Here is a 72,089-nt window from a genome sequence, read left to right as displayed (position 1 = left end):
CCCTTCATCTTACCAGTTTTCCCCTCTGTTGGGCTGAGCGAGTCTCCCTCAGGGCAAAGACGTTTCCACAAACTGAGATTTCCCTCCAGACGCCCGGAGCCGGCTCAGACACAAACTCCCCCGCCGGGTGCATCACCAGCACCCCGTTGGTGGTCAGGCCGTCCATCAAGCCATCTGACGTCCTCCATTTGGCGGCCCGCTCCTGAGATACCCCGCCACACACAGACACCAACACACACAGGCAGACGTAAAGGTTAGAGGAATATTGGGGAGGCACAGAGGGATGATAGTGGAAGAGGATATAAGAGGTGGCGGGCTAGAAAAACAGCTAACATTGCTTTTCTGTGCTGCTATATTTAGCTCAGTACAGAACGACTACTGTACTGACTGATGCACAGAGATACGCCCACGCTTAAGAATGAACCCATCCCTGAGAGAGAGACAGAAAAGATGTATTATGAACAGAAATTAGCTCTGATGAAACAGCAGATTTCTGGCGTGTGTAGCAAAGGAAAAGAAACAGTCTGGAGATGTACTTCTTCAAACATTTCTTTATGGCTGTTGCTGCTCTGGAGATTAGAAGAATTTCACTGGATGAGTTCAACATTAATGTTTAAGGCCAAATAATCAGTTTTTTAGATCACAAGTTAGCAAACTTAAAAGCTTGACTTATTAATATATAAACAATTGGTAAATGATTGTGTAATGTGAAAGGTGTCACGTGTAAAGACGAATTATCCCCAACTCTGCAGTTCCTTTTTAGCCTCTTTCGGCTCATTGTTTTAGTTTTATGGTCCCCGGATGTACTGTTTTGGTTCAGTCTCACCATGCACTCTGATAAGCTTAGTTTAGTGAAAAAGTCTCTGATAAAGCCCCTGTACACTACCTGTTCAGCAGCAGGCAGACAAAGTTAGAGACTAGCGGACATAGTGGAGCATTTAGCAGCTAAAGAGATTTTTTTTTTTTCAGGAATTGGTGGAGACCAAAGCAGAGTTAAAAGGAGAGTCAATATTGGACTTACATTAATCAGGTGGACACAAACACCACATTAGCCATATTAACTGTATGAGGTGATAATATGTTAATGTTATGTTTTCAGCTTTTATGATTTATTAAAGCTTAAAAGAACTGCTAAAAATGTTTTTATTATTATATATTTAATTCACGTGTCCCTGCAATAATTGTTCGGATATCTCTTGATATGTGTATTTGGTATCAAACATGTCACAATATGTTGATAAGTCTTCCCTTAAAACGTTGCAGAGGGTGTGTACATAAACTAATTCAATCAAATGTGATTTGTTTTGACAAGCTAAACCTCGTCCACCTTCTAAAACCACGCTTTCTTTAGCTAGTGGCTAGCAGAGCAATATTTTTTTACGTTTTTTTTGCTGTTTTCTTTCTTATAAATGTTTCTCTTGGAAAGCACTTTGTGACTTTGTCTGTAAAAGGTGCTAAATAAAATAAACATATGATTATTGTGGGTCAGATGTGTGTGTTTGGATATAATTTAGCAAAAGCGTTGTTTACATTTCCAAAAGAGCGTGGTGATTGTCTAAATCAGTGATTCTCAAAGTGAGGTCCGTGGCACTTTTTACAAAAGGCTTCATAGTTCAACAAATATTTAGATTTTTAAATCTATATCCAAGAGTTTATAGATTGCTTTCTAATCTAACAAATCTATAACTCTAATGCTTTTCTATTACATGTATCTTGTGTTGTTCTATCACATACCTAAGACTATGGTGTATAAAATAGGCTAGGTCAAGTTATTCCAAGGGACATACATGAAGGGGTCCCCAGTATATTCTCTATCTCTATCTTGTAAGGGGTCATTGGCTAAAAGAAAAAGAACCTCTGGTCTAAGTATTCATTCGAGGGAGGTGGCTGCTCCAAATCACTGTGGTTCTCCAGAAACCTATGCTCGTTACATCACTGAACAATTCCTTCTTGAAAATCTCCTGCCTGCATATTCATTTTACTTGGACTTTAAAGCCACTGTATGTAGGATTTGAATATGTCAGCAGGCAACACTTTCTGTGAGTGCCAGCGGAGCTGTAACTCACAGAAATAAAACAGAAAAAGAGCAACTGGTATATCTGTTTAGAAAGCAGCCACACAAATCATAACTGAGAGGAATAGTGTCACATCATGTCCTATAACATGCTCATTTTTTAAGGTTAAATACTAGGCATAAATAGTATAAAACACGAGGGTGTTATATAATGAAAGCTTAACGATTGTTACTTTAAGGTCTTCCTATAGATAATCATGCATTATTTATCAATCACACAAAAACGTATCTGCATCACATCCAGAACACAATTCAGAGGTGATCCACAGAGCATGACTTTCAATAAAAGGACAATATTTGTTCCATATATCATTGTTATTGTAGTCCTAAAGGCTGGGGGAGTTATACAAGCCTCAGTCACGTGTGTGTGTGTGTGTGTGTGTGTGTGTGTGTGTGTGTGTGTGTGTGTGTGTGTGTGTTGAGCGCTGGTTGCTGACGTTATCTCTCTGACTGCTAGCCTAGTTGTCGGGGGGGGTCTTGATGAATCTTGCATGGGATGAAGTCATGCTGTCATGAGAAAGGGCTATTATTGGTTTGCTTTGTGCACCTACATGTCACGTTTTAGACTGCCCCACCCCAGCAGCTCCTGCAGAGGTTTTGGGAGCTTGGACATCATGAAATATATCAAAGAAGAGTCTACTAACCTGGGACAGTGCAGGGCGAAATAACTACTATGTGGTTAGTTCAATTGATGACATTCCTATATTGAAATGGGTCAGGGTTTGGGTTACTTTTTTAAATAATTAGCCGCTAGCTGTGGTATGGCTCCAGACAGCTCTACTCACTGAACTGATACAGCAAGACAGAGCCCAGTGGAGAAGTGCTGAGTTGGCCTGATGGTGCATGACTATGCTGCCTTAATGAACATAAGCAGTGTGCTCTTTTCTATTTAAGGATCATTCTGGTTTATTCCAATTTGGGTCTTCCCATTATAGTTCTGGTCTTTCCTACCAGTGATGATACAATTGTAATCACCAAGTTAAAAGAAAACTATGGTTTATTACAATTTGGGTTTGAATTCCGTAGCTTTAACCACTGGTTATGAAAATATTGTACTCCCATATTGTAAAAAGTGAGATTTCCATGTCTTTTTTCCATGTCTTTTTTCTATTATATATATTAGTGCTATATAAATACTGTGAAAGTATCAAAACACTCAATCCACAGAGAAATGCACACTGTATTCAGAAACTGTGCCTTTAAACGAGCCGTCAGGACTTCCGTACGGTTGTGATGTCACAACTATACTATATATAGGTAGAAAGTGTCGCTACAGTGCCGTTACAGTCATTCCCGGCTGCAATGAGGGTGCAGAGATGCCAGAAGACCTGGAAACACTGACCAATCAGAGCAGACTGGGCTTTTTCGGGAGGGGGGCTTAAATAGACAGGCGCTAAAACGGAGCGTTTCAGAGAGAGGGGGAATACAGGTATACTCAGACAGACAGTATGAGAAAAAGAATGTTTTTTGAACATAAAAGCATGTAAACATTTTTTTAGTAGAAACAAAAAATACAAGTATGAACCTGAAAATGAACATAATATAGGATCTTTAAAGGAACTCACAGACTTATTGGGACTTTGTCTTATTCACCGTAACCCCCAGAGTTAGATAAGTCCATACATACCCTGCTCATCTCCGTGCGTGTTGTAGCTCTTTCCGACGGCTCCACCGGTAGCTTAGCCTAGCACGGATCCTGGAGGTAATTGGTTCCAACTAGCCTACTACTCCTAATAAGTGACAAAATAACACCAACATGTTCCTATTTCCATGTTGTGATTTGTATAGTCACAGCGTGTACAAATAACAAGGTCACATGAGACACAGCCATCTTCGAACTATATTCTCAGAAAGGCGAAGCATTGCTGATCTGCTCGGGGCTTCTCAGGTGCTGCAAAGCATATCACTCCGCCCAAGTAGCAGAAGTAGCAGTGCTTCGCCTTTCTGAGAATATAGTTCCCAGTTTATATACGGTTAGAAGATGTATGGACTTATCTAACTCTGGGGGTTACGGTGAATAAGCATAAGTCCCAATAAGTCGGAGTGTTCCTTTAAAAACAACATGACGTGACACTAATGCTCTCAATTATGATTTGTGTGGCTGCTTTCTAAACAGATAAACCAGTTGCTCTTCTTCTGTTTTATTTCGGATACAGTAACAGCTCCAGGCAGTGTGCCCCGCTGTCTTCTTTGATACTATCACGAAGGCCGAAATAATGTGTTTTTTAATGTAATTTTTAAAGTAGAAACCCAAAATACGTAAGTACGTACGTACGTACGTAAGTATGAACCTGGAAATGAGCATGATATGTCCCCTTTAAAATAAGAGCTGAGATCTCGGAGCGTGACTCGCTAAAAATAGGTCCAACAGGGTGAGAAATGTGCAAGCAAACCCTTAATTCCCAGATGTCAACATCTATTTTGGTCAGCACAATATTATCATAACTGATAGAAATTATTGCCAAAACTAAGAAAGTAGGTTAAAAACACAGAAACCCAAACTATTTGGTGTATCACATAGGGCCTACAGTACATACATATGGTGATACAGTATACTGATATGCTGCATGCTATAATATGTTGTTTGTTCACTGACTGGTTATGTAACCTGACACATACGCATCTCACTATAGCTTGAGACAGTAACATACGACCAGAAGCAGTACATAACACACACACACACACACACACACACACACACACACACACACACACACACACACACACACACACACACACACACGGCTCCTATGCTACCTCGAGCCATGGTCACATACACTGACACCCATTCCTCACAGCTATGATGTCAAGCGTGGGTGGCACAGCCATGTCCCTGATGTCGCTCTCACCACGGTTGCCATGGTTACCAGTCCCTGTGTAGTTTACCAGGAGAAGCCTGACCCCCACAAGGGAGAACACTCACCCCCAGGAAGATGTTCTTGGAGGAGTCGAAGCCGGCGGCGTAGATGCGGGCCGTGTAGGGAGCACTGCGTTCACACATGATGCGGCAGGCGTAGCGGGAGATGGTGCTCTGGGCTGACTGGCCTCCACCGCCACCCTCACCTGCCGCACCCCCGCCTTGGCCGCTGCTGCTTCCCGCCGTGTCAGTCACCACAAAGTCGATCATGCTCTCTGTGGACCGGCCAATCTGAGATCACCGAGAACAGTACACAAGGGTGAACATGTTTGTACTAAAGGGCTAGTTCACAAAAACTACAGAATATTTTCTCACTTGCATGTAGTGGTAAGAGCCATGTCTGGATTTTCAGATGGCTGCCCCTGAGATTTTTCACCTTGGAATACTAAATCATCTATGCCAGTGACCAAATCAGTTCATCTTTACATTGGTGACTAAAAGTGCCATTGTGTCACAATATTGCCACTATTTGATTGGGTAAGGATGGTTTTGGGTTACTACAATCCAATGAATTGGCCCCTCAACTCCTCCAATTAGGATAAGTATGATTGAGATTGACTTCACTGTGTCAAGTATCAACTATGGCTGCACGATATGATCAAAATATGCGATATGCGCTGTTGAACACAGCGATAACGATATTACTTGCGATAAATAAACAGTGTACACAGTGTCTGCCTTTCTGCTGCTGAGTAATCTGCTAAAATACAGTAAATTGCTTGTGGAATTTAAAACAAAAAATGTTTTCCAACAAGGTACCGCTAAAACAAAGGGTTAATGCGGAGCTCCGGATACTGGTGTCATTCATCTGCATGTACGGCAATACAAAAAATCAGCAAACTTTGGTAACGCTTTAAATCCCTGAAGTTACCATCTAATGTTAGCAGTAGCTAGCTAGCTAGCTTGGTTGGTTGGTTGGCAGAACGCTGAATAAGACATATCTAGGCCAAATGTGCCAATTAACTTTGATAAAGTGACTCACAGTGAGAGGGTCGAAGTTCAAGATTAAACACGTACAACACCCAAAAATAAGTTCAGGTCTATTGTAATGGACACAAAAATAATGGACTAAGCTTCCAGGTCTGAAAAGTGAAGCCAATGCGGAAGTGCCTTAAACCTGCATTCTATCTAATTTCCAGCAGGGGGCAACTCCACTGGTTGCAAAAAGAAGTCTTTTTCTATAGAAGTCTATGAGAAAATGACCCTACTTCTCACTCAACTTACATTTGTATTACCTCAGTAAACTTTGACCCACTCACTGTATGTTTTCACTCAACATTTTGGTTGCCTAAAAATGTCTTGTGTTTTGCCCAACAAGCTAGCTAGCGCTAGTGTTTTCTGTGTGCCGCTGTACATGCAGACGAATGGCAGCAGTACCCGAAGGACTGCGTTTACATGCTGGTAAATTTCCACTGGATGACTCACTTCACAAGAAAACCCCCCCCAAGATGGAGACGTTCAAATTGCCAAACTGGAGGCTTTAAAAAGGCAGTCAAAAGACCAATGGGTGACATCACTGCTGCTATGTCTACTAATTTTACAGTCTACGGTTGAAATCTTTTTTAAATCTCTTTTTCCAATACTATGAGCAACACAATATGAATTCCATCCGCCTCCATTGCATCTTGGTGGAGGCAGAATACCACAGATATCTAACATATATCTATAAAAGGTTGGCAAAGCGAACACTGTGGGTGAACCTTCCCTTTTTAACAGAGCAGAAAGAGGCAGACAGACATGGATAGATTGGAGTGGAGCCCTGTTGATTCTGTCTGCTGGAGTCACAGCTCTGTATGGATCTCCTTGATGATGAGAGAAGGTGGATGGAAAAACAACTGTGAGCTACTGAGAGCAGACAGCTCTGACTCATCTCCTGTATATTTTATATCTCCTCAGCCTTTTGTCTTCCTTCCTTCTCACGCTTCATCTTCGTTCTTGATGCCCTCACATGCTCTGCTGTTCTTTGACTTAACAAGGCTGTCAGCTTACAATGACTGTTTGACTAAATATTCAAATGTAAAAGACACCTTAAAGGAATAGTACTTTTTTTGGAAGTGCGCTTATTGGCTATCTTTCTGAGATATGGATATTAGACTGGAAGCTAACCTGTAACGTAATTATATAATGAAACGAATAAGCAAAGGTTTCGGAATGAGCATGGGAAGCAACTGTCATCCTTAAAACTTCTTCATACTGACAGTGGAAGCACAGCAGAGCACTGATGCATTTAATGGCAGGATGAAGAGTTGTGTATATTACTACATTAAGCTAAGACATTGATTTCTTAATGAAATGAGGTTGTCTACAGTGGTTTTTAATGGGTTGCAATGTTGGCAACCAAAACTAAATAATAAAACAATACTACTATTTACGACAAAAACGATTGATATCAGCAGCATTAGTATATTTATTTATCTACACCTACACTAATGCATTTTCATTTTTAAGCAGTTTTAAGACAAACACAATTTCAATCCACACAAGAGTTATAGCAGAACTAATCTCCATCCATATTAACCACGCATATCACATAACACATAACTGGAGCAACAGTGTTTGCAAATGCTTCCGTTTTAGGGGCTTGGAAACAGTGTGAAAAAAAAGATGTTTGTTTTTATACCAAAACGTAGTAGTGTAGATGTAGTTAGCACATCTACAGCTGTGCTGTTTCTAGTGCTAACGTAAATGTGTTAATTTGCCACAATTAGCTTTTTATAGTGTCAAAATGTCCACAGAAGCTTTTCAAACCTCTCCTGTAGCATATATGATCCACTTCTCCGCTGTTGACCCGTACATTAAATATGTTCCAAACAATCTTTGGTGTTTGTTGGCTTGGTTCAAAGCGTGTTTCTGTCACCTATTTACGGCTCTTTTTAATGACGTTTTTTTCAGTCTACATGTCTCTTTTTTGACTTCCAACGTCCTATTTCTACAGTAGGTCACACAGCTTAAATGTTGAGTTGGCATGGCACATGTGGACGTGTGTGTGTGTGTGTGTGGTGTGTGTGTGCAGACACTGACCTGAAACATGTCTGTGTTGGTATCATGCGTGTACTCCACAATGACAGAGTGGCTCCGTGACAGTGTGTAGGAGATGCTGTGCTGGCTTTTGTTGCTGAGTGCCTGCCAATGGAAAAGACATTATCCAGGTCACATAACAAGGAGAGCTGAAGGTCTGGCTTCCAGGAAAATCTTCCCAGAGGACATTTCCTGTTCTAGAGGGACAACCCCGGCTCTAATTAAACTGACTGGCACCATTTTATTAGCTGATTTGTTGTTATGATGGAGAGTTCATCTATTGTCAATATACTGTGTGACAGTTCATTACAATAAGGAAGTGATAATTCAGAACATATATACAATACATTATATTTACAATGTACAGTACACATACAATACAGTTTGGCACAGCAGTGCTATTAGCTAAATGCTAGCATCAGCACCCTAACATGCTCACACTGGTCCTGTTTCCGTTCTATTGTCAAGTGAATTTTAGGCAAAAAACAAAAAAATGTGAATTAGGCACGTTTCCAGCTCGATGGTGTTTTTTGCCCCCAATGGCTCCTTCCAGGCAGCGCTGCAACCGCTGCCTCCAAGGCACCTAACCCTAACCTTAACCCTAACCCTAACCATAACCATAACCATTGCCTAACTGACTTCAAGGCAGCGCTGCGACCGTTGACTTCAAGGCACCTGACCCTAACCTTAACCCTAACCCTGACCCTAACCATAACCAGTGTCTTCCAGGCAGCGCTGCCTGGAAGGAGCCGTTGGGGGCAAAAAACACCTATAAATGCGTTTCCATCAGCTGGTTTTGAGTCAATTAATTTGGCTGCAGCGTAGTTTGATCAGAAGTTGGCTACACATGGCTCTAATCCGCTCAATCAAATGTTTTTTTTATTCAACAAACAACATAAACACAATCAGCAGCATGTTACAGGTAACAGAACATACATGTAACACCCCCCCACCCCACCCCCCAAATAAGGACTGTATAATATACTGTGTCTATATATATATATATATATACACACACAATATCACCCCACCCTCCCCATGACCATGTGGGCTGGCAACAGTAGTCATAGTCGGCCTTGAGCGAATAAGGCACGCGCATGTTACCTTGTACCAGAGACCATCAAAGTCCCACATCACAGTCAGGAACATGCAAATAATAAAATGTCAGGTGGCAGAGAAAGAAACCATCCAGCATGAAAGCATGAAAAAGAACTGAGTCCGTGGGGACTGTGGCCAAAATCAAAGGCGAAGATCGGCGTATAATCCGCGGTAAAACTGAGATAGCCGTATGGTCAAAAAAGTCCAAAATCTGCTTTATTAGCCCGATGACGGACCACCCGGAGAATGCAAAAAGCCTTTAATTTCAGACAGATCGTAGGCAGAGCTCCATATTAAACCAGCAATTGGTGGAGGTCAACCCTCCGCTTCCGAGCAGCTGCGGCTGCGGGCCCCGGCTGCGCCTGTCTCTGGAGCCCGTCGGTTGCTCTCCCGCGTAGACATCGGCCGGGAGTTAAGGAAGTCCTCAGCTTCGCAGGGATGGTTAAACATATGGTAAAACCATCCGTTTTTTTTCAGACTTGCCAGGTACAGCAGGAAGAATTCCGTGCCTCTCTTCCGTGCTGTGTCCATCGCTTGGCCAAAAGCTTGTCGGCGTTTGATTGTATGCTTACTGTCTGTCTGCAGCAAACCTCACAGTTTTGCGGTCAATAATGACGGGTCCTTCTTTGCGGCTGGAAGAACAGCCTGACGGGACGAATAACGAAGGGTTTTGAAAATGAAAGTACAGGGTCTGTCCCCGGTTGAGCGGTCACTGGAAATCCGATGAGCCCGCATGATTTCCAGCTGCTCGGTGTGGAGGGACAGGAACCACTCAGGCAGAGATCGTGTTAGAAACTGCACAGTGTTTGAGCCCTCGGTCCCCTCTTTCAAACCGATAATGAGTAAGTTGCAACGCCGGCTACTGTCTTCCATGTCCGCCATTTTAAGTTCAAGGCTACTTAAGGCTGCCGCGTGGTCCACTACGGCCTTTGAGATGTCTTCAACACCAACTTTTATGGTCAATATTTCAGCTTTGATTAAGCCAATACTCCCTGAGAGCGATGCCAGTTCAGTTCAGATGACATCAAGCTTACTGTCTGTGCCCTTGGCCAACTCATTCAGCTGCGTAAAGCGAGATTCAAAAAATTCAGTGTGTCTGTAATGGCGCCGAGCTCGCCACCGCGCTGCCCTTTATTTGTCTTCGCAGAGGCTCCACTGGCATTGTTTCTCCTCACAGAGTCGGCCATTCCTACTCCTAAAAGCTGAACACTGTTGAGGCGACTGAGAAAGTCAAACTTAATGGGATAAATTAGTTAAGAAGGGAGAGTCAGACGAGAGCGAATATCCTAAGCTGCCATCTTGTCCAGCCGGCCACGTGATTCCTTAATTGTTCTTTCACTTCAGCTATTGGCCATGTTTCATGCTGTCCGGAGAGGAAGACACACACATTATGGGAATATCCAGGAAGACGCCGACAGCATAAACAGCTGATCAGTCCTGTGAGTTACTACTACTAGTCCTGTGAGTCGCTACTTCAGAACTTGACTTGGGGAGCTAGATGGGATATGGAAACGACTTTGCCGAATCAAAGTTGTTTCCATATCCCATCTAGCACATTTGGGCAATTAACCAGGTTTCATGATTTTTACCGTTTCCATATAGCTTTTCTAATGCCATAGGCCTACTTCAAAGTGCGCTTAAAAATATGCTTATTGATACACGGCTAATGACAATGCTAACGATATTATTACATGACATGATATTTTACAATCATATGTAAAGAAATTAAAATGTAATCACCAATAAGATTCTGAAAAAAATGAGTTTTTACGGTTAGTTTTTTGACATTTTGGTATTCAAACTGCCAAAAACTAATGTCTTTAAATTCACTCATTTGCAAACCCAAAAACACACGTTTATAATTCATTAGAGAGAACATTTCTTAAGGTTTGTTCCGTCATGCTAATTAAACAGCATGAGAGAACATGTGAAATTAAAATCGATATGTATTTGTTCTGTTAACACTCCCATTTGCGACACCTGAAATGAACATAGCAGTAGAAAGAAGATCCTGAATTTGTTAAAACTACAGCTAGCGCTGTTTAATGTACCACCCGCACTATGATTAGTTTTTTCATACTTTTCCTTAGAGATTTCAAAGGAATGTGTCGGAGTCGCAGAAGAAATAGACATGTTTACTACAGATGTACGTTATAGTAGATCCGAGAATATAAAATGTGGTTCCTTTCTACCTGGGACACACAGTTTCAATGACAGCCAAAACTGAAATGATCCTCACCTTTGACACCAGAGGGGTTGAGACATTGTGAATAACATCAGGTTTGACCCCGTTGGCTTTAGGTCTCTTATAGAGGGCCATGCGACTTCTTCTGCGACCCTTGTCCCCATTGGCCAGTGACCCATTGTGCCTGTGAAGCATAAGAAGAACATTTACTTGATTATAATGATGTTAATAACTGGGTTAAATTGATAATAAATGCATTGTGTGTTTAGTTTTTGCTTCACCCCCTATATTTTGTTAGAGTGTCTAAATTCACAAATTCATGTAGTGGCTTATTTGATAAGGCTCCTACAATGTAATGCTTTGCCTTTGATAGATATGTTCAGTGCTGTCATTCAAAACTACACCTGTCAGTATTTACTATTTCCCAGTGATGAAGGATGCAGATTAAGTGAAGGATCAGTACAAATGAAATGTCCAAAGTCAAATCATGTGATTGAAGCATGACACAGAATTAAAACACTTAAAGTTAAAATAAATGCCCCAAATCAAGACAACAAGACAGCCTGATGTTCAGCCACAAAGTTCTCCCATCAGTTTTTAAACCAACTAACTGCTAGGTTATCACACCTAATAGCCTCACATTTATTGCACAAATATGTATAGAACCCATTGTCTATATTGAACCTGATTCTATCAGGTCAACAAGGGCTGGTTTTTGTATTTGAAATCATATTCCACACAGTATAGTTTATATATGAAATAGAACATATACATGAAATACGCACCAAGCAGGTCACTCTCTCTCAAATGTTTGATGCCATAGGAAGTCCAAATATAATATCCTTGGATTTATTTCAGATTGGGTGAGTTATCCAGTATTACCAGCCGTGATTATTGCATATTATGCTGCAGGTATAATGATCAGTCATGTTCTGCTGGCCACAGAGAAGCCATGATTGGATGGATGTTGTAAAATGTCGGTGGCAGGTAATCCCGCTTCGCTCTGTAATCCCATTCACAGTGAACCAAGCCATACTCATCATCCATCAAGTGTTCATCATCCAGTGCATGGATCAATAGGTCGAGGAATGGAAGCATATGTCTGTGTCTCTATGCCTATGGGAGAGACATCCTTCTCTCACACTCATATGCAATGTATAACATTCTATCTATCAGTCTATCTGGTTGGTGTTCCTCATGGAGGTTAAGGTTTAAATGTGCCACTGTGGCTCAGTGTGTGAAGGGCACTTTTGTGTGGCGTCCAATGAGCTCTTTTTCCTCTTACTAATAACACATTTTTCTCATTCTCTCTGTCTGAATATACCTTTATTCACCCTCTGTCCATTATAGTCCCTCTGTCCGTTTTAGTGCCTTAGTGTCTGTTTAATGTCATACTAATCCAAAACAAACCCAGGCAGATTTGTTCCATGTAGCATAGCCTTATATAGTGTGGTGCAGAATATTAAAAGGCTTTTAAGATATGGTTGGTTGGTTGCTGGCTGGGGGAGCCTCATCAAAGCCAATAGCTGATTTATGAGCCTGCAGTTGTAAAAAAAACAACCTTTTTCTTATTGGTCAAAGTAGCAATTAACTCTGCATGCTGAGCTATTGATTTCCTGGGCCTGGTGACCCATTGGATCCCATCTGACTTGGTTAGTCACGAGCATTTCTCGACTACTTAGGTTTCTAGATTACTTAAAGTAATCGCCCAGTTCAGACGCTAAAGTAAGACGTGGTTAGCCTAGTTTAGCATAAATACTAGAAGCAGAGGCAAACAGCTAGCCTCCTCTGTTGAAAGTTCAAAAATACACTTACCAACACCTTAAGGCTCATTAACATGTATCTCCTTCGATTAATCTCCACATAAACAGAAACGTATTTTGTATTTTTTGGGCAAAAATTCATAAAAATGACGTCCATGACACCTTTAAAGTAGGGCTGTCAATCGATTACAAATTTTTAATCGCAATTAATCGCATGAGTGTCTTAGTTAACCCGTGATTAATTGCAAATTGATCACACTTTTTTTTATCTGTTCTAAATGTACTTTAAAGGCATATTTTTTTCAAGTTTTTAATGCTGAAGTGGTATATGATTCTTAACATACTCCGGTGGTAACTCAGTTCACATCGACAGTACATGCAAATAACTTTAGTCTTGTGGAGAAAACCGTCTGGAAGGGCTTTGAAACTCAAATTGCCATTCAAAAGACCATTACTTTATCCATTTCTGCCATCTCTGCTGCACCCTGCAGTGAGAGAATATTTTAAAGGAAATTTAAATGAACAAATGCAACACAGATCTGCATGCAAACCAGACCATAGGTTTTGCTTTGTTCACTGGCAAGCTATAGGCAAATCGGTATTTGCATGAAATGGGAGTGGATGGACAGATGCAAAACACACGCTAAGACCTATAGGGGCTCTCTAACCCCTTGGGCCATCAGTAGTCAATCCATGAAGGATAGGTACAGTATGTAGAAAATATTGCAATGTACATCTGTCCATTTATCAATTATATCTCAGGTGACGTGTCAAGATGCCAGTGGTCTGATTTTGCTCAAACCTTGGCTGCTACTACTTCACACTGCTTACGTTTGAGCAATTACTCTGAGTTCGGTCTGATTGGTTACTTTGATCGGCCTTAATGGGGACTCTATGAGATTACCATCTCAAACATTGAGGTTCACTTTCAAAAGGAGATCTGAAAAAGACCCAGGGACACACTGACCTACATCATTATATAGGGACCCACCACATCAGATTGAATACAATTTAGACCCAGTCAATCTGATCTTGGTTTACTCGCGTCCACTTGGTTCCTAGTGTGATCTTGCTACCTTATATTCAATCTGATCTTAGTTCTAAGAACCCAACCCAGTCTTCTTGAGATCTCTATGACAGCTAGGGTTGGGTATTGTTTATAGAATTACGATACCAGAACCAATAGCAGTACCAGTTCCCTTAAAGTGATACTTCATTTTATATCTTTTTTTCCTACTTCATTCGATACCCATCGTGCTAATGGGTATAATTCAGTTGTGTAAAATGGCTCCACCTATCCTCCCCATCCAAATGACTTTTTTACACAAATGTGCACAGCATTCCGGGATAGTTTTCTCTGGTTTATTGGCATTTCTTTAAACCAATCACAATCGTATAGGGCAGTGCCAGACACAATAACGGTGCCTCTGCAAAATAGTCTCGGGAAGGAACTTGTTTTGGTGGAACGTGCTCGTTCAAAGTAGTTTTAGTCGTGCAACAGAAAACTCAGATTGGACAGATAGTCTAGCTAGCTGTCTGGATTTACCCTGCAGAGATCTGAGGAGCAGTTAACCATAAATCAACCGGAGGTTAGAACGCCAACACAAAGAAACTGGAGGGTGAGGGAAATCCGGCTGAAAATGAGGGACATCCAGCTGGTCTTCCGCCGGCACAAGAGCAATCCCGTAAATGAATCGATATAGACTAGCTGAGACCAAAACCATTTAAAAAATTGTCTTTTTTTAGATCTTAGTACAAACAGGATTGAATGCAGGTATCGTTTGACTGGAGAAAGTTCATTACTTATAGTTGCTACTGGGTTATTTTGGTCGATACCTTAAAGTTATCAAGTACCAATACTCAGCTCCAATGACAGCGCAGCGCTTGAGATTGCAAGCTCTTATGGATCTAGTTCTTCACTGAATTTCAAAGCCACACTCACACTTGAGGTCTTTGGACCTGTCGAAAACTATATTTTCAAAAGAAGAGACTCACTCCAAAAGGAACCAAAGGACACACACAGACCCCAGCAAGACCCTTCTGTATCTGATCAAACTGAATATAATTAAGACCTGACTTGAGTCGGAATCTGGCTCAGGGTCCTATAACTCACACATGCATATCACAAGTTCATACTCAGCCACAGGCAGACATATAAAGACATGTAAATCAGCCGACATGGCGCTTCAGTATCTCACCCTAAGACGATGAGCTCGCCGTACTTGACGGGCTCCTTGTCCTCAGGGAAGACTCCGTCGTGGGGTTGCGAGCTTGAGCCCAGAGGAGGCGAGGGCTGGCTCTTGTTGCAGGATGGACGCAGCTCCAGAGATGGGGGGGGACACAGCGCCTCTGAGCTACCCTCCAAAACCATGCCCACCGGCCACAACTGGGGCTCACTGCTGGGGAGGGAAGGAATGGGGGTTCAAAGAGAGAGAGTCAGAAGATCTTGTGTTACCGATTAAGAAAGTCAATTTAATGTGTCAGAATAACATGGAATATAACACTGTATGATACCTGAAAGAAGGTAGCTACTTTCTATATAGAAATAAATCACTATTTAAACAATAGATTGTAAATTGAAAATCATCAAAGATAGGAAAGTTAGATTTACATTAATTACAGTCATATTACAGCATTGTAAACATACAGATTTAACGATTTAATTTAGAGTCAAGATTTTATTTTGGATAATATTTATATATATATATATATATATATATATATATATATATATATATATATATATATATATTCATAAGTGCAGCTCAGACAGGTTTTGTACATAAAACGCATCACCCAGCTTGTAAACATATTTATATTAGCACCGTTATTATTTACAACCATAGACTGTGGAAACATGAGGTCATAATGACATCACCCACATGCTTCAACAGGTACTTCTGAAGTCTTGAGTTGCGTTTAACTGGCGTCTTTGTCATTTGAGAGCAATACCTTGAGAGAATCGTGCTAACAGCATTGATTCAGCAGCACTTTTTAATTTTGATTTTATTTGCCAATTGGGCGCAATGATGGGGGTCATTGTCCCAAAGGCGCACTCTGCATCAAATGCTGCTTTTGGCCATGCTGAGATATCGGTCAATGCAAAGCCACTCATTTCCAGGTCCATTTGCATCCATGTTCAATGGCAAAAAAACAGAAAAGCCAACAATATAATTCAGGAATAATGGGCAAAATGTGTATTATTATTACAGCACAGGATGGCTAGCCAGCTCTAGTCTTTGTGACGTTGGCTCTTCTGGTAATTGTCATCCTCTTTTGCGACTGAAGTGCCTTCTGTTTGCTGACCCAGGGCCTTAACAAAGCAACCGGCCCATCCAATATGATTGGATGAGCACAGGCGATTCAGCGTTTTTCCACAAATGCAGATAAACTGACACCTGCATCTATTAACCCTGTTCATACTTTATGAGGCATGTATTTGTGCCATTTTACCCACGGTGATAATTTACACTTTTGGCGAGTGATATGGAGCCCAAAGAGGAGTGCTGGAAACAAGAAAGCATGTCCCCTTCACAGACTCTTACAGTTAACAATTAGGCAACAATCAAACATTTGATACCCAAGATTCTTAAGGAAGCCAAAGGCCCTGAGCAGCAGCCAGCGAACAGAGAGGTGGAGCAGCTCCATGATCACTGCCTTTCATTTCTACTAGAGGTTTTTCTTACAATGACATTTCAATGCTTTTGATTGCAGTCCTGTCAAATCAGACTAAAGGCTTGGCATTAAATCACTTTGGACCTAACATACCATTTTCTTATGACAGAAATCCATAATACACCAGCAAAAGGACAATGACAAGCATTTAATTAACTGGCGAGAGAGTAGATGAAACATTTATATTATGCTAAAAGGAGTGGGGCCATTCCTACCACATACAGTATAAGTCACTATGTGGATATTTTGACATTCGTTTTACACAAGTCAAACAAAGCTCAATCCCTGTCTCTGCGCACAGGTTCCAAACCATTTCTTTATGCTCAAGCCTATTATTAATCAGAGTGGGCGAGACCACCTACACGGTGGAAAGCGAGCGGTGAAAAAGCATGACAAAGCCCTACAAGCTTTGTTCTTCCTTTGAGCAGATTAGATAATCATCCTGGCAATTTGAAAGAAATAATAATACTGAAAATACTATCCCATGTTTGGACTCTTCCTTTCCTTCCCTTCCTGTTTGATTTCTATGTGTCAGCATTAAGGAACAGCCATTTTTAGATCATCATTCACACAAAACTAACCCATATGGACTCATACCAGTGAGTGAACTACATGGTTGTTATTAGACATGATTGAATTTTGGCCATCTGATGGGAACTGATGAGGAGGTACCTCCTCATAATCAGATGACGGATGGCAAAGATCAGATTCAGGCAGCCATTGGCCATTTCATTACCCAGGCTCTCTGTTGCCCTGGCTGGATATTGAGCGGTGGAAGTGATGCAGAGGTAGAGGCAGAATGGACTCAGGGGAGGCTGGGTGGACAGAAGCAAATGAGGGGAGAGAATACGAGCAGGAGGAAGAAATAGAGAAGAAATAGAAAAGGGGGCTTCCTGTGGGTGGCAGAATGCCTTATAGATTGTGGGGAACTTCCAGGGCCGTCTAGATCTTGACACAAGAAATGTATTTATAGTCTCAAAATAATGTATCTAAAAATATAAATGCCAAATTACGGATTAGGGAGTCGCTGTTACGACTTTTTCTCTCCTGATACTAACTCCTGATCCGATTCCAAGTGTTAGAATCCCAATCCGGCAGATTGGTGCGTCCCTAATTTAATTCAATTTCAATGAAATTGTATTCATAGTGTCAAATCATAACACACACAAGTTATCTCAGGCCGTCACCTTCTTTACAGTGGTGAAAATTACTTCAGGAAACATCTGGACTTTTACTCAGTCTCTGCACTGTAAATGATCTAACTGAGCAGAATTAGCATGAGGATCATCTATAAGAGCACAAGAGGCATGACTGCCATGGGTGGATGAGTGGATGTAGACGAGGAGGAGGATTGTGAGGTGGGAGTCAGAGGAGGAGGAAGAAGAGGAGGAGTGGGTTTGAAGGGCAAGGAGAGGTGAAGGAAAGATATGAAAGGAGGGGCAGATGTGAGATGCTGCTGCTGCTCTCCTGGAAAAAAAACAAAAAACACACACACACACACACACACACACACACACACCAAAGCTTCAACGATCTGTGTGGATGATGAAGTGAGGAAGGAAATGAGGAAGAGGAGAGTGAGGCGGAGGGTGTTTGTGTGTGTGTGTGTGTGTGTGTGTGTCTCTGTATGTGTTAGCAAGCGCATGCGCGGAAGTGGCAGGCTTTGGCAGGGTGATGGATTGCCTGTCCTGTGCCACGCATTTTCTAATCAACCCACAACCACATCCTGGGGGTGGAGAGAGAGAGGGAGAGAGAGAGCGAGGAAGAGAGAGAGAGCGAGGGAGAGAGAGAGAGAGAGAGAGAGAGAGTGAAACAAAGAAAAGCTGTCTAACAAAGGAAGACAAAGGAAGGAGAGAATAATAGAGAGAAACAGATAAAGGGAATGCAGTCCGTAGGAGCCGAGTGAAGTGGCTTAAGGGTCTGTGGTAGGAACGGCTGCTTCTGCTGCTGCTGATGGTGCTCAGGCTAAACACACTCACACACAGTATTACACAACACAACTCACTGCAAATAACACCGCCCTGTAAACCACACAAAGCCAACGAACAAAAACCACGCAACATACAGTAATACACTGTATCACAGCATTACACACTGCCACACTACACATCACGGTACAGGGGAATACAGGGGAATGTAACAAAACCCTGCACGCACAACACCGTGTAACAATAAACACAATACATCACAACACAACTCTACGCATCAGTCTAATACAGTGATTTTCAAGTCCAAAACCAATATGGTTATTTGAGAGTTCAAATATTCAATATTGGCTGATATTCTTCTTCTAACATAAACAAAAGTGTTTAGTGAGGACGTCTTAAAGGTCCCATATCATGCTCATTTTCAGATACATACTTGTATTTTGAGTTGTTTATTTTGACATGTTTACATACGTAAATGTTCAAAACACATTCTATTTCTCATACTGTCTGTCTAAATAGACCTTCCCCCTCTGTCTGAAACGCTACGTTTTAGCGCCTGTCTCTTTAAGCCCCCCTCCTGAAAAAGACCAGTCTGCTCTGATTGGTCAATGTTTCCAGGTCTTCAGCATCTGCCCTCTCGGCATCTCTGCACAGTCATTGCAGCTGGGGAATGACTGTAACAGCACTGTAGCGCCACTTTCTACCTATATATAGTATAGTTGTGACATCACAACCATACAGAAGTCCGGGCGGCTCGTTTAAAGGCACAGTTTCTGAAAACGGTCTGTGTGCATCTCTCTGTGGATTGAGCGTTTTGATACTTTGACAGTATTTATATAGCACCTCTACATGCTTTATAATAAAAAAAAGACATGGAAATCTCACTTTTTACAATATGGAGCCTTTAAATGTCATCATTAATGGTGCACTAATGCTAGCAGCAGACATTAGTCTGTCAGTTGGTCGGTCCACCGTTTTGGTCCAGACTGAAATATCAACAACTTTTGGATTGTTATGATATATATGTTTTCATTGTCTAAAATTTGGTATGGTCTAGACTAAGATGACAACCATGGTAAACATGCCAAAACATGTTTGCTGGTGAACATAGTCGAGCATTTAGCAGCTAATGAGAGATATTTTTGTCAGGAGTTGGTAGAGACCAAAACAGAGCTAAAAGGAGGGTGAATATTGGACTTACATTCATCAGGTGGACACAAACATGACTCCAAATAAATGCTAATGTTGCTCTGTAACTGCTGCCACTTTTATGATTTTCGAAGCGTAAATGCAAACGCCCGTTTATGTTAGGCTATAAACAAACTACACCACGGTCGCTCCACCGCTAGCTTCCACCTGGTTTTTGTGTGTTTGAGGTCAATCAATCAATCAATCAATCCATTTTTATTTGTCATATGTGACAGCGTGATGATGTTTGTAGTCTTATTTTGCCCCTTGTAAGCAAAGCCTTTTTTAATTGACGTACACGCTTAAAAAACTCACAAGTGGGGTAGTGACAAACACATGTTATGTCATAGAACAAAACATGAAAATCTCTTAAGCTTGTGTTAACTACTTATTTTCGAGACAAGGAACCAGTAGTGCAAAAATGCTGATTTGCAGGTTTTAGGACTCATTCCTGCAGCACTCTACAGAAACCAAAATAATTAGTGAGCAGGTCAAGGCAATGAACAGTTTTTTTCAGTGTCCGTTGCCAAATACCACACTGGTTGACTACTTTTGTATTCCGTTTGTTGATCCCAAATTCACATGTTCTTGGTGGCAGGGTAATTTTAGGAGGAATATAGTACATGCAAAAGGTGTACAGTATACTATACTTGATATTGTAGCTCAACATTCCCCCCTCCATCCTGTTTTTCTTGAACATTTGTTGTCCTCTTTTCTTTTGCTGGCTTCCCTCTCCTTCACTCCCAGCATTCACTCTCTCTTAACCACCCACTGCAGGGGAAGGGCGAGTGTGTGTGGAGTGTGTGGGAGAGAAAGAAAGACGAAAGAGAGAAAGAAAGGAAGAGTCAAATTTGTCTCTTCCAGAAACAAATGAACAGAGAGCTAAATATACTCCGACTGACAAATGAACTCTGCAGTGAATTATGGCCTCATGACAAAACTCATCACACAATTTCTCCTCTTCAACCTGTTAAAATAAAGATTTTCCTCTTCACATGTATTCTTAGTCACTGGAACTGAGACAGTACTTTTCTGTCTCAGTAAGTCATAAAGAGATGGTTATGGTCTGATTAAATCTAATTACAATGTAGCAATAACAGCAGATGTATTTTTGAATCAAACATAACAGTGCAAAAACAGCGAATCATACACAGATTGGGTGTGTATGTTTTCGTAATTGAAAGCATGACAGAGCCAGAGAGCATGTCTGCTCCACATTATGTAACACTTTATACTGTACAAATCCTACAAGCCAGTGTTATGAAGGTTTCTGTCACCCTCCCCCACCACCAAATCCAGCCTCCACTCCTTCCATTTCTTTCACTTTTCTCTTTCTGCTAACGATTGGTTCCATTCCATTCTGTGGTTGTTTTTCTTCTTAAATTCACCAATGCCACTTTAAAGGATTAACCTTATGTTTATTTATTGATATGTATGGGATGCATCTAACCCTGACCACTGAATAACCCACATGTCATATCTAGCTTTCTACGTTGCTACATCTATGAAAAATTGTGACGGAAGATTTGCAATGTGTGAATAAGATTGTTGTAGCTGTGCCATTGGGGAACTTGTCAGAGACATGTATAAAATTGATGTAACAGAGTCCAATTCTTTCTGCCATAAATGTATAGTCTCAAGTCAAAACGGAGATACCCCCGATGACATCATTATTATTTTTGTAATCATTATCAGACTTTAGAAAGCTTCCTCCAGACACGCAGAATACCTTAAACAAGTGTTTTCACAGGATGAACTCCTCTAGTAAACTGAACTTCATGTGTACTATCCATAAATATGCCTTCAAATTGGCATATTTCATTATCATGAAAAAGACTGCTGAGTGAACTGCTGCTAGCATGTCGACTGGAAATGAAATTGGCAAAATAGATGATCTCATAAGCTCTCGTGTTTAAGAAGACTAAGAGTCTACAGCCGTGCTAACGGCTCTGCAATGCTGCACAAGTAAAGCTGATGTTATTAGGTATTTGGTCATAAAGTATTAAGACAAAATGGAAATATTATAACTCATACTGTGATCGTTTACATTTTGATGTAGTCCATAGCATCCTAGCTAGCTACTTTGTAGGATTGTGCAATGCTCTTACGCACAACCCAGTCGCTCTTGTGTGTTGGGAACAAAATGTTAAACAGAAGTACAGTATGTCCCAAAATGCCACAGTGTTACTATAAGGGGAGACTGTCTTCCCCACAAAAACACCCATATAAGTTGTTTTTTCAGGCAGGCAGGTTGGGGTGGTGGATGGGTCAAACAAACAAAGGACTTTCACCCAGGAGAGCAGGGTTTGAGTCCTGTGTTAGAATAAAAGTAAATAGCGAGTTTTTGTTTTAACTTTTGTTCAGCGTCACATGCAGGACTGGAAGTGAAGTAACATCTGTTTTTTAACCCAAACCACGATCTTTTTCTCAACCTAACTACAGGAAGTAGTTTTTGTGGCTTAACATAACCAAACTGGGACCGTTTACGTTCAAAACCGCAACTGACATTCTCTGGTTTAGACATGAGTAGTCTCGCTTTGCCAGACCCTCCTCCAAAGCACGCTGAAGAAGGGTCTGGCTACTCCACATAGCAATCGGGGATGGGAGAAAAACGTGCTCTTGTTTAATGGCATTTCCTTAAACCAATCAGAATCGTTATGCGCGGCGCTAAGCTCCGCACAGAGCCGCTGCAAAATAGTCATGCGAGAGAAAACTCAGATTGGACAGATAGTCTAGCTAGCTGTCTGGATTTACCCTGCAGAGATCTGAGGAGCAGTTAACAATAGTTCTCATTAATCCACCCAATTTAAAATTCCAACACAAAGAAAGCGGAAGGAAACGGAAAAGACATGCATCCGGCGGAATTTCCTGCAGCACCGGGGCAATCCCAGAAGTGGAACGTCAAGGATATAGACTAAGATATGAGGACAGAAAACGCTCCTGTGGGTCGTCGGTTAGGAATAAACAAACCATGTCGTCGTCTGGTTTGGAGGAATTGTTGTTATCAGGGACATGCCACCATGTAATGAATCAAACTGCATCATATCAACCTTGTCATGCCGCTTTAGCAGCCTTACTGTGTTACCCATTGCGTGTGTGTGTGTGTGTGTGTGTGTGTGTGTGTGTGTATATCCTGCAGCTCTGTCTGCTCCTAAATAGCCCTGCTGTCTCGGATGCAGTAAGGCGAATGAAAATGAGCAAAAGAGCAAGAAAGCTCGAGAATGGGAAACGCTGAGACGGAGAGAGACAGAAACAGAGAGAATGCACCTGTAGCACTCATCGGGTCGATCTGAATATCAAAGAAGGCAAGTTCACATGACCCTGTTTGCAGACAGGCCTGACCCTGGGAGTAGAGATGAAAGTAAAAGGGAATGTTTAAGGCTCACCTTTGTTCTCTCCTCTCATCATTAAGCACTACTCACTGCAATTCAAAAGGCAGTCAACTAGAGACACAAACAGCTGACAGAAAAGCCTTCAGCGAGAACAACATGGCTCTCTATGAAGGTCACTATCAGGGGTTTATGCTGATATTTCATACCTATGCAGGGACAATCAGTTTGAGTTTCATGGGGACAGGGAAAGGGTTTCTGAGTCATACCAATGGCTCAATACTTATTTGGGTGCTGAGATCTTACAACTCAAAGATTAGCTACAAACATAAGTGGCATGAGGTATGTTACAACATATGCATATATCATGCCTGTTGCTATGCAACATCAAGTATGAACAGCTTGTGACCTGTCTCATAGAGCATCACAGTTTGCAATTCTGATAACTGAAAATGAGTCAGCGCATTTAAACTGTGTTATTTCAGAACATAAGGCATGTGGGTAATGTTATGCAAGCATTAGTGCCTCCAGCCCAAAAACCCAGATTCCCTGTGGGAAAGTTAAGTGAAAGTGAGCTGAAAAAATTGTTTGTGATTTGGCAGCACAGTTGGAGCAAATCTTATATAACTTAATAATATTTTTTTTTTAACTTGGGCCTTATTTTTGTAGCTTTGTCCATCATTGCCGTCCGTTATGATACACCGCACCTACCAAGTTAAAGCTGGGGTAGGCAGGTTTTTTGTGTCACTGGGCAAAAATCCCATTACAACCTTTTAGCATATTGTAATTCATGTGGTCTGAGAAAAAAATAGACTTTTGCACCTCCCATTGGCTCAGTCTGATTGTCAGTCTGATTGGGCAAAAAGTCAGACAATCAGATAGGTTGCAGAAACAATCAGCAGACTATCAAATCCACTTTAATTTTGAGGTCAAACTGAAAGTGCACACACCTGAAATGTTTCTAATAATTCCTCATTGCACATATAAACTGTGTGTACACTAACACAGTAGGTCGATATTGAAGCAAGAAGTGGGACTGTAAACTGTGGTCTGCCAATCGATGTTCACAATGGACAGTTTGTTGAACTTCTTCTCGAGTTTGGCTACTATCTTTAGAAAATTCCACCCACCAAGTTGAAGTGTTATTTAACTCAGCCTCTTCCTGATGTCTAAAGCTGTCCATCAAAAACCTACAGATGAGGGTCCTGTCTAGATGGTAACCCTAGATTTTTGAAAACTCTTGCAAGACTCGCTGCCCAACAACCTATCCTAACCTAACCCTTCGAGGTCGATGCCTAACTTTAACCATCGAACCACAACCATCCGAGGTCAATGCCTAACCATAACCATCAAACCTTAACCATTCATGGTCTATGCCTAACCTCTATCATCTAACCTGAACCATTTGGGGTCAATCTCTAACCTCAACCATCCAACCATAACCATTTGAGGTCAATGCCTAACCATAACCATCAAACCTTAACCACTTGGAATCAATGCCTAACCTCAAACATCTAACCTAAACGATTTGGGTTCAATGCCGAACCATAACCATCAAACCTTAACCATTCATGGTCTATGCCTAACCCCTACCATCGAACCATAACCATTTAGGGTAAATCTCTAACCTCAAGCATCTAACCATAACCATTTGAGGTCAATACCTAACCTTAACCATCTCGCGTAACATTCACAAATAATGGTTTACCATCTGGACACAATCACAGCGGAAAAATAAGTAGAACCCATACACTAGCGTCACTTTGGGAAACAGAATGCAGAACCAAAAGAGTAGTTCATGGGGCGGTTCGCTAGTCGCAGGTAAATGAAATGAAACGGCTCCATCCATTAAACATTACCAAATCGCCTACTACTCAGATTGTAATGGGTTAAAACTAGAGCTCAAAGAACCACTTCAGAACAGTTTAACAGCAGCTCAAACTATTTTTGTGTTATTTTAAATCTCCCCTTTTTGTGATTGCAGGCTCATCTGCTCTCAGTTTGACCCCTCAGGCTTCGTAAGAGCCTCACAGGTGGGCTGCTACTGTGTTACCTCATCTCTCTGTCACGCACATACACACAAAATCTCTTGTTTGAAGCTCAGGTTTTGGTTTGTGATTATCATGTACTTGTCTAACAAACCATACATACCTGCGAACATTGTGCTGTGAAAAAGAGGGAGATTTTCTGGGGTATCGGTTGGAATGACCTACTCGCAACGCCCCATATGCACCACAAATGAATACAACAATGACTTTTAATGAGCCTTAAAGCCTAAGCAATCTAAAATGTACAAAATGTACTGTGTGTAGTCTTGGTTCTCCTTGATGTGTATTTGTAAGCAATCGCAGAGTCAGGAAACATGTCTGCAACATTTTTTCTGAACTCATAATGTTAACGAGTCGATGTTAGCAGTTCCCCTCTGTGACTCCACAGCCTGTTTATGTTATGTTGTTATGCTGCAATTAGCATGTTTGCTAACATAATTTTCCCGCCGTGTACTACGCTAAAGTCTGCCCGGCTAGCGTCTGTTCAAGAGGACAGGCATTTTGACGCATACTTCTTCTTTTTAGGAGCTGTTTATTCATTTTCAGTTCAGTTCATTGAGATTGTAACAGGAGCTTGAATGCACGGCACGTCAGGCGGAGTTGTTTGGGTTGGGTTGCCAGGTAGTACCACGACATATCCTACAGTCTGGATGTCACGGAAATTGTGAAACACCCATTTGAGTCATATCGCTATGAAAACTGGAGATTAGCGGGACAAATTACCAATCAGAAGCAGGGCAGGAGAAAGGGTTAAAAGTAGGGAGACTCCCGCGTAAATGAGTGTTGGCAGGTATGACCTAAATACATTTTTACATGATCATAGTGTACTTATTGTAGCTTTGGAATCGAATTCTTTCCATGCTGGGCAGTTTTGTATATGTCTCTCTGTGTCTTTAACCAGTTCTTTATGGTGGTGGGTTTACTTAATAATAGCTCACACTTCTCTTTTAATCAAACTGCATCATGCCTCTTAATTCTTGTTGTAGAAACATCTGTATCACAATGATGTTCAAAAGAGCTCATCCGTTAAATCCTGTTACAGTACTATTATTGATGCTATTACTACTACTGCTGATGCTGATACTACTACTACTATTGTTAATTTCATAAATTGCCGCTAATGCTACTAATATAGGGTGACCAGACGTCCCGGTTTGACCGGGACAGTCCCGATTCTAAGTTGCGTGTCGGGACGCTAAAATGTCCCGGTTTACACCAACCACTATGCAATTGTCTCGGTTACATAGCCGACGTGGTCTTATTATAGCCCGATCATTAACTATGATGATGAAAAATACCTTTTCACCAAGTTTCTCACAAGTTCAGTAGGTGCATTTTCCAAAAGAATGCTTTAATTCTGAAAAATAAAGTTGGTCCCACACAAAACTCACTCAATGTCTTTTAATATTATTTCTTAGATATGTAGGCTACATACCATGAAAATTCATGAATATTAACTGAGATACCCCATTATGTTGTGAGCAGTAGGCCTACGTGTGCTGTTGGCAAAATGGCTGGCACACGTTCACTATTCACGTTAAAAAGCGTGTGCGTGCACGAGCACTACGGTCACGCGCACAGTGTCCCGGTTTTAGTTCCGGGAAATCTGGTCACCCTATACTAGTACTGCTACAAGTGCTAACACTGCTGTTACTATCACTGATGTTCATGATACTAAAGTACTAGTAATACTACTACTAATAGCCTACTGCTATTAGCTAGCTACTTCTAAAACTAACACTGGTAATACTATTACTATTGATGACACTATTACTGCTAAAACTACTACTACTCATGATATTACTACGTACTACCTCCTCTACTATAATCTTAATGGTGCTAATGCTATAGGCTTTATACTACAACTTCTGCTACCACAACAGCTTCTGCTACAACTACAACAAGTATAAGTGACCTACTGTTACTGCAACTACAGATATTAATTCAGCTGGTACTAGTATCCCTGCTTGTTTCTACTACCATCACTAATAACGCTTCTGAAAGTGGTATTCATACTATCAGGCTTCTAAGACAATTTAAGGGTCGAAACTGATCGACAGTTGGTGGTGGAAATATTCCACCACCAAAAAGGGCAAAAAAGAAGACTGCTAGCTAGCAAACTAAAGATTTTTTTTTTTTTAAATCTGCGTCGCAAATATTTTGTTAGAGAGGAAATTCAAGGGCACCCTGGTAGCTCACCTAGTTGTCACCTAGTTGAGCGTGCGCCCCATGTACCAAGGTTCAGTGCAGCAGGCTGGGTTTGAGTCCAACCCGCGTCCCTTTTGTCATCCCCTCTCTCTCTACCCCCTTTCCTGTCTTCATCTGTCCTGTCAAATAAAGGCCAAAAAGCCCCAAAAAACATCTTTAAAAAAAAAAGAAAAGAAAGGAAATGCATTCAACATGTGTATTAGAAAGGAAATGCATTTGTTTTCTAGACCTCAAGAATACACACATTATCATTTGGTAAGAAACACTCACTGTCAATATAACTACTTTTGTTGACGACAGGGCACCTTTAAAGGACAATTCCGGCGCAAAACGAACCTAGGGGTTAATAACATGTGTACCCACTCTGTCGCTCTCTGGGACATGATTTCATGCTAATTGAAGGTGTTTGTAGCTTGAAACAAGCTAGCGCGGACCGCTGATTAGCTTACAAAGCTAGTATTTGGGGCACAGGGAAAGTAAAAACAAATCGCTATTTATACCACTAAAAAGGCTCAAAATATCACCACACTTCAGCGGTAGCATAATGAGGGTCCCTAAATGTTAGCCGAAGCATTGAGAACTTTGTAAGTGTACAGACAGTTTATTAAAACGATAGATTTTACAGTCGCGTTCTCGTATACAGGCGGTCGCCGTCTTGGGAGCTACTGTCTTTCTAAACTATCTTTTTAATAAACTGTCTGTACACTTCCAATGTTCTCAATGCTTCGGTTGAAGTGTGGTGATATTTTGAGCCTTTTTAGTGGTATAAATAGCGATTTGTTTTTATGTTCCCTGTGCCCCGAATACTAGCGTTGTAAGCTAATCAGCGGTCCGCGCTAGCTTGTTTCAAGCTACAAACACCTTCAATTAGCATGAAATCATGTCCCAGAGAGCGACAGAGTGGGTACACATGTTATTAATCCCTAGGTTCGTTTTGCGCCGGAATTGTCCTTTAAATAAAGCCTGTCATTTTTATGCTAAAAACATAATCACAGTGGCACAAGAACAGAAGATTCAAGTCAGCGAACTGACTCAGTCAACTTGGCTGTTTAACTGTACAGCAATAGCTATCTAAAGTTCACTAACAGCTAACATTAGCCGCCATAAGCTACTGGTCATACCAGACCAGGTAAGACTGTAGCAACAACCCCCTAAATGTGTACTGAACTGAACAAATGTGTGTTATTCATACAACCTTTCACTTGTAAGACAATTGTGTTATTTTGACTTTCAAAAGTTACATAGGCTCTTTAATCCAACATGTGCCTTTAAAGTGAGACTGTTATTTTAGATTCATACATGTACAAATGTGACACCTTCAATGCTAAATTTCTATGTACGAGTTTTAAATAACTGCAGTTGTCAGAATAAAACAGCTGTCTTAAAGACAGGCATCCACATAGATCATCTCGCCAATAAATACGAACGAATAACCTGCATCATATCCATTAATGCAGAGGTGGATGACAGTGAAGTATCTGGTTTAACATATTTTGGCCTCACATATCTGCAACCGGCCTCATCCTGACTGTAATCACAACATCGCCAGGGATCTATGTTTAGGCCCATATGCCTAAAACTGTCATTTCCCAGCAAGCTACAAATATTACTCATTACTCAGCAAACTGCAATACTATTGGATCATGAATAACAACAAAGCATTGCTGCTACGTTTTGTGTTGTGTGTGCCATTTAGAGCTCATTTCCCCTGATCCTTTCTTTCTTAAAGCATCCATCTAGAAGCAGGGAAATATTGCATGAAACTGTTAGTGCGCCAGAAATGCCTCATTTCAGTCCAAGATGATTCAAACATGGCCTCTATCTGCTCTTGTTATTCCTGCTGTGTGTCTGTGCGGATTGCAGCGGATTGCGTTTTCCCAGAGCCATGCTGTGTGGATGGACGCGTACTTCTCCTATGCTCTCTCTTTTTCTTTTTTTCTTTTTTTACATGATGATGTAGTAACCTGATCTGATTGGGCCATTAACAGGTGTGACATGCGGAAAAAGGAGAAATCAGCATCCACGCAAAATCGATTATTTCTTACTCTTTTTTCATATTAAATATCAGTTTTTGGCGACGTAAACAGGCTATTTATTGTGCCATTTTTAAAGCGCATACAGGCTGGGTTTGTGCACAGGGGATTCCACCGCACAGACAACACACACTACATACAGTAGCTTATAGGGGAGACATCAGCACGCACACACACACACACATACCCTCTTTTACGCACAAACACACATTTCCCTGTCATAGCCTACACACAGCGGTGATAGAGGTAAATATTAAAAGAAAGACGCGCAGCCACCAATGAGAACAAAATCAGCTATAAGCTCCCACGAAAGCCCTATTTTGCATCACTTCCAACAGTTTGACATCACTTACCAATCAAATTTACCTCATAAAGATTCGCGTCAGCTTGAACAAAGGCGAGAAAGTCAACAATCCACAAATAAAACGGGGACTTTAACCTCCATCATTTCCCTAGAAGAGCAGTAAAGCGGACAACAGGCCAGCTGGCGTCTCCTGTCATCTGCGCCTGTGTGGATGGATGGACGGATGGGGCTGCTGTAATAAAGACAGGTGATGGGAGAAATCAGGTAAACAGGCCCGTACCCGCTGATGTTTGCCAATGGAGGACCGGGACCGGCTCGGATCTGTGCGTAATTCCTCCTCTGGGTGTGTATGTGTGGGGGTGTGGGTGTGTGTGTGTGTGTGTGTGTGTGTGTGTGTGTGTGTGTGTGTGTGTGTGTGTGTGTGTTGTGTGCGGGTTGTGTCAGTCCCCGTACGGCCTGGGAAGCGTAGAGACGGAGAACGGGAGTGAAGACGAAAAAGACGAAGAAAGAGAAGAAGCGCAGAGCATCGGCGGCGGTAGCATCGCCTCTCCTCCGTTCATGTTACACCGGAGACTGAGATACGTTTATTCCTGCCGGATATAACAGCAGACAGCCCGATGTCACGCCTACGTCTCTCTCTCTCTCTCTCTCTCTCTCTCTCTCTCTCTCTCTCTCTCTCTCTCTCTCTTAAGAAAAAAATTAATCTTGTCACACGACTATTGTGTTGCCTTTAAGGGATCCTTGTAAATCCGTGGTTCCAAATCTGGTGCCTTCCATGACTGATCCAGTTCTGTCTAAATGCTCAACGTTTTTTAGGCCCCCTAAGGGGCCTCTTAGTTGAAAGAGAGGGGGAGCAGGGACCCCGCCCAACTACATATTGTATAAAAATTGAGTTGCCTTTAGACATACATTTTTATGCTGCATACAATAGCTAGTAAGGTATTAAAATAATTATTATTGACATAGTCATATATTTATACATCATGTTTTAATGTTAAACAAACATGTAGCATTAGGCCTATATCCTCGAAGCTTACACTCTAAGAAATATCTGTTGTATATTTGAACAGAAATTCCATAGAACGAGATTCATTTTTGTTTTTTACTTTTTGTCTTGTTTTTCATACATTTTGAAGCTTTTTCTGATGTTTTTTTTTGCTTTTTTGACACTTTACGACGTTATTGACGACTTTTTAACGTTTTCAGAAGTTTACTAACTGAGCAGCTTTGTGTGAGAATTTAATAAAATAGGCCTAACAGAAAATATTCTGTATTTGAACTCCAGCTACACACATCATTTCTGTTTTTTAATTATGGCACAAAGTCCAGGTAACGAGCTGCCAGAACTTTTTCTGTTATTTTACAGATTTATTTCTTAGAGCTACCTTACCTACTGGCCAGTTAGCCTGTCATCAATGTTTAAAAACATCGTTGGATTTTTTTTTTCTTTTAAATTATTAAACATAGCTTGGACATGTATGCATGTATTAAAAAAAGCAACAAAAACATAGAAACTTTTTTGGGGAAAACATAAAAATTTGGAGAAAAACACTCAAAAAAGGCAACAAAAATGTCAAAAGAATTGTCAAAAAAAATAAAAAAATAAAATAAAATTATAAAAGGCAAGAAAAACTCAGAAAGAAGCAACTAAAACTTAGAAAAAAAACCTCCAGAAAGGCGACAAAAACGTCAAAATAAGCAACAAAAACGTTTAAAAAAGCGTCCAAAAATTCAGTTTTGATTATTGGTGGGGTTGTAACCCCCCCCCCCCCCCCCGCAATTTACGCCTATGACCACAAACAGTATAGCCTGCCTGCTTAGCATCAGCATGTTAGCATGCTAATGTACACATTTATCTTCAACACACCACAGTGCTTAACAACCTTACTAAGCTGCTAGCATGGCTGGAGACTTGTTTTCAGATAAACATGGGGGGCTATTGAATTGGGCAATGTGGAGGGGAGAGTTATGCTGCTGGCCTGTGCAGTTGTGTCACAAGGAAATGAGGGCGCGGCCCCTGGCTAGTGTCTCTGAGGCGTTATTATGGAACCCACGCAACTTCGAGGCAAGACCCGCCATTCAATAGCATTCACACACTACTATTGGCCAGGTGTCCATGCTTACGCAAGGTAAGGTAACCCGATTTGTTCAGGTCCTATCCCCTGACCAGTCGGCTATCTTAACCCTAACCACTCGATGTCAATGCCTAACCCCAACCAGCCGAGCTGCTTCGTAGGGCGGGACTTGCCTCGAACTTTCGTGGGATCCACAGTAACGCGCCTCTGAGACCTGAAAGTTGTCTTATCGGTCCCTATAAATTAAGATTTGTGCACACCTTGTCATTTTTGTAATGCAGTAGCTAAGTTTAAAAAGTCCTTCTCATTTTTCAAGTTATGAAGAAGGACCTAAAATCCATGATAACTACTGTAAGAAATGTCCCAAGTCTGTCATATGGAAAATGAATCAGCCTTGGATTTTAATAAAGTGATGGATGACTTTGTGCAGCTGAGGAAGGCGAGAAGAAAAATCACCTGGTAAAAAGTTAATGTCTTACTGCGTATTCATGTTCACGGCTGGTTAATTTGAGTTTGGCAGGCTGTATGATCAGTGGGGGTTTCATTTCTCATAATTGACAAAACTCCTTCAAAGCCACAGAAGAATACAAATTCTACTGTTTTCACAGGCTGAGTCGTACTCCTTATGACATTTCAGTGTAAAATCTGAAATCTCTTTGTAACTTAATACTAACAAAGCCTTCATCCCGCCCCCAGGTTTTGCATATCGTACACAAAATTAAATAGAAAATCCAGATTGTCACCTTTCAGTAATAAGCTACTCATACACAGACTATATAAAATAGATATGAACCCAAATCATAATGAATGCCACTATGTGTATAGGGTTTGAACAGTCATTACTTTAGCTCCATCTAGTGGCAATAGTTTTTAGCTTCCCACAAACTAAATAGCCTACAGTGTAGCCTACACCAGTGGTTCCACCAGATTAGACCACGGACCCCAATTTAATAAGATTTTGTCCCAGGGTCCCCCATCTGATGGGATATTTGCTTTTAGATGTTTAATTACAGTAAATGTACATACAAATATCACTCAGATTGGACAGGTTGTAAGGGATGGAGATATATCTTTTCTAGAAATAACAGTATGATTTGAATGATTCTGCATTTTTACAATATCTACAGCTGAACTCTATTCTAAAAACCTTTAGTTATATATAAGTTACTATACGTCTATCCCTTCCCGACAGCACAATCTCCATCAAACAACAGTGGGGACGTGACATTAGCTCACCCCTCTCTACAGATCAGTGGGATTCCATATTGAAACATTCAACATCCATGTCCAATTGTGTAAGGTATAAAGTTATACAAATGAAGATCATAAGTAGGGCTTATGCTACACCACATCAGTTAAAAAAAAAAGTGGACCCAAATGCATCAGAACTGGTACCTTTGTGCATTTATTGTGGGCCTGTCCATTGGTAAAGAGATTTATGACTGAGGTAATAGATGTTTTAAAAATGATTCTGAATGTTCATATTCCTAAAAGCCCTGTTGTATGTGTGTATTGGGAAACAGATTGGAAAAAATACAAGCGAGATCCGTACAACGTATAGTTGCACTAGCTTTTCTCTCCGTAAAGAGGACTATAGTCATGAATTGGAAAATACGCACATTAGACTGCTATAACCAATATAACTGGTTGAGGGAATTTCTGGATTTGCTTTCTATGGAGAATGCAGCTTCAACCCTTGCAGACTATGATCATGGTCTAGGCAGTAGGGGTATGGGTGGCAGTAGCTCAGTCCGTTGGGAGTTGGGTTGGGAACCGGAGGGTCGCTGGTTCAAGAGGAGGGAAGAGTCAGTTTGTCATGCTTTGGTCTGTTACAGAGATTGTTCAGGGATGCATAAAAGAGAGACAAGTGTAAGGTTGGGAGCACTGTTCTTTAATCATGAATATGACATCGCAAATAAGTTTTAGGCAGTCATCAACTATTTTGTAATACGTATTTAGATAAAAGCTGTACCATATATTCAGAAACATGATTTAGTTTACTGAAGCAACCAAAAAGTAATAAAGTAACATCTATCGAAACCCTAAAGGCACGGGTATACTCGAGCACGACACCGTGCGCGGTCCGCAATTGATGGCGTGCACGCTACGAGCACACACAGAGACGTTTATGCTCAATCAAAGATCCTCTATACTAAAGATAGCACATTTCAAGCATCGCCAACTAGACCAATTGAAAAACTGGGTTGGCCTTTCTGGCTCAGTTCTAAACTGGTTTGAATCCTATCTAAAGAATAGAGACTACTTTGTGTCTATAGGCAATTATGTATCTGAGCATACAAAAATGACGTGTGGAGTTCCCCAAGGCTCGGTTCTGGGACCTCTTCTGTTCAACATCTATATGCTTCCACTGGCTCAGATTATGGAAAACAACAAGATAAGTCACCATAGCTATGCAGACGACACACAACTTTATATAACTTTATCGCCAGGAGACTAAAGTCCAATACAAAAACTGACTAAATGCATTGAACAAATCAATGACTGGATGTGCCAAAATGTTCTTAAATTAAATAAAGAAAAAACTGAGGTGGTTGTTTTTGGAGCAAAAGAGGAACAACTGAAAGTCAGCGCTCAGCTTCAAACGGCAATGTTAAAAACAACAGACAAAGCCAGAAATCTTGTGTAGTTATGGACTCAGACCTGAATTTCAACAGCCACATTAAGACAATAACAAAATCAGCATTACCATATTAAGATACCCACTGTATCTCCAGAGAACAAGTATTTGATACAATGCAGATTTTACAGGTTTTCCCACTTACAAAGCATGTAGAAGTCTGTAATTTTTATCATAGGTACTCTTCAACTGTGAGTGACGGAATCTAAAACAACAATCCAGAAAATCACATTGTATGATTTTTAAGTAATTAATTTGCATTTTATTGCATGGCATAAGTATTTGATACATCAGAAAAGCAGAATTCAATATTTGGTACAGAAACCTTTGTTTGCAATTACAGAGATCATATGTTTCCTGTAGTTCTTGACCAGGTTTGCACACACTGCAGCAGGGATTTTGGCCCACTCCTCCATACAGACCTTCTTCAGATCCTTCAGGTTTCGGGGCTGTTGCTGGGCAATACGGACTTTCAGCTCCCTCCAAAGATTTTCTATTGGGTTCAGGTCTGGAGACTGGCTAGGCCACTCCAGGACCTTGAGATGCTTCTTACGGAGCCACTCCTTAGTTGCCCTGACTGTGTGTTTCGGGTCGTTGTCATGCTGGAAGACCCAGCCACGACCCATCTTCAATGCTCTTACTGAGGGAAGGAGGTTGTTGGCCAAGATCTTGCGATACATGGCCCCATCCATCCTCCCCTCAATACGGTGCAGTCGTCCTGTCCCCTTTGCAGAAAAGCATCCCCAAAGAATGATGTTTCCACCTCCATGCTTCACGGTTGGGATGGTGTTCTTTGGGGTTGTACTCATCCTTCTTCTTCCTCCAAACACGGCGAGTGGAGTTCAGACCAAAAAGCTCTATTTTTGTCTCATCAGACCACATTACCTTCTCCCATTCCTCCTCTGGATCATCCAGATGGTCATTGGCAAACTTCAGACGGGCCTGGACATGCGCTGACTTGAGCAGGGGCACCTTGCGTGCGCTGCAGGATTTTAATCCATGACGGCATAGTGTGTTACTAATGGTTTTCTTTGAGACTGTGGTCTCAGCTCTCTTCAGGTCATTGACCAGGTCCTGCCGTGTAGTTCTGGGCTGATCCCTCACCTTCCTCATGATCATTGATGCCCCACGAGGTGAGATCTTGCATGGAGCCCCAGACCGAGGGAGATTGACCGTCATCTTGAACTTCTTCCATTTTCTAATAATTGCGCCAACAGTTGGTGCCTTCTCACCAAGCTGCTTGCCTATTGTCCTGTAGCCCATCCCAGCCTTGCACAGGTCTACAATTTTATCCCTGATGTCCTTACACAGCTCTCTGGTCTTGGCCATTGTGGAGAGGTTGGAGTCTGTTTGATTGAGTGTGTGGACAGGTGTCTTTTATACAGGTAACGAGTTCAAACAGGTGCAGTCAATACAGGTAATGAGTGGAGAACAGGAGGGCTTCTTAAAGAAAAACTAACAGGTCTGTGAGAGCCGGAATTCTTACTGGTTGGTAGGTGATGAAATACTTATGTCATGCAATATTACTTAATTAACTTAATATAAATGCAAATTAATTATTTAAAAATCATACAATGTGATTTTCTGGATTTTTGTTTTAGATTCCGTCTCTCGTTTTGTTCTGTTTCCAAGATCAATAATTATTTTTTACATCTCAAATTCTAAGCCAACATGGACAAAAAGGTCCTTAAAGTGCTCTGAAAAATGGAAATTAGAAAAGCATGGGTGTAACTAATACCATTAAGGATGGCACTCCTCTAGTTATCCACGACAGGGAAAGTGAGCCAGGATGAACTATACTAGTCAGGACCCTGAAACTGAAGCAGCTAAATGGAATTCAGCCTTCATTTATTTTATTATTCACAATCGTGCATTTCTTACCCTGCCACATCTAAATGTCTTCTGTCCAAAAAGGTTTAACTATTCAAGACAACCTATACTTTGTAATACTAATTTGCTTTGAGATTTTATGACAGTGTACTATTGAAGGTACTGGGCAAACCAGAGACAACGGTTGTTTGATGTAACCAAGGACATGACCATTGAAGAACATAATTAATTACACAGGATGGCAGTAATGAAAAAAATAAACAGAATAGAATACCGGCTGCCGTAAAACCTCGAAGAAGAAGGAAGGGGAAAAAAAAAAAGCAACATACGATGACGTCATTATAGAGCGCCGTGGAAGCTAGCACTTCAGCTAGCAACGTTAGCTCACGTTTTGAAAGGAGGTGTTTGACAACTTTACGCTTCATGTTGGCGGATGTTTTATCGTGTTAGATGGTCCACCAACCGCCCCGGTGCCGAGTAGTTGTTTGCTTGAGTCTCAACCGGCAGTCGTTATGGCAGAGGAGGAGGATTTATCACCAAACCTTCTGACAGAGGACATGGAACACAGCAATGGCGGCTTCGTACCTCCAGACGGTTTATGCTGGGTGTCAGTGCTGTCCTGTCTGCTGCTGGCGTGTTCGTACGTTGGGAGTTTATACGTGTGGAGGAGTGACCTGCCGAGGTGAGCCACACAGCGGCGGAGAGACACACTCTCAATGTGTTCAATATGGGTTTATTGCTTTCTGCTACGTGGTTTAGTTATACTATATTTATGTTCATTCCGGTGTTGTGTCGAACACTGTTCCCCCGTCGATATGTGTTACCTAAACTTGAAGCAAACCTTATCTCTAACCCTAACTACAGATGTGTTATGTGCTATGACACCGGCATAGCTTATGTATTCATTAGGCTCAGTGGGCTTTTACATTAAAGTCACAAAGAAGTTTGTTATTGAAATCATAATTAGTACACATGTTCTCTCAGAGCATGTGGTCCTCCTCACTGTATTTGACAGTGACATCAGTAGCGCCGCTATGTGGCCTGTAATGAAGTACTTAAAAATGGCTCTGATAAATACTCCCCTTGGCACAAACATGGACAAACTAGCTATTTGACGGCCCTAAGGCAAAATTAGCTGTAAGTCCCTTACTTATGCCCCCACCCCCCCACCTATGGGACGCATGCAACTCAAATTCAGCCATCCCGGAGCCTCATTTGTTAGTGCTTATGCTGCGTTCCAGACACAATTTTTAGCCCGTAAGTTACGACTTCAAGTCACGACTCACGACTTGGTAGCGTTCCAGGCAAAAGTCACGACAAAGTTAACTAGCGGCTACCTAACGTTGACGTAAGCTAGCGCTAGCTGATACTAGCGAGTTCTAGTCTGCGACATATTTTGGGCTTCATCTAATAGTATAGTAATAGTTCATCTGTAGTAGTACACAATCGTATGTGTGTTGTTTTGATTACACTGTGCGGAATTACTGTACGTTGCCTATTTATGTCTATTTATTTCTATTTCTCACCGTTAATCACCGGCGTCTGTACAGCATCAACAGGGGTCGCCATTGTTGTTTGTGTGTGTGTGACGTCAAAAACTGTAACTGGGAGTACAACGATCTAGTACGAGTTCACGGGTAGTAAGTAACGGGTTTGACTGCCGTTCCAGGGCACTTTCACGGGTAGAAGGTTGTGAAAACACGAGTTACGGGTTGCCTGGAACGCAGCATTATTTGTGGTCTGAGAGAGAGCGGGGAAAGAGGGATGCACTGTAGTCTATATCGACGACATTTCACTTACAGGATTGTTCAGGTGTTGCCGGAGGTCCCGCCGGATGTCCCTCATTTTTCGGCCGGACGGCCCTCACCTTCCGCTTTCATGTGTTGCTCTAAACTCCGGTCGATTTGGGAAACGTCCTCTGAGCTAGCACCGACAATCAAATTATATCTCTCTTTTTTTTTTGGAATAAAATTCTCATCACACACTCGACAGCCATTATAATTCCAGAGCTCACCTCCCCATGTCCACATGTTCCACCAAAACAAGTTCCTTCCCGAGGCTATTTTGCCGAGGCACCGTTGCTCCATCCGACGCGTAGCGCCGCCCAAGACAATTTGTAAATGGTTTAAAGACATGCCAATAAACCAGAGCACGTTTTTCTCCTATCCCGGAATGCTGTGTGGACTAGCCAGACCCTCCTCCGCTGCGCTGTGGAGGAAGGTCTGGCAATGCCAGACTATGTGATGTGTGATTTTATTTATTTTTTTTGTCTCTACTGGTCCTTCCTTAGGGATCACCCCACTGTGATAAAGAGACGCTTCACCAGTGTGCTCATCGTGTCGGGCCTGTCGCCTCTCTTTGTGTGGACATGGAGAGAATTCACAGGTGTCAGGGTGAGTCCATGTCTCCGAAACCACTGACCAGAACACCTGAGGATTAAACAAATGACTCATTTGACCGGGAATTAGGATTGGGCATCGAGAACCGATTCCGACTTGGAATCGTTTCAAAAATAACGATTCCAGTGGAATCGTTTCTTTATTGGAATCGTTTAGAGGATATAGTTTCAAATCCGATCACCGCTTCCCAATTTAACATGCGCAAGTTTTGGTCTCCGTAGCGGCCAGGCGCTTGTTGTGTTGCAGCCTTGGAGCTCAGTAAGCAGCGCTCTAGTCTGGCTTTATTTTACGTTGAAAAAGCTGTAAAACTGCAAACCACCATTGGATCAAAATAAAACGTTCCTCTTATTTGTGAAAATAGGCATGTGACCCGTTTCAACTCCACCCCTCAGAGACTCTCAATCGATAAGAACCGGAATCGAAAGGAAGAATTGAAATTAGAATAGTTAAAATCCAGACGATGCCCAACCCTACCGTATATGTGCTGTTGTGTCGTGCTGCTGTCTGACACATTAGCTGTTGTATTATCAGACTGAGTCTGGCTTTTGACTTGTCAGACTGGCCCATCGTTACTGGCTCTCATGGGGATCCACTTCGAAGGCCTCATTCCTGCCATAATACTTCCTCTGATGCTCACTATGGTAAGAAACAAGTCTTCTATGATATGATGGTGATTCATTGGCTCCTTGGATGTCGCCGGTTGCTTAAGTTATAATCAGAATTTAACAAGCTGGAGCTTAAAGTGATGGTTCGGACTAATTTCACCCTAGGCTGCTTTGCACCTTGACCTCGAGCCAAACAAACCCCCCCCAAATAAGCTTTTTTCCCTTGTTATAACGTTGGTCGAGTTAGCGTTATCAGCTGGTTAGTTTAGTGCAGGCGCTAATGGATCCAGGTTTGTATCTCGTAAATGACCCCACTAATAATGCCCGAAATGATACCAAACTTCTACAGTAGTACAAATAGGTTATGTACTCATAAAACGAAGGATTGGAAAGTTTGTAAGTACACCATGGATTGTCTCTCTTTTGGAGTTGGCCTCAAGTGGCCATTCGATCAACTGCAGCTTTTGGCACTTCCACATTGGCTTCATCAGAGACGGTTTAGAACCGAGATGCCCCAACTCAGAGTAGTTTCCTGTCTCTATGTCCCGTGGGCTCCGCCACCGCCACGCCTCTTTAGGAGACTAGCAGGTCTAGAGTGTATTTATTCCAATGGGAGAAGTGAACGTGGACACAGATTAAGAGCGATTCTTTCGCCCCATAGTCACCAAAGTAAATATTGGACCCACTCTTCAACAAGCCACATATCTCCAGAACATTCTGACACTAAACTGGCATTTTTCAGACGGACACATCAGGAGAAAATGAACTTAGTTTGAGACCTGTTCCTGTCTCAGGACCAAACTCTCCCGAGATCTGGCAACACAGAGAAGCTAACGTCAGCTAACGTTGGTGAACACCCTAACAAAACTAATCTCCGTGATGCTAAATATGTCTTTGAGCTGTGTAAATATCTAACGTTAGCAAAAGCACATATTAATAAATGATTCAAATCTAGCTTTTCGTCCATCCACACGACGTTCGCTACACGTTCAAATGAGGCCACGCCCCTTTAGGAGACAGGAAGTGTGTACCTTTTCATACCGTTGGCGCTGCTTGAAATGCGCTATCTTTAGTATAGAGGATCTTTGACTTCATGTTTCAGCACCAGAGGCTGAAGCTTGGTCAGAACTGTGTGTGTGTGTGTGTGTGTGTGTGTGTGTGTGTGTGTGTGTGTGTGTGTGTGTGTGTGTGTGTGTGTGTGTGTGTGTGTGTGTGTGTGTGTGTGTGTGTGTTGCAGGTCCTGTTTCTGGGCCCCCTCATGCAGTTGGCCATGGACTGTCCCTGGAGCTTTATGGATGGGATCCGGGTGGCCTTAGGTGAGACAGCCAAAAGGCTGGACTTTTTAAATTTTTTTTTTAACATCACAGATTTTAGGGTCATTTCCAAATTGGACCACATCTCCGTCATAGACTGTATAATATTAATGGACACAGCATGTGTGACGTCAGCCATTGGTTTGTGGAGATCTGCAATGAGTCGTCGAGCTTGCCGTTGCGGGCGCCGCCATCCTGGTTGCGGATGTGACGATTTTAGACGAGAGGGAGGAGTGAGTGAGGGAGGAGTTACGTTACACCCTTTCACTGGCAATCACATCATAGCTACGCCCTAAAACACCCCCTGCCGATTATAAAATCAACGCGACCATAAATCAAAAAATGGAACATCATTCTGTGTTGCAGAAGACTTAAAACTAGTGATTGAGAGCATAAACTCATTATGAAAATGTTTACTGAAGTAATAAATCAAGTGAGAAGTGGGTCACTTTCTCAGAGACTTCTACAGAAACCAAACTCCTTTTGCAACCGCACGTGTCGCCCCCTGCTGGAAGTCAGATATAATACAGGTTTAAGGAGTCTCCCCCTGCTGGAAGTCAGATATAATACAGGTTTAAGGAGTCTCCCCCTGCTGGAAGTCAGATATACAGGTTTAAGGAGTCTCCCCCTGCTGGAAGTCAGATATAATACAGGTTTAAGGAGTCTCCCCCTGCTGGAAGTCAGATATACAGGTTTAAGGAGTCTCCCCCTGCTGGAAGTCAGATATAATACAGGTTTAAGGAGTCTCCCCCTGCTGGAAGTCAGATATAATACAGGTTTAAGGAGTCTCCCCCTGCTGGAAGTCAGATATAATACAGGTTTAAGGAGTCTCCCCCTGCTGGAAGTCAGATATAATACAGGTTTAAGGAGTCTCCCCCTGCTGGACTTCAGATAGAAAGCAGGTTTAAGGAGTCTCCCCCTGCTGGAAGTCAGATATAATACAGGTTTAAGGAGTCTCCCCCTGCTGGAAGTCAGATATAATACAGGTTTAAGGAGTCTCCCCCTGCTGGACTTCAGATATAATACAGGTTTAAGGAGTCTCCCCCTGCTGGAAGTCAGATATAATACAGGTTTAAGGAGTCTCCCCCTGCTGGAAGTCAGATATAATACAGGTTTAAGGAGTCTCCCCCTGCTGGACTTCAGATATAATACAGGTTTAAGGAGTCTCCCCCTGCTGGACTTCAGATATAATACAGGTTTAAGGAGTCTCCCCCTGCTGGACTTCAGATAGAGTGCAGGTTTAAGGAACTTCCGCTTTTGCAGCACTTCGCCAAACCGGATGCTTTGTCCATTAATATTAACAGTCTATGATCTCCATACAAATTGTTTGGGTTGGCCTGTAACAGTTATTATCTTTATCTTTTATTTTTTAAATTTAACATGTTCAAAATAAATGTAATTTAAAAAAAAAAAAAAACATTATTACGCAGTTGTCTAATCACAATTTTTTGACATAATCGCAGCTTCTTTGTTTAACCGCAATTAATTGCTAACATTAGCTGAGGTCCTAAGGGGTATGGCTGTCGGTGGTAATCAGTGTTTCCCACACATAGGTTGTACTTGGTCCAGGTAGATAACATCCAAATTAAATTTTTCTTCCCCCCCAATCAACGATGTATTTTTTTATACGATCGGCCTCCAGCCCCTCCCCCTCGTGAAGTCGCGCTCCGTGTGCATGGCAGCGTCAACGCTTTACTGCAGGCTCAGAGGCTATAGTTAGTAGTAACTCCCTGCTGCTGCTGGTCTTGCCGTGGGATTAACTGTATTAACGAAGCGTGGAAATGTCGCGGCCACACCGCTGTGAAAGCTCCCTGAACGACATTTATCAGTTTGGTTGTTACCCCTGTCCACGGCAGTCTGCTCAGTTTTCAATTCAATTTTATTTATAGTATCAAGTCATAACAAGAGTTATCTCGAGACACTTTACAGATAGAGTAGGTCTAGACCACACTCTATAATTTACAAAGATCCAACCATTCCAGTAATTCCCCCAAGAGCAAGCATTTAGTGGCGAGGAAAAACTTCCTTTTAGGGAGAAACCTGGGACAGACCCAGGCTCTTGGTAGGCGGTGTCTGACGGTGCCGGTTGGGGGTGTGATGAACAGTGGCAATAATAGTCACAAAGATAATGGAACAGTGACTACAAATGGTCGTAGTTCATGTCATAACAGGGCACTGGAGGGCGTTACAGGATGTAGCATGGCACAGCACAGCATGGGTGGGCGTAGCAAGACGCCGACACTTGGCAGGACACAGCCGGACGCTGCAGGGCATTGCAGAGCGTTGGACCACACTGACAGCTCCAACCAAGATCGTGGTGCCACCCTAATCCAAGGGAATATTCTGGGCGGGAAAAGAAACATAAGGACTCCGGGGAGTAAACTCCCCAGAGCTAGGTTAGTAACAAGCATTTCAGGGTCAAGGATGCACACAAATGGAAACGGATGGAAAGAGAGAGGAGAGAGCAGCTCGGTTTGTCACAGGAAGGAAGGAACTTCCCCCGTAGTCTAGAACTATAATAGCATAACTAAGAGAGGCAGGCCAAAGAGAGGAGCCTGATCGGGCTAGAACTCTCCCCAACCTTGTCCGGGCTGTACTGGCCTGCCTCCCTCTACTCTATTCGCTCCCTAACTATAAGCTTTATCAAAGAGGAGTGTTTTCAGTTTATTCTTAAATATGGTGATGGTGTCTGCCCCTCGAACCCAGACCGGGAGCTGGTTCCACAGGAGAGGAGCCTGATAGCTGAAGGCTCTGGCTCCCATCCTACTTTTAGAGACTCTAGGAACCACGAGAAGCTCTGAATTCTGGGAGCGTAGTGCTCTAGTGGGACAATAAGGTACTATGAGCTCCTCTAGATATGATGGTGCCTGACCGTTTAGAGCTTTGTAGGTCAGGAGAAGGACTTTAAAGTCAATCCTGGATTCTATAGGAAGCCAATGCAGAGAAGCTAATACTCCACTCCATATCTTTATAATGAAGCTAACCGCCTTCAGTTCTTGTTCTCCGTGCCTGAATCCATTAACTGTATTTATGGACTTGAGCCTGAATAAAACCCGAGATTTTATTATGTTGCCTGTAAAAGTTTGAATCTAAAACTCAGAGTTGTTTGAATGACAGAAATCTTCAGATGAGATCTTAATGAATGCAACAAGGACAGTAGCCTACAAAACTGTGTTTACGATCCCCAAAACACGGATTAAAAAACTTTTTAAAAAAAAACGAACAATGATCTAACAAAAAATAACTTTAGATAGCCTAAGTCTTATATGATTTAACAGGAATTAGGAGGAGACAGTGTTGAGATTTTTAATAACATGTAACTGTCTGTATGGATCATAGTATTAAGGTTAAGTTACATATAATAGCTTATTTGGGCTCCGGGTAATCAGGTATTTTATCTGCTGAGCCATAACATTTGACAAACCATCATGGCTACATCTGTATCTTTTATCATCTTTTAGTCTGATGTGTTTAATATGTAAATAGTTATTTATTCTGCCCACCAAAAGTAAATCGTCAACACTGGGATGGGAAACAGTGCGTAATTGTCAATTTTATGGTCATTTAAGCAAGAACTGCAATGTTTTATGATAATAAAAGAGGCGTGGTTTACTTCATAGGCTGTGTACTTGTGTTACTACATTTTCTGGGTCCCATAACATTAGGGCTGGGTACCAAATTCAGTACTTTTTAGGCACTGACCGAATTGTGTCTAAAGTATCGAGTATCGAAAAATGCCTTGTCATTCAAAACCCAGTTTCAATACCTAAGGAGTCAAACTCATCAGCGTCAGTGAGCCAATGAGCACGCAACATGTTTCTACCAAGGTCTAATAATGTTTGCGATTGGCTGTCAGAGACACGCAGGAAAAAATACATGAAATGATTTGTGCCGTGGCCAGGTTGGCTCAGCGGGTGGAGCGGGCGCACATGTACTGAGAGGTTTATGCCTCGACGCAGAGGTCCAGGGTTTGAATCCGACCTGTGACAATTTCCTGCATGTCTCTCTCCCCTTTCTCACCTAGCTGTCCTGTCAAAATTAAAGGCGGAAAATTGGTATCGAAAAAAATCATTTAGGAACGAGTATCGAAGTCATGGTATTGGTATCGAAATGAATTAAAACGATACCCTGCATAACGGAGACGTATAACAAAAGATGTATCCTGGGATTCATTCAAAACTTTAATTCGTTTGAAAAAGTAATAAATAAATATCTTTTTTAATTGGACTGAATAAGACAATTATATCGTTCATTGCAATTATTTCCGAGACAATTACTTGTACAGCAACATTTGGAATTGTCACATCTTTTAAGTTTGGGTTGTATATCCATAGCGGCACTCATTTCTTAGCCCAAATTCTGCTGCAGGAAAAGAAGGAGAGAGTCGGTGGACTATTACGAAGTGCTTTCTCTACTTTAGGTGGAAATACAGTGCCCCCCTGTCTCTGTCTCCCCGCAGACCCGTGGTTCTGGATGCTGTGTTTCAGCGACATGCGCTGGCTGAGGAATCAGGTGGTGGCGCCGCTGACAGAGGAGCTGGTGTTCAGGGCCTGCATGCTGCCCATGCTGGTGCCCTGTGCTGGCCCTCTCACCGCCATCTTCACCTGCCCCCTCTTCTTTGGAGTGGGTGAGTTCTGTCTCGGGCTGGGTACCAAATTCGATACTTTTTAGTAGGGTTGGCACGATATTGACAAAATGTGATATTGCGATATTCATTATGAATATTGCGATATCGATATTGGTTTCGCTATTTCTCCAACATGTGTAAAATTACAAAAGTTATGGGAAAACGCATCAAAATGGATTCATAACGACACAAGGTTTATTTCAACTGACAGTCATATTGGACTGGTACAACATGAATAAATAAATAAATAATGACCATGTCTACAGAACAGGACATGTTTTACTGGTTGGACAGTATAAAATAAATAAATAAAGAGAACAGGACATGTATTACTGGTGGGACAGTATGAAATAAATAAAGAGAACAGGACATGTATTACTGGTGGGACAGTATAAAATAAATAAAGAGAACAGGACATGTATTACTGGTGGGACAGTATAAAATAAATAAATAAAGAGAACAGGACATGTATTACTGGTGGGACAGTATAAAATAAATAAAGAGAACAGGACATGTATTACTGGTGGGACAGTATAAAATAAATAAAGAGAACAGGACATGTATTACTGGTGGGACAGTATAAAATAAATAAATAAAGAGAACAGGACATGTATTACTGGTTGTACATTATAAAAACAATACATAAAGAGCATGTCTACAGAACAGGACATATTAGAAACAATAATAAAAAAATATTGCGTACTTATTGCGTACGACTTTCGATATAATATTGCGCAACGTGATATCGCGATAACGATATCCAGTCGACATATAATGCACCCCTACGATTTTTAAAATGGTTTCTTTTCCCTAGAATCGTGATCTTTTTTCCTTCTTTTTTAAACGTTTATACAGTCCCGCCGACGGCGACTACATCATATCTGTTTCCAGCAAAACAGAGCGAAAGCATACCCGTTTTCTGACCGAAAGCAGAAAATCCACGTTATGTTCTTCTTTACAAATGAAATGAATGTCAGACCGACTGACTGACTGACATGTGATGTGTGTTCTTCTTAGAAAACATTTTTAGAGATGTCTCATGATATATTGTCTCTAGAAGTGTATTATTCACATTGTATTGTGTATGGTGACAGAATCAAATTGGGACAACAGCACATCGTCCCAACCCTAGTATCGAGTATCGAAAAATGCCTCATCATTCAATACCCAATTTCAATACATAAGGAGCGTCAGTGAGCCAATAAGCATGCAGCATGCATTCTACCAAGATCTTATAAGGTTTGTGATTGGCTGTCTAGTGTTACACGTCGTAGAGGTATGCAGGAAAATCTCGTTTTGGAACCTGTTGCAGGCATCAAGTTCAAAATGAGTGAATCTTTGCACACAACAATACAACAAAATGTATCGGTCGAGCGTTAAATATCTTGTCTTTGTAGTGTATTGAATTGAGTATGGGTTGAAAAGGATTTGCAAATGACTGTATTCTATATAACGCCCCAACTTCATTGGAGTTGGGGTTTGTACATTTAGTTTTGATTCCATGTAGCAGTCGTAGCACATGAAAGCAGCGGATTCACGCCAACGCTTGTTGCACAGTTGATTGATGTCGCTGCGTCTCTCCTCCAGCTCACTTCCACCATGTGATTGAGCTGCTGCGGTTCAGGCAGGGGACGCTGTCAGGGATCTTCCTCTCTGCAGGTGAGCGCCGATGTGTTGAGTGATGTGTCACCGTTATAGTGCAGTCCCAGTGACTGATCATCACGCTCGCGTCAGTTGGCGATACAGTCGTAGGAAGAAGCTGATGATGAACCGTGTTTTCTCTGGTCTACCACAGTGTTCCAGTTCTCCTACACAGCAGTGTTTGGGGCCTACACTGCCTTCATCTTTATCAGAACAGGTGAGATGCTTCTCATTTACATCCGACACTTATGACTTGCATTTTGTATCTTCTGTCTATGTTTGGACGCTAATAAAGATCCTTCACTTAGTTCAGTTTATTAGTTTATAATGTCGTGGACAGTCCCGCTTAATTCAGTGTACAGTAAAAGGAGCAGCTTAAAGATAGGTTTATGGTCGCGGAGGTGTTCCGGGCGCGAGGGGCGCGCGCCATAAAGTTACGTTGCCACGGCTGTCGTTTCCAGCGCGAAGGCTTCGCATGCCGTCGCGGCGCGTGGTCTCGCACCTCTGAATTTTTGTAACTACGCGCCCACTGCGCGCGCTGTGTGTCAAAGCTAAAAGCGGCTTCATGTAAAGAGTGTTCTTCACAGTGTTACAGGCAGACAGTCATTTCGATTTGGAGATGAACAACGGTAACGTTAAAGGAACACGCCGACTTATTGGGACTTTGTCTTATTCCCCGTATCCCCCAGTTAGATAAGTCCATACATACCCTTCTCATCTCCGTGCGTGTTGAAACTCTGTCTGACCCCCCCACCGCTAGCCTAGCTTAGCACAGATGCTGGAGGTAACCGGCTCCACCTAGCCTACTGCTCCCAATAAGTGACGAAGGCGAAGCACTGCTACTTGGCTAACATGTAAACAGGAAAATGCTGGCGTTATTTTGTCACTTATTGGACCTACACTGCAGCCAGCCACCAGGGGGCTATCCAGAGGTTGTGGCTTCACTTTTACTGATACTAGGATGTCGAAGGAATGTCCCACCCTACTCTGTCTTACTCTGCCTCTGATTGGCTTACCCTGGTATTTTTACCCTAACCAAATCTCACTCCTCGTGCCTAAACCTAATCGATAGGGATCAACCGATACTGTTTTTTCAAGGCCGATACCGATTATTAGTAGTTAATAAAACCGATATTTGGAATTTCGAAAACGATATTTGGAACCGATATATATATATATATATATATATATATATATACAACGAAAATGAAAATCTTTAGGTCAAACAAGATTTTGGAATGTTCCAAAACGCAAAACTTTGTTTCGATGCTTTAAGCAGATATTTAATAACTTAGAAACTTTCAACTAGGGATGCAGCAGTTAACCGATTTCACTATTAACCGTGCTTTAAAACGTCACGGTTAATTAAGCGTAAAGGCTCCGCTACACCGAGTGTTAACTGACTGCATGTTATATGTAGCAGTGTGTGCAGTTCTTATTAAACCGCCTTGACAACATAAACGTTCACGTTTGCGCACACGCGGCGCATCAGACGCCGGTCCGGACACCGCGATGAGTGACGGTGGCTCTCCGTGGTGGGATAACTTACTGCTGCAATTTTTTAACGTTACATTGAGTTAGCAAACGGCAGGAAAACGCCGAGCAGAGCCATCCCCCGACCTCAGGACAGCTGCAGCTGCAACAGGGAAGTCAACCCAAGTTGGTAAGCTTGCTAGCAACTTCATTGTTTGTTAATGTTGTTGTTAATTGTTTGTCAGCTTGTTAACGTTACCAGTCAGCTAACGTTGGCCTGTCTAATGTTAACGGTAACGCTACAGTTAACAGCTAAAGACGTTTGCCTTTACAGTGAGCGAGCTGACGATAGTTTTACTTTCGTATGTGTCAAAACTACAGCTACAGCTCAAACATGTCGTCACTGACGTTACCACTTAACGTTACTTACTTACTTCTCTTCATCCCCTGGGGGACATAAGGCTGTCGCATTTATTCTTGGCAACATGCTGCACATCTCCCTGTGACAGGTGCATCTTGTCCAGCAGCTCCACCAACTTCTAGACACAGCAGCTAGCAGGGCCGTTTCTATCCCAAAAAGGGCCAACTTCTTCTCTAGTCTCTAATCTTTTCAGATCACACAACAATCAATCATTTTCAAAACTGGCAGCAATAAATAACACATTAAAATCTAGAGTGTTCATGTAATTTCATACTTTAGCAGTGAAATTAATTAATGCATAATAATCGTGATAATTGTGAAACCGTGATTATTTTTACAAAATCTATAATCGTTGCATCCCTACTTTCAACATAATGCACAGTAAAAGTCACATAGTGTTGTGGGGGCGGGACATTAAAGTGCTCATATTATGCTCATTTTCAGGTTCACAATTGTATTTAGAGGTTATATCAGAATAGGTTTATGTGGTTTAATTTTCAGAAAACACCATCTTTTTGTTGTACTCCACATTGCTGCAGCTCCTCTTTTCACCCTGTGTGTTGAGCTCTCTGTTTTAGCTACAGAGTGAGACATCTCACTTCTGTTCCATCTTTGTTGGGAGTCGCACATGCTCAGTAGCTAGTTAAGGACTACTAGCCAGTCAGAAGCAGAGTATGAGGATGTGTCATGCTAGCAGCTAGGCGAGCATTATAACGTGTGTTCCAAAGTGACCACGTTTGTCTCTGAAGTAAAGGCTGGACTACAATAGAGCTGTTTGGAGCAGTTTGTGAACAGTGTTTTCTGTTGGAGATGGTAAGACCCTTTGGGGTGGACTTTGGGCTTTTTCACTTTGTAAACCTATAACATGCACAAAAAAGATATATAACACAATAAAGGAAAGGGAAAAAGCCAAAAAGCATAATATGAGCACTTTAAGTCAGACTCAATGGTGAGTGAAACTGAAGCAGAGGGACAGACACAGAGCTGTAGCCGAGCCTAAGTAGGGCACTTTTTAATTAATTAACTTTATCAGTTATTGGGCAAATAAAACGCAGATACAGATCATCTGCAAACTGCTAACAAACGGCCCGATAATCGGTATGAGTACGAGCCAATCCGAGGCAGAGTAGGACGGGACATTCCTTCGCCATCGCATATTTGCATACAGGTAACCTCCCAGTGTTACCGTTTCCTCTTCCTGTGTGTTGCAGGTCACCTGATAGGTCCGGTTCTCTGCCACTCCTTCTGTAACTACATGGGTTTCCCAGCGATCAGTGCAGCGATGGAGCACCCCCACCGCCTCACTGTCCTCTCCTCCTACCTGATGGGGGTCCTCCTCTTCCTCTTCTTCCTCTTCCCCTTCACTGACCCCTCCTACTACGGCCTCCCCACACCGGTGTGCACCCTCACCTCCTCCCCCAGCTCCCTCTGCCTCTCCTGATCCCTGCCCCCCATCCCCCCACCCTTCTCTGCAGTTGTCATGTCACCTTCCACTGACCAAGCAGTTGAGGATGTTTTTTGTTGCCAAGTTAGAGTTCAGGTCCGGTCCAGTTTGGACCGACCGCTTTAACAGCCATGTGGACTAAGTTGCCACGGAGAGGGGTGGGGGAAAGCTGTAGCCATGTCCTATGGTTGATGGACCCTTGATATGTCGATGCATTTACTTGACATATTCCGCGGCCTACGCTGCCACCCTGATACTGCTTTTAGTGTAGTTAGAACACTGAAGTTCCTCTCACACTGATGGATCTCATCAGTTTGTGTTGAAGCGTCACAATGTACCTTTTTGGTGTACCTAGTTCCCACTCAGCACGCCTCATCGTCTTAACGCATCATTCTGGTTTATTACAACTTAGGTCTTATTTTTCATCATTTTGGCAGCCATTTATATCAGTAATAAGTAATTGCAAGACTTGGAATCAAAGTGACATCCCAAAGAAGTCCAGTCAGACAGGTGTGAACAAATTCCCGGGGGAACAGTAAACGTATTAGCTGTCTGTAGTAAACATCAATCCACTTCCTTGTTCAACAGCTGATCTACTGCACTTGTAGCAGTTGTACGCCTACGTTAGGGCTGCAGCTGCTGACTGTTTTCGCGTTTAAGTGATTCATCCACGACACCAAAGATGTCGAGAATGTCCTTTCAGGGTGATGCCTGTCACAGGATACTGTGCCATCCTATTCTTTAGCATTAAAGGGAGCAATTTTATCGTATTGGCTCGGCGGATCAGCACTTTCGGCTACCGTACCTTGGCTTCTGCTGTATGGTGCTTCCAAATGTTTGTCCATGTTAAAAAAAAGAAGTGAAACATTGGCCAGTATATCGAAAGAAAAACTATTGATAATGGCATTGGAGCGGGCTCTAATTGTTAAGGACGTTTTGACAGTTTGACCTCCAATAGTGGTTTAGATAATCTGGATAAACTGTTGGTTTATTTAGTCTGTTTTTACGCCCCTCTTCATCAAAAGAAATGACGGTCAAAACTATGAAAATTCGACCTGAATTGTAGAGTTCTGCTACCTAACAGGTCTCGACAAAGTATCGGGTTTTGGGTTCGGGTTGGGCTCATTTTGTCGCGTTAGGGTTGGGATTTTAAATTTGGCAGTACTAGTTGGGTTCAGTTGACTCTAAAAGGCCTGGTCTGGTGCGTATGTATCAAGTTGTAATAAACCGGAGTTATCCTTTAATGCTTTTGAGCATTTCCTGAGTGACACATAGAAATGGTTGTAGTGGTTTGTTGGAGAATCAGTATTCCAGTGAAGAAAGGGAGTGTCCCAACCCTCACAAAAAAATATCGCTGCACTGCATTCTGGTCTATAGAGGCCCAGAGAGATGTTGGCATGTAGCCTCTCCTGGTTAGGATTTCTCTCCATATGATTGTTGAATGGTCAGTGACCCTGCTGTAGCTGCACTGGAGTACAGGGATGATGCTGTGATGTTGAAATAGGACGTATCCGCCAGGAATGGTGCAGCTGTACTTGTTTTTAACGTTCTGCTGGAAGCGGTCAGTGTTTTGTACGATATGTTAATGGTTATTTATATACCTCTGCATGTTTCAGTGCTGGTAGTTGTTTGTTTAGTCGGTGACGGTGGGTGATGGGATAGCTGGGGGGGGGTTCACTGTTCATATTGGCTGAAACGTACTCTATGTAAGTGCACAAACACAAAGGACAAACTTTTTGTTTATTTAGTCCATAGAAAGTACTACAGGTGTGAAAGGGGCTTACAGTACAATATTAAACCAAGGCAAGTCCTGTGTTGTTATGTAATTCACGGACTTCAGTTTATATTGTGCTCACATAGTCCATGCTACTTGAGAAAGTTGTCTTTAATCGAATTGAATTAAAATAACAAAAACGGTAAAAGAAAAAGAAAAGCAATCAAACAAGGGAACACAAGTGGTTAATTCCAGTGCCTCTTTCTGGCGTCACTGGGCGCTAAACGCTAGTTCTTAGGTGCTGTGTAGGTACATTTCATCATCTGACACCCTGTGCAGCCCGCGCCGAACCCAACATTTGTAACCTTTTGTGGACTGTCCGCACTACAAGTGCGCTAACTGTGCATGTGCTAGCAAAGCAAACTAGCGGCTTTTCCGTGTACCGTATGCATGTACCGTATTCCCCATTCTCGATCCTGTTCTAGTCTTGCGTTCCTACTTTCACTCCAATTGAGTTTGTGTGGCCTGCCACGTCTGCGTTTGTGTCCTTACACAGATTATGCCTTGGGCCTAAAGCTGGATTATGTTATTAGTTGTCTCTAGCTTGTTCTCTCGAGGATCTTTACTTTGAGGTCTCTTAGCCTCGTTTTCGTTGGCGAATTGCTAATTGTCACTGTTAAAATTTGGTTCTATGCTTTCTTAGGCTGTCTTTTACCCAGTGTATCTCTAGATGTAAAAAGGGGTGATTATGCCCGCTGCTCCCATTCTCTCTCACTTCAGTTATATGTTGCCTTTTAATTGAAGGGAGCGCAACACTCAGGTGTCGTTTAATAGAGTCAAGAGCGCTCCAGCCACTACACTGCATGCTGCTGCTGAAAGGTCATTGTGTCCACACCTGTACACACAGTTACTACGAGAACACACACAGTGTGCCACCAGCACATGACCCACTTAGAGGGAAATCATTTATTTATATCCCAGGGTTTGGCCATCATTCCCATCAGTTCTGGTAACATTTACTGACTTAACACCGGTATCTGCAGAGTTCAAAAAGAGTCCGACAGGCCAGCAACACAAGCAATTGCACAGGTTAATCAACTGTTTGTTCTTTCCCCCCATTTTGCCTTAAAGGGTAATTTTGTTTTTTTTCAACCTGGACCCTATTTTCCTATATTTTTGTGTGTGACTGATAGGAACAACAATCTTTGAAATTGTTCCAGTATTAAGCGTGAAGCATAATGGCCCTGACACACTAACCCGATAATCGGCCGACGAGGTCAGGGACTCGAGTCTGTTTGGTGTGTTCCTTGCCGTCGTCCGTCGGAGGAGCCATCGGCCTTCATTTTGGCCGACCTGACTTGCTGGGTCGGAGGGCGGGCAGTCAGACTCAGTGACCAATCTGATTGGTGGAGTGCTAACCCGGAAATGACGAGCAGGATGAGCGTGACTAGAGCCTCTCAAAATCTGACGAAAATCTTTTAAACTGACCTTTGTTGATCTGAAATGAAGACCGATTCAGCAACTGCACGGCCTATTTCTCGTCTAAAATGTTTTCAGAAACACGTTTCGGTGAAGTATCTTCGTAAAATATGAGATAGTATTCTGAACGAGCCCCCATTATGCCCGGTTGAAAAATCCGGGAGCAGCCAGACCCACGTGACGCGTTAGTTCAATCAACTGCCATTTTGCCAAACTTTCATTTTTTTGGGCGACAATACAGATTAGCGCCGCCTGCTGTTATGGAGACGGATTACATCTCGCGCATGCGTCGCGAGGCGTCGCTTCGGTGCGTTCCAAGGCACTTTTTGGACCTCGGGGAGCCGACCGATCAGTCCGACTGCCTTTTCTGGTAATGGTCGGCCGTTGGGTTGGTGTGTCAGGGGCTTAACCGGCAGCCACAGACCGGGCTGCAATGTAACCCTATGGGGCAAATGTGCATCGGCAATTTGGTCCACTGCAAGTTCTGTTTTTTGCCACTGACAGGCTCAGATTATTGTTCTAAGGGTCTGACAACATTATGGAAAGGATCCCTTCAGAGATAGACCTTTTTAAAAACCTCTTTGAGACCTTTCTGTTTAACCAGAAACGGCTCTGAGGTCGCTAGCGCTAAACCCACCAGACTCCATTTAAAAACGCAATACTTTTAGCGTGTATAGAGCCAACATATTTTCACATGTAAATCGGTAAACTATGTGTTTATTTCAACCAAAATTAGAGTTGTGATGGTTGGAAAAGTGGAAAGACGACCCAAAACGGCTTTTCATAGTTTTGTTTGTGGACTTTGAATGACGTGTATGTCATGATGCTAAAATTGCTGTTTTATTTACATGGAGTCTGGTGGCTTTATTTGAGCCGGTCAGTGGCAAAACAAGCATTTTTTTGAACTCGCTCGTTTCACTGACTGCCGACTGCAGCGATCTCGCTTAATACTGGACCAATGTCAAAGATTGCTGTTCCCATCAGTCACTTAGACACAAAAACATAGGACACCAGGTTGAAAAAAACCAAAAGGTACCCTTTTAAAGCTAACCCTTGGAGTTTCTGACCACTGGTAGCACTTGCAGCCATGTCTTTATCAGTGGCTCCAGCTTTTGTTTGTATCGTTCACACGGATGCACATGCAAACGCTCTCGAGAACGCAGGTGGTGCGATTCCCATCGTTTTCAGGCTATTCCACTGATTGACAGATGATGGCAGTAAGGTGCCTAGAAAAACCCCAACGAAGGCAGGGAGGAGGAAGATTGCTAGCTAGTAAACAGGGATGTAAAGAAACCTTGATTAACAAAAATCCATAAATCGGCTTTGCGAATGAATGTTCAATGAGGATTATGCATTAAACACTTTTAGGCCTCAGTGATACACACCGTATAGTGGTGAGAAACATGCAATGAAAATATAACTTTAGTTTTTTCCCAAGGAAACTCCCCAGGGCTTTAACGTAGAGAAGAACAGTCGCCTGCTTCACCAGACCTCAGCAACACTTTGTCATTAAATGTCATCATAACCAGCTAGAAATAATGGCCAAAACTGACAAAATGAAACTCATGATTCAATTGAACTTTTGTTTATGGTCAACATTTTTTTTAAACAATTTTTTATAGTTGTGTGCAATTGTATACTATTCTCATTCTCTAGAGGGGATATCAAGGTGCATCACTGGCTTTTCTTTTTGAAAATGTTATTTAATTTTGCCTTTTTTTTTATAGAGCGACTGGCACAACCAGCCAGAGTCCTCTCGGTGTGAAACAACCGGCTAGTAAATACGGAAGACCATTTCTTCATCGGAGCGGACTGTTAAGCTCTCGCTCCACTTGTTGGAAGTTATTCGTAGCTCACAGTTGGTGACGTTTGAGGTGCTTCTGAGAGTGCGAGAACTCAAAATGGCAAATAAAACTCTATAAGCTATACTTAAACTGTGAAGAGAAAGTGGGCTGCTTGGGTCTTCAGCAATAAATCCTATACGTGGCAACGTTTTTGGATCCATTTTTATGTGACTGAGCAAGTAAAGCAGATCTCTGAATGAAACATGGCTGTATAGTGTATTAAACTACCTGGCCGGTAATTCTTTAAAGGTCCCATATGGTGACACTTATACTTATCGTTTATGCGTCTATTAAATTACGGAAGATGATTAGGGCCACACGTGATGAAAATAAAGTCAGAATTCTGAGATTAAAGAATTCTGTTTTTAATCTCAGAATTATGAGATAAAAAAAGAAGTCAGAATTCTGACTTTATTCTCAAATTTCTGAGAATTAAGTCCGAACTCAAATATATATACTGTATGCATATATATTTTTTACATGTGGCCCTAATCCTCTTCCGTAATTAAACACTAATTTAATGGCGTTACCAAAAATATGAGTTGAGTTGATATTTCCGATTTCACATTTTCACAGCTTTTTACTTTGCACCCCCCGCCAACATGACACACAAAATCCCATTAAAAACCCATGTTCACCATGTGGGCCCTATTTATTAATATTATTATAATTGGACATGTGGTGTGAGTTTGTACCTTGCCTCGCTGAAGCTGGCAGCAGAGGGCAGCAGAGCACTGTGAGAGGCAGAGCTGGGGGGGGGGGGGCGTTCCATTCTGTTTATCACTCCTTACTTTAGCTTCTACACAATTATACCCTAATAGAGGAGATGGATGGAGAGAGCAGGGACCCTGTGGTGAGAGACTCCCTGTTGCCTGCTGCCTCCCACATTGGTTTGTTTTTAATTGCTCTACTATAGATTTTTTTTTAAAAATTTTATGTACCACAGCCATGCTTTACAGATAATCTATACAACAAAAGTCCATTAACACCTTGACCAGAGATTTCATTCACATATAAATGGATCTTCTGAAAGAGCTGGACGTCCAGTCGCAGTTTCCCTGGAGAGTTCTTTTATGACTTAATGGAACCATGGTTTATTGTTCGACATATTTCAATTCCCACGGCCGCAGTGTCAATAAGTCACTGAAATCTTGGTATTGTGTTTAGTTTTCCAAATATAAGTTTGAGGTTAGGGTTCAAATTAAATTTGACTATACAGAAATGATATGCCTCAAACATATTTAGTTAAATTATATATAAAGCCACTGTGTAGATCTGACCATAGTACATATAATTAGGGTTGGGCATCGTTTGGATTTTAACAATTGTGATTCCAATTGTGATTCTTCCTTTCGATTCCGGTTCTTATCGATTGAGAGTCTCTGAGGGGTGGAGTTAAAACGGGTCGCATGCCTATTTTCACAAATAAGAGGAACGTTTTATTTTGATCCAATGGTGGTTTGCAGTTTTACAGCTTTTTCAACGTAAAATAAAGCCAGACTAGAGCGCTGCTTACTGAGCTCCAAGGCTGCAACACAACAAGCGCCTGGCCGCTACGGAAACCAAAACGTGCGCATGTTAAATTGGGAAGCGGTGATCGGATTTGAAACTATATCCTCTAAACGATTCCAATAAAGAAACGATTCCACTGGAATCGTTATTTTTGAAACGATTCCAAGTCGGAATCGATTCTTGATGCCCAATCCTACATATAATACATGTTATAGCATCTTTTAAATTCTACTGACGCCATGTATTATTCTTTGTAGAAAAACGAACCAATTCCAGTGAAGATTTGGGTCAGCCTTTGGCCTCTTGTTTCCTGGTGCATGTGTGTGCATGTGTCATGAAACCAGAGGCCCATGTGAGCCTGTGAGCCTTCCCTATCAGTGTCCAGGGGATGGGTATTTCACTGGTTCTTCTGCGGGTGTAGCAATGTGCATTAGCGTCTGCCCCAATGTTTTTTTTAATTTTCTTTAATGCCACCACTGGTGGGCGCCAAATTCAGACATTTCCAAATGCTACACACACTGGCTTTAATTAAAAAGAACAAAAGCTTAAAACTACAGCAATCAAATAATCATTAGACATCTCCCAATACCTCTTCTGCCTATTAAGAGACCAATGACAAACTATATTGTTGTCAAACGATTCAAAATTGAAATGGCGATTAATCGCATGAACGTCTTAGTTAACTCGCGATCAATCACACATTTTTATCTGTTGTAAATGTACTTTAAAAGGGATATTTTTTTTTCAAGATTTTAATCCTCAAGTGGTATTCAAGTCTCTTAATACTCCGCTGGTCACTCAGTTTACATCGACCGTAACGTTACATGTAAATATCTTTAGTCTTGTGGAGAGAAGAAACTGAAACTTGCCATTCAAAAGACCCTTATTGTTTCCCATTTCTGCTCAGGGAGCTTTGTTTCTGCTAGCCATTCACTCCCGTTCATAGATGTATTATAAGACCCGCTCCCGTTATGCTGTCTCATCTTCGCTGACAGCCCTTATATATGATGGGGCACTTTTCAAAGTGAAAAAAAACAACACTTTCTGCAGAATTAAGACACATTTCCGCCAATCCTGCTAAAAAATATTGACATATTAAAGATTGATCGACTTTATAGATTGAATCACATGTTGCTAGCTAGTCTGTGTCAAGCTACATGTTATTAGCAATTGGAAGTTCCCATTCTTATTCCTGTTAGAAAAGCCATACACCAGGGTTGACCTCTCTCTTCCTGTTACTTAATTGTTTACTCATTGTTGCTCAAGCTATCCCCCCCCACTCCCCCCCAATCAACTAATCCAAATATCTCTTTATTGTTTCTGCAAAAGAGGCACAGGTCAAGGTTGCCCCCACTTCCCCACTCCTTTTATTTTCTGCATAACTCAATGTGCACTGTTCCACCGCACGCAGCCCAGAAACTCCCCAGATATTATTTGCAAACCGTCACTCACTTTAAGGCCGTCACTCGGAATACTTTTTCCCCCTCGTCTGATCTCGAGTTTCCTGTCACCGGCTTAACCTCAGACACAATCGGGGTGAAACAGTTTTGCCTTTACTGCTGTAAAAAAGAAACACTTTATATTCCCAGTGTTCTCAGCCAACAACAACACATGAGTATTTGCTGTTGAAGATGGCGAACCTGTATTAACATGCAGGGAGCTGCATCATCAGAGACTGCAGAGTCTATTTTTGCTGAGCTTTAGCAGCTGCGTTATTTTAATACACAACAGCCAGAGGAAGAATACTGCAAATGTGCATTCTCAGAACTTGTGAAAAAAAAGAATAGCGAGTCAGCTGGTGAAACCGAACTCCACAGATGTTTATATTGAGCACTATCTTTTGTAATCAGATCTATTTTGGTGACAGAGTGTACAGATATGTGCATGTATTTTATGCTTACCGTGTCACACTTGTTGTACAATTCAAGTTGGAGACGACAGAATTGTGTTTTTAGTATGACAATCTTTTACAGAAACTTTGGAATCACTCTGCGAAATATCTATTTGTGAATAAATTATGTCTTTTATACATCACTCAGTGTCTGTGCTGTTATTCATGCCTCATTAAATTCATGTCTGTCTGTCCAAATGTTGCAGAATGTATTTACACTTGACTGATCTTTGTCTCCTTGATCCCCTTTTCCTCTATTATATTGCAGTGAGTTTTGAGATCAAATACATTAGCCAAACAACTTTTTTTCAGTGGACTATGCCACAAGTGTACCAGCTATATCTCATACTGTATAATCACGTTTCAATTCAACTTTATTTCAGACACACAGGTCCATATCAGTACAAAAATATGTAAAACAAGACAAGACAAACGAGACACAGAAAGTGGTATGAATTGAATTTCATAAGATCAAAATGATTAAAACACATACAGACATTTGTTCCAATGTTTCCAAATGCAAGAAGTGTACCTTGTGTCACTTTTTTTTTTAAGTTACGCAACACATACATTCGTACATACAATATTGCAACACAGCATGACAAGTAGGAACGTTACCACTCACAAACGTGACTATGGTGTAACGTTTAGCCCTGTGTTCTATCTTCAACTGTAAAACTTCACTGCTTGCTTGGATTTTAGACACCGAAACACAAGAAATGTACCCTTGGATTAGCTTTTCTTAGCTAACTGAGCCGGAGACCTAACGTCATGTCTTTAGCCTCTGTTCCACTAGCTTCTGAAACGCATTACAATCTCTCACTAAGCTTTTCTTTCTTTGGTCTTTCTGAAAGAAATAGTTGTGTTCCTGGGGTTTACTTTCCATATTCTAAGAAAAATTGGCATCCAGTACAACATGTGCTAATGGAAGTCGAAACGATCATGATTTTAACAACATTAAACTATTATTTTGTGAGCATACAAAAAACTACAGCTCCTGTGAAAATGTAAATGTTAGCGAGGGCGCGTTAGTGATATGTTTGTAACTTGGTTTTGTCTTTTTGTTCTTGTTTTTTTCTGCTGTAAGCTTAGCCGCTAATAGGTTAACGTTTACACCGTTCATTCCTTCTGTTATCACAGACATGTACACCCTGCTACGCTCTGCGGTGCCATGCAGTGTCCTGCTGAACACTGCTGCGTCCTGCTACGTCCTGTAACGCCCTACAGTGCCCTGCTATGACATGAACTACTACAACTACCATTTGTAGTCACTGTTCCATTATCTTTATTGTGACTATTATTGCCACTGTTCATCACATCTCCAACTGGCACCGTCAGACACCACCAACTAAGAGCCTGGGTCTGCCGAGGTTTCTTCTTAAAAGGGAATTTTTCCTCGCCACTGTCGCGCTAAATGCTCGCTCTTGGGGGAATTACTAGAATTGTTGGGGCTTTGTAAACTATAGAGTGTGGTCTAGACCTACTCTATCTGTAAAGTGTCTTGAGATAACTCCTGTTATGATTTGATACTATAAATAAAATTGAATTGAATGTATGAGCTAACCGCGGCCACTCTAGCTAGCTAGTTTGCATTAGCTTTGCATTAGCTACAATAACTAATCCGGGTGGCTAATTTCTGTGTTTACTTTGGTTGGACTCAAACACAGCGTTTTGAAATGTATGTGAAATTTCAGTTTCGATAGAAAGCTGGAGGAGGCTCACACTGCTTGCCCTAATATCTGTTTCGCTGGCGACTCATTACCTAAATCGCAAAGTTAGCATGAGCCGCATATATATATAGTCTATATCAACGACGTTTCTCTTCTGGGATTGTTCAGGTGCCGCTGAAAATTCCGTCGGATGTCCTTCATTTTCGGCCGGATGTCCGGTACCTTCCGCTTTCTTTGTGTTGGCGTTCTAAACTCCGGTGGATTTCTGAGGACTATGGTTAACTGCTCCTCAGATCTCTGCAGGGTAAATCCAGACAGCTAGCTAGACTATCTGTCCAATCTGAGTTTTCTGTTGCACGACTAAAACTACTTTTAAACGTACACGTTCCACCAAAACAAGTTCCTTCCCGAGACTATTTTGCAAAGGCACCGTGGCTCCGTCTGGCGCTTAGCGCTGCCCAAGACGATTGTGATTGGTTTAAAGAAATGCCAATAAACCAAAGCATATTTTTCTCGCATCCCAATACGAGGCTAGAATGGAAAAAACAATTAGGTGCATTTATCCTGAAGAGCAAATGACTCAATGACCAAGTTTAATAAACTGTATCCGTCCGTCATCCTCTCTATCGTCCATCGTCACCTCTAGTCTTTAATTTTCCATCCTCTTTTGATTTCCTGCTGTCCCTTTCAAGCTGCCTCCCTCCATCGCCTCCTTCAACTCTTCCCTCTCTCCATTTATTGCTCATCCATGTCCTCTCTCATCCCCCTCCATCTCTATGTCCTCTGTCACATCACTCAGCTTCAGTTGAAAGCAATCACATGTAGATTTAAAATGGAGGGAATTAATGGAGAGAGCCTCAAAGAGAGGAATAGTTAAACTCAGAACAGAGTAATTGCCAATTTCATCTCATTACAGTGACTGGAAAGGGCATCTTGTGATACTTTGATATTCTCGCAAGGGATGCTGTTTTATTTGCAGCACTGGATAAGTGCAGTAAGCAGGTCTTGATGACCCGAAAGAACAAAAAAGGACCTTCCATTAAAAGGAGTGTCCTTCTCGGTAATTGTGGTAACTCAAGGTTCATTTATTGTTGTTGCACAATGAGATGCAGATTGTAGTCAGTTTATGCTACACAAGAAAAAACACTTCGAAACTGTGTCTTTTGTAAAGTTTCCTTTATAGATGTGGTACTTTCTGATAGATAGTTGCTGTGTTTGCATTTATTTATTTTTTTTATCACAAAGAGCACTGTGCTTTATCTTATTTTTCAGTGGTGGAAGAAGTATTCAGATCCTTTACTTAAGTAAAAGTACTAATACCACACTGTAAAAATACTCTGTTACAAGTACAACTGAAAATGTTACTGAAGTAAAAGTGTGTAAGTATTATCAGGAAAATGTACTTAAAGTATTACAAGTAAAAATACTCACAATTTAGAAACTGGAAACGATCCAAACGGTTCTGTCACTCAACTAAGTGTGTAATGGTCTAATCATTTTAGCTGGAGTTGTAGGCTGTTATGTTGTCGGGTAGTTTACTTTATAATAAAACATCAGATTTTATAAACTGCATGTTTTTTGTGTGCAAAAATCTTATTTTGTAAAATAACTAGTAACTAAAGCTGTCAAATGAATGTAGCGGAGTAAAAAGTACAATATTTCTCATTGAAATGTAGCGGAGTAGAAGTGGCCTCACAGCAAGAAGGTTCTGGGTTAGAATCCAGGTCGTTCCGGGCCTTTCTGTGTGGAGTTTGACTTTGTTTGTTGTTTGTACCTCAACATTTGTACTTAAGTACAGTACTTGAGTAAATGTACCTAGTTAAATTCCGCCACTGCATACAGCAAAAAATACGTGGAATGCCTATGAATAACAGCTATATGTACGAATGGTTGATGCCAACAGCCTGTATAGGTGGTGTAAATCTTCTCCTAACACTGACAGAGGTGTTGTCTCTGCATGGCATATCTGTCCCACTGTGTTTTCTCTGTAATGAAACACCCCAGCTGTCCTCTCCTCATGTTTTCTCTTCTCCCCACTGCACACAGCATACGTGGCCCTGTGGCATGGCGTCATTCTCGTCTCCAGGTTCAGTAAATAAACCGCGCCGCAGCGATAGCAGCCACTCGGCTGGTTCGGAACCCTGTCTGGTTAACCCGCTCCCCTCTGCCCAGCTTTCTCTCACCGTCTCAGTATGTAGGAGACACAAATATATGCACAGGCTCTATCTAACATGTGAGTAGAGCCCTCTCGCTTTGTGATCAGGGTGCGAACTACGGGGGGAGCTAGGGGGAGCTCGGCTCCCCTTAATAAGACATGGGCTCCCCTGAAAATGCGATTTGTGAAATTTTTGTGGGGGGGGGGGTCTCTAAAAAATATTGACAATGTGTCATTTTCATGTGCAGTTTCAGTTTTGTGTAATGTGATCATCTTGGATTATTATGTGTAAAATTGCAAAAATATCATTCATTCATGCATGATGACGATTTAAACCTAATTCACTTCAATAAAGATAACTATATACTATTCTAAGGTGGTGCAAATTCAACCCATGTTTAGTACATGTTAACTCAAAGATTCATAGAAAAAATATAAACGGAGGCCATTAATCGGCGCGCAAAGTCCTTGAAATCCATTCTGCAGTTAGCATCATATAGCCATGGCAAAAAGAAAACAAGGCAGTTTAATTGATTTGGGTTTTACTAAGAAATTGTGTAGCGGTGACAAGCCCTGTTAGCACACCTCCCGCCGGGGTGGCAACATAAGAAGAAGCTGAAGAAATAATGTCCTCTCTGGCTGAAGATGGTGGTGGTAACAGCTCGCCAGAGGCAGGTCACCATCGTAACCCCTCTCGCTCCTGTCCCGTTAAATTGGAACAGCCAGCAGTGGAGAGACTGAAAGAGCCGATATACATGGCTGTTTGTTAAGGATGGAAGCTTGAATTGAACGGAGGAATTATGGTATTCTTCGGTAGCCTGAGTAACTTTAACCGTTGTTCATGTGAAATCTCAAAGACAGCCTGACGCTTTGTTTATCGACTATTTGTGGGTGGCGGTTTGCTGTTTGACCTATCAATTCCTGTCAATAAAGTGTAATAGGGTAAATGCTGTATAGTGCATACACTTGCAGCTGTCTTGCAATCTTTGTAAATCATTGTAAGCACACAACCGCCCCCCCCCCCCCCCCCCAAAGGCCACGGTATAGTTCGAACACTGTTTGTGATCTATTACCAGTGTGATCTCAAGGCAAGACAGGCTCAAGCTCGTTATTCCATCTGTGAAGGCGGATAACAGGACACACACAACAGTCTGAGGTGTGTGTAGAGAGTGGAAGGGGCCGGAAGAATGTGTGTGTGTGTGTGTGTGTGTGTGTGTGTGTCAGAGAGCAAAAAGTGAGAGCGCATTCATCTTTTAGTTCACCGTTTCATTTGACCGGGGGCAGAAGGTACACAGCATTCACACTTTTGTGTGTTTGTGTGTGTTTAGCCATGACTCTTCTGCAGGAACATATGCTGAAGGAATGCCTGCCTGCTTGGATTAGGCTCCTCATGCCTCCTCTGTGTTCAGGGTAAAGAGCTATGGGTGGGAAAAGAAAGCAACAGGGCAGACACGGAATGTGGATCTGATTTATCTCTTATAGGATCTGTCCCAAAGTTTGGGAAGTCCACGTTTGTTTACCTTCTTATGTCAGATGAGAAGACCCATGTCGATTTGATTTGTATGCGCTGAGCACTAGACGGGAAGACGAAGACTGGACACAGTGGGAAACTGCTAGATTTGTTCTTCCAAACGCTTAACTTCACACAGCTCTCTAACTTTTTTTTAACTAGTAATACATCCAAGTGTGATCTAGGTTTTGTTAGAACGACAGGTTTATGCAACTTTTTGTCCTGGGGTGGGGTCTAGTCATGTGCCACATAATACATACAATGCTAAGACTTTCACAACTACGTCCTTCTACAGTATCTGTGCAAAGGTTGAAAGGTTCAATACCATTGTGCCAAAACCCATTAGCCTGACAAGCCAGACCCACATCAAGATGTTGGGTCTGGGAACACACCATTGGCAGGGCCCAATCCGAGGGGCGGATAAATGGTTGTCTGTAAAATTCCCTCTGCATGCAATAGAATAGCGCTACAACCAAGCAGAGCAACGAAAAAGGTAGCGGAGCTAGTTGATAGATTAAACTTTTGCTGTATCCGGTCGGCAAAACTCCGAACACATCTTCCTTTTTTAAGAAGAAATTTCGTTCTTTGTTCTTTTCTCAAAGAAAAGCTTAAGTCCAAGTCTTCCATAGTCGCGGCCAAAGCCGATTCGAAAGACCACTGTTAGCCAGCAGCAGCAGCCATAAGCCCGCCCACCGACTCTATACACAATGTGATTGTCCCGGCCAGGGTTTTTCCAGCTCGTAAGCCAACGGAGAGTTGCTAGACTGACTGTGGCTGTTAATTACATTTGCTCCTGCTAGGGTGCGTCTAGATTTCTAGGCTAAAAACCCATACCTGCTCACTGACCAAATCTGGCAAAGTAGCTACAGACAGAGACACCGCACAGCAGTACTGGACATATGGATAACTGCCCCAGAAACCACACATTTAACGTTTCTGTTTGTAGAGGTAGATGTAGCCCCAGTGGAGTACAATGCAATACCGTTTTTTTTGTTTGTTCTCACCACCTACATGCATTACAGTGACTTGTATGAGTTAGTCTAAAAGTCTTGTGGAGTACTATAGAGGTAGACACAGGGCAGGTAACATAAAGTTCATCCTGATTACATAAATAACTCCTGAAATGCACTGAGTATCATGGCCTGATGATAAATGACACATTCTTTACTTTAGAATGGAAGCATATTTCATTGGTAGACTGAGGTCTCTGGTTGCATTAGCAAAGCAAACAGCTCGGGGGTTGCTCCTGGAATAACACAGTCAAGTGGTTTGGAAAGTGAGATCTGACCTGTCACCCCTGTCACTGCAGAAGCCGGGCCTCCCTATGAACTGACGCTATGTGGACTTGCATTCATGCTAATTTAATTTAGAGAGAATCCGTGCTCTGGTATGCAGTAAAGATGACCTCGACCCCTTTCACTGGGGCTGATTCTTCTTAACAGGAAGTGCCTCTGCTGGATTCCCGCGGCTCACATTGTTGAGACTGCTAACTTGTGATAAAAGTTAGGCCAAACAGTTGGAGAACTACGCAAAATGTGTAGTTTCAATGATCTCAGGAGGCACTGAGCACATAAACGCAGAAGACGAGGCTTTCCCTCAATGACCTCACAGGGTGGTAACTTAATCCAGCGGGCTGAGATCTCTGAAACCGCTACGGAAGGATAGTGGACGCTTTAATAGAGATCCAAAAAAAGCACTGCATTACTCTTGTAGTAGCAACAATAGGAATCATATCTACAAATGACAATTGTAGATAGGAAGAATGTCACTGTGGGTATCTGAAATGTTCTTTTTGACAAGGAAGAATTGACTGACACATATCTGCAATGCATATCCATGTAGCTATTAAATGTAGGTTTGTCTAGTACGATCAAAGTTGTAGATATCTTGAAATACAATTTCTAAAAGTAAATTGTTAATGTGGGTATCTCTAATTGCCATTCTAACTTATGAGAATACAATTTTGAGGAGTATAAATGCTAGCCTGGTCCTACCAGACTCTGGTACATTTCATTTATACAGAGAGTCTGGCCACTCTCCATTGACAAGTGTTAACTTCCTTGAAGGCGGGTACTCTGTTGAAGTTTAAAACTATTGGATCTGCCCAGAGCCACTCTGGATCTGCCAGAACCAATCACTAACGTTTGGTCGTGACGTCGGCTTAGCATCGCTAGCGTTAGCCTTAGCCAACTCCTTCACCACTAACGGAGCGAGCTGGAAAATCAAACTGTTCCTGAACCCCGTGGGGAGGAGGGCCACAACATCATGGCCACCAACAAAACTCAGCAAAGATTGTTCTTGCTCGGGCTTTAACTGCACCGAATGGCTTCGCTCGCATCTTTCTCCGCTGCCATTACGGAACTACAACTCAAACAAGCGCACGACCTCAACGTCATCGTTCTCAGCCACTCCCTCTGTTCGCTGATTGGACCACCCATGAGAAAACCCAAGAATATACCACAAACCCAGACGTAGTACTGAAGGAAAATGAAAATTGAGTGGAAGTACGTAGGAGGGCGGAGCCAGGCTATAGAAATGCTACTGTGAATATCTAAAATGTAATTACTAGGGGTGTGCATCGCTACCTTATAGGACGATCCGATCCGTATCTAGAATCATGGGCTACGATACGGTTCAGGGACGATACATTTTAATATGAAACGATACAGTGCAATTCGATTTGATGTTGAAGCGATTCGGTGCGATACAATGAGATACGATTCAATCTGATAGATACAGTTAATATTTGTTTAATTTACACACATTCATTTCCTATTATAAATTAAAATAAACCAATTAAATAAAAGAAGCATCGTCTATTTTGTAAAAGGGACCAGGAAATAGCAAAGCTAGTACATGCTAATAGTATACACTGTAACTTCAGTATAATTAGCCGCTTATAACCAAATCACATCAGAAACATGTTAAATGAAACTCCCTCCTTGCTGCTGTAATCTTAGAGACAGTAACTCAAACATAGGTCCACGTCATTGTGAGCACTCCAATAATAATCATAGCTATACAGTATACAAAAGTATACTCAGCCACTTTTACCGCTAACTCCAAAAACGAAACCTAGCAGTCTAGTTGGCACGTTTGTTTTGCAAACCCAAACAAGGCACTGATTGGCTGATCCCTGCCATCACACAAATAGTGAGGCTTTTGTCGCAGTCACACATAAACACACACCGTTTCTTTCAACAGCATTGCACACACTGTAGTTCGTTGAATAGACAGCAAAGCTTTAGTCAACCGATTGGTAACATTAGAACCGGGCCATCCACCGAATCTTGGTCCATTTAGACCGATGCAGGGGTCCGTTTATCGATGTAGCCGTATCTGTGATAATACAACCGGATATCGATTTGTATCGGTGAATGTTTACACCCCTAGTAATTACAGATGGGAGTGGGGTTTGATTAAATGTTAGAACGGCTTGCCATAAGCAACACAATATCAGCTTTCTGCACAGTGCTGGAGGTTCACTTTAAGTACAAACAGTATGTCCTGGGGAACACTAGTAGAAAGGGTCAAGGTCCAGGGGGTCTTGTTGCGGCTGTAAGCAGTCCAACAAAGTGCTGCCGCGAGGGACTAAACACTGAGAGATGCATGAACACACTGTGACGCGCTCGAGATTGTATTGCAATGATTTATTCCTCCACACGTAAAATGCAACTAGCACTGCAGTTACCAAATGTAAAGTTACTTTGTGAGTCCAAATAAATGCGTTAGTGCGGCGGTCAACAGAAAGTGTTCGCTCCCAGGCTCACCCCCTCTCTGTCAAAGCACAAAAAACCCACGTGAACAGGTGAAGCAAACAAATATAATGTTATCACTTCCGCTCAAGCCGCGATGAACACGCCCACCACCTACAATATAAGTGCACAATAAAATAAGCAATAAATGAGACCATAAACATACAATATGTGGCTCCTACAGGTCTCCCCCCTCCTTTAATAATACATCCATCATACACCTGTAGGGATTATTAGGGTATCAGGCTAAAAGGGTTAACCCATTTAAGCAAATACTATCAGACATTTTGTGAACAGTTATCAGCAAAGTATTTTTGTCTGAACCTACATGCATTGCAGGAATGTATGCAGAAGCTTCAATATGTTTTAGATACAAAAAGTAGTCCATCCAACTATTTATTCAGCCAGCAATACAATCATTTTGATGTAGATACAATTATTATTTATGACACTAAGAATGTAATATTTTTGCGCGGAAAATTAACAGAACATTTCCTAAACTTACATTTATTCAGACAAAGAGCAACATTACCATTAGCATGGGTAAAAACATATTTGGCTCTTTGGCTGCTAAACATAAAAATTCAAATGAGCTAACATGTAGTTATAAATGAGACAAATTAAATTATTTGTTTAAATGAACTTCAGAGTTAGCCTGGCTCCCCCCTCCTACGTACTTCCGCTCAATTTTCATTTTCCTTCAGTACTCTGTCTGGGTTTGCGGTATATTCTTGGGTTTTCTCCGACCAAATATTTGGCGGTCCAATCAGCGAACAGATGGAGTGGCTGAGAACGATGACATTGAGGTTGTGAAGTGCGCTAGTTTGAGTTATAGTTCCGTAATGGCGGTGGAGAAAAATGTGGTCCGTTGTGGCAACGCTGCCGAATATCCGGAAGTTAAAGCCTGAGCAAGAACAATCTTTGCTGAGTTGTGTTGGTGGCCATGATGTTGTGGCCCTCCTCCCCACGGGGTTCAGGAACAGTTTGATTTTCCAGCTCGCTCAGTTAGTGGTGAAGGAGTTGGCTAAGGCTAACGCTAGCGATGCTAAGCCGATAGTTGTTGTTGTCTCCCCTCTTGTTAGCCTGGTCCTACCAGACAGTTAGTAGGAGGGCGGAGCCAGGCTACCAGAGTGGCTCTGGGCAGATCCAATAGTTGAACCGTATCGTAGCCCATGATTCTAGATACGGATCGGATCGTCCTATAAGGTAGCGATGCACACCCCTAGTAATTACATTTTAGATATTCACAGTAGCATTTCTATAGCCTGGCTCCGCCCTCCTACGTACTTCCACTCAATTTTCATTTTCCTTCAGTACTACGTCTGGGTTTGTGGTATATTCTTGGGTTTTCTCATGGGTGGTCCAATCAGCGAACAGAGGGAGTGGCTGAGAACGATGACGTTGAGGTCGTGCGCTTGTTTGAGTTGTAGTTCCGTAATGGCAGCGGAGAAAGATGCGAGCGAAGCCATTCGGTGCAGTTAAAGCCCGAGCAAGAACAATCTTTGCTGAGTTTTGTTGGTGGCCATGATGTTGTGGCCCTCCTCCCCACGGGATTCGGGAACAGTTTGATTTTCCAGCTCACTCCGTTAGTGGTGAAGGAGTTGGCTAAGGCTAACGCTAGCGATGCTAAGCCGATATCACGACCAAACGTTAGTGATTGGTTATGGCAGATCCAGAGTGGCTCTGGGCAGATCCAATAGTTTTAAACTTCAACAGAGTACCCGCCTTCAAGGAAGTTAACACTTGTCAATGGAGAGTGGCCAGACTCTCTGTACAAATGAAATGTACAAGTCTGGTAGGACCAGGCTACATCAGAGTATCTTCTAGATTATTCTGATTTATGCTCTTGTTCTCAACTGACGTCAAGTTTTTCCCAAAAATATATTAGAGTATGGATATTTTCATATAACATGTTTGTTTTACATCGTATACATTTCAACACTGTGGAAGTTTTCTTTTAAGATTATTCCTGTGAGATAAGTCTCAAACCTCTCACAGAAATAAGGATGACGCTTGTTGGTCACATCTTGATTTAAAAGATCCAAATCTCCTTGAAGAAAACAGCCTTCTGGTAAAATGATAAATTGGAAGGGCAATGGCTAATGGGAACTGAAACAGAACATGTAGGATTTCTGTCCTCCACAGACACTTGAATTCATTGCAGCGTGGAAGGACATGTATATTATACTGAAATGAGATCTGTAGTGTGCTCCATGGACTGATATACACAGGGCTTTGTGTTTCAAGTGCTTTTTTATGTAGTTGTGTTTTTCATCGCTGTTTGGACTCTGAATGAGTCTGAATGAGCATCTATTCATGTCAATATTATTCTGAATATTTTGTGAATTCAACCATTCAATTTAACGGTGCAATTTAAACTATTTTTGGGAAAACTTCAGGTCAGTTGAGGACATATCATAAATCAGCATATATGAACATATATACATATACATATGAACATGAGGGGGCTGAGCACACAGCCCTGGGGGGCTCTAGTGTCCACTAGAGTGGAGGAGGTGTGCCCATCAACCCAAACTGACTGGGGTCTGTTTGTGAGGAAGTCCAATGTCCATTTGTCCATTTGCAGAGTGTAGTACTCAAACCCAGAGTGCCATTTAGTTTGATTGGGATATTGTATTGAATGCTGAGCTGAAATCAACAAAGAGCATCACATGTAGGTGTTGTTATTTTCAAGATGTGTGGAGGGCAGTGGAGATCGCATCCATTCTGTTTGGCACAATGTTTTAATCACATTTTTTTTATTTTATTTTAAATGTAATTATATTAAATTATAATTAAGCATAAAGAGAGGTTCTCTGCAGGACAGTGAGTGGATTAAAGCAATCATTGATTTCTTGGGGGAAACCATCTGACATATTATAACTTCTTTACGGTCTTTCCTTCACTATGATGGGGGGGGTTGTTGCAGTGAGCAGAAGGTTTGCAGTGGAGATGACTTTAGCTAGATGTGTGCTACTGAAAAGGAAACATAATTGAGCATTTTTTAAAACTTGTCTTCAGTCTCAACCATCTCCGCTGGCAGCAGAAACTTGCAGAAAAACTGCCCACGCTGACCAATCACAGGTCTTGTTGCATCTGTGATTGTTAATTTCAGTGTCAGCGTTATATTCTCTTAAATGGACCCATTGAAATCAAGTAATTGTGGATTTCAAAAGCTTTGAATGTCGCAAGGTATCGTATATCTGGGTATCTTATTCCCTCCCCAGTTAAAAGACCTAGTTAACGTTAATTTGGATCCATTATTGAATAAAATCTCTTGTGACGTTAATAGATGTGCGACTCTCAATCTCTCAGTCGGTTAATGTTATAAAAAAGGTTTGTGTTCCCAAGCTGAATTACCTTATCCAATCTCTTCCTCTGGAGGTTCCCCTGTCATATTTTAAGTGGTTTGACAGGATAACAAAGACATTTATATGAAATGGTAACAAAAACCGGCTACATTTTAATAAATTACAAAGACTCCTGATAGAGGAGGTTTGGGTCTACCAAATATGTTTTTAATTTAAGGCATTTGGCCTACTGGTCACTTGCTCCTAAGAGAGCCCAACCCTGGTATTGTATTGAGCAATCTGTTCTTGCCCCATTATCACCCTTACAAAGCCTGTCTGTCAAACTGTATGGTGAGGCAAAAGCACATCCGATAATCGCTCACTTAAAACTCGTGTGGAATGAAGTGGATCCATATCTAAATACAATCAATCATCAAGTATTTAGCGAAATCTGAAAATATGTATCTCCCCTTTTTTGGAGGGATTGGTTGGAAAAGGAAAATGTTACAATGGGGGATCTCTATCTTGGTGTGTTCATGTTGCAAATTGTATGTTTTGTAGGTTGTGTTGTGTTCTCTTTGGAGCAGACACAGAAACTCGTGTCTGACACATCTGAGAAATCCAGCTCATTAGTATGTCACACTGTATGTCCTTCTTCTCCTTCTTAGTGGCCCTACTCCAAAACTCATGCCACTGATTGAGTGTAGTCCCAATATCCTGTTCCGGTCTCTGATCTCTTATAGAGGGGATGATATCAAAGAGAAATGGTTGAAATCTGAAGTCGACATACAGTATAGAGCTCCGGAGCACAGGCCAATAATTTCGTAGAGATTGTTCAAAACGTCGTCTTCTTGATGCTTTTCCTGCCCCGCATTTGCATAATATAACAGTTTGCCTAATATAAAAAAGCAATACTAAAGATAATGAAAAAGTACATAATTATGAACATAGATTTATCAATAGATCAGACTCTCATAACGTTAGTCACTGTTTTCAGTTTCAAAAAGTAATTCCTGTCTTAATCCAGGTACAATG

General features: G+C 41.9%; 2 protein-coding genes across 8 annotated transcripts in view; one reads left to right on the top strand and one right to left on the bottom strand.

Annotated features, from left to right (window-relative positions):
• Positions 1-30,139, bottom strand: part of peli3 (pellino E3 ubiquitin protein ligase family member 3) — a 33,000-nt gene extending 2,861 nt beyond the window's left edge. Inside the window, exons 1-6 of one of the 6 annotated variants that reach the window (XM_078276501.1) lie at positions 29,818-30,139; positions 15,254-15,454; positions 11,347-11,476; positions 8,013-8,114; positions 4,998-5,222; positions 14-202 (exon numbers count right to left, since the gene is read on the bottom strand). In XM_078276501.1, the coding sequence (XP_078132627.1) occupies positions 14-202; positions 4,998-5,222; positions 8,013-8,114; positions 11,347-11,476; positions 15,254-15,426 (819 nt within the window). In that variant the 5' untranslated portion in view covers positions 15,427-15,454; positions 29,818-30,139. The remainder of the gene's footprint in view (positions 1-13; positions 203-4,997; positions 5,223-8,012; positions 8,115-11,346; positions 11,477-15,253; positions 15,455-29,817) is intronic. The other 5 variants (XM_078276502.1, XM_078276499.1, XM_078276500.1 and 2 more) reach the window with 5 other exon arrangements.
• Positions 30,140-36,629: 6,490 nt separating this feature from the next.
• On the top strand, positions 36,630-56,191 carry rce1a (Ras converting CAAX endopeptidase 1a). Of its 2 annotated transcripts, none has more exons than XM_078276647.1 (8): positions 36,630-36,993; positions 38,602-38,704; positions 39,268-39,351; positions 40,553-40,631; positions 45,049-45,255; positions 46,843-46,914; positions 47,051-47,113; positions 50,002-56,191. In XM_078276647.1, exons 1-8 carry the CDS (start codon positions 36,824-36,826, stop codon positions 50,229-50,231), a joined length of 1,008 nt encoding a protein of 335 aa, XP_078132773.1. In that variant the 5' UTR covers positions 36,630-36,823; the 3' UTR covers positions 50,232-56,191. The 2 variants fall into 2 exon arrangements, with proteins under 2 accessions (XP_078132773.1, XP_078132774.1); XM_078276648.1 differs by having other exon boundaries at positions 36,631-36,993; positions 45,088-45,255.
• Positions 56,192-72,089: the final 15,898 nt, after the last annotated feature.

The sequence above is a fragment of the Sander vitreus genome, chromosome 19, assembly GCF_031162955.1.
Source record: "Sander vitreus isolate 19-12246 chromosome 19, sanVit1, whole genome shotgun sequence".
NCBI classification, from domain to species: domain Eukaryota; kingdom Metazoa; phylum Chordata; class Actinopteri; order Perciformes; family Percidae; genus Sander; species Sander vitreus.
Note: the sequence above shows the minus strand (reverse complement) of the source record. Positions and strands in the feature narration are given on the sequence as shown.

Coding starts and splice junctions, on each gene's coding strand:
- rce1a (XM_078276647.1), top strand. CDS start 36,824: ATGGCAGAGGAGGAGGATTTATCACCAAACCTTCTGACAGAGGACATG. Junction 38,705..39,267: donor GAGAATTCACAGGTGTCAGG/GTGAGTCCATGT, acceptor TTGACTTGTCAG/ACTGGCCCATCGTTACTGGC. Junction 39,352..40,552: donor TTCCTCTGATGCTCACTATG/GTAAGAAACAAG, acceptor TGTGTGTTGCAG/GTCCTGTTTCTGGGCCCCCT.